The following is a 66,144-nucleotide window of genomic DNA, read 5'->3' as shown; positions in this document are numbered from 1 at the left end:
CCTCATCTCACCTACCCAGTGTGATTTCTGCAGACAGTGCTCTAACATAAACTTCCTAGTTCGTCGTGAAACGTCTATCATAGAAGCCATTTTCAAGAAGGAGCATCTTGTTTTGATCTTTTTTATCTTGAAAAAGCTTACAATAATACACGGAGGAGTGGCGTCTTGAAAGAAGAACCTCCATTATTTTAGTTAAATGAATGTTTATCCACGTTTATTCAAAACTTGTTAGCTTAGAGAAAGTTCCAAGTAAGTGTGGTATCAGCATTGTCCTGATTATTTTCCAATGAACTTGAAATGCCTCAGACCTGTGTTGAGTGTTATCCTATTTAGCGTTAAAATAAATGTTATTACAGAAAAATTTCCTCCTACTGTTGTGAGAAGCCTTTGTGTTCGAAAAAATTCATATTTGTTGTCAATCATCAAATAGACGATATGTTAAGTGGCAACTCCAAACTGCTTTCAGTAGAGCGTGTAAGTGAACCACTGTAAAACTTTAGTTTTTCGTGCTCTAAAACTCTTTTTATTCACTTCTGCCATCAGTAAAGTCCACAATCTGATTTACGATTCTATTTGGGTGGAATGAAGATTCCTATTGTTGTTCATACTTGTTCTGGGACTTGTTTTAACTTAAAACTTGGTATCATTCCTCCCTAGAAGCAACTGCATATAAAGTGTTCAAGGGCAATTGACAGCTTTTAGTTCTTTGTCCTACATCTTATGAAGTGGATCAATATTCTAAGCTCCACTTTTATCATGCACTTATTTAATCTAAGCTAAACTATGAGTCTTTGATTTATCCTTCGCCCAGAATCATAACTGAGGATGCTGGACTTTACTCATCACTGGGAACTTTGACTTTGCATTAGGGCTTTCTGAATCACTCCAGCCCTATGTTCATCTATTCAACTTTTAAATCACCACTGCATATTTGTAGTTTGCAGCCAAACTCTGGTTTCTTCCATGACATTTTTTTTATAAAGTGAAGGTCATGCTTTTTTTTTCTAGTATACACTCTGTTATCTTTACCTTTGGCCCCGTCTAAAAGTGTTGCTTATTATTTTGTCAAGTTTGATCAACCTGTTCTTCCTTGAATTAACTCACTACCTGTTTGTAGTATTTCTAACAGCTGATCGAATGGTTTAGGGTCTTTCAGAAACTGTCCTCGAAGATAAATGTTTGGGTTTAATGGACTACTCCTGCCTTTTTCTAGAGTAAGACGACGTATTGGCACAAAGGTCTTCTTTAGCTCGCATCGAAAGTTGTTGTGGTAATAGGTATTTGAGATTAAAGACCTTGAGAGCTCAAAATGAAAAAAAAAAAAATCCCTTCACCCCGATTGTGATGTTAGAGGTATATAGAGAATACTATAGAAGAAATGAAAACTTAATATGGGGATCAAAATATCCCGTATTGAATAACATTTGGCGGGGAGCGATAGATATAATGCAAAAAGTAGACATAGGCAGAAATGGAAGCATCCCAAGAAAAACTCGTGTTTATCAGTTGGGCACAAAGATTTGTAATCGGCCTGTACCCAAACTGACATATAAAGTTTCTCAAATTTGAAGTAGAAATATTTAAAGAAACAACTCCATTGAAGTACTTGATCTCTTAGCTGTCAATAGTTTATCTCTACTTAAACACAAAAGTAACCTTTGCATTCTGTAGTAATATCGTAGACACCATGGATTTAAGTTACCGTACTCAAACTATCTGCAATTTGATGGCTGATTTAAGAATTTTTATAAAGTCATAAATTTGTCGTAAAACACAGAAATTTGACAGACAAGTGTTTTATCTTCTGTGTGGTGTGAATAGGAGTGAATTATGTGATGTAATCATTCATTCCGAGTATCTTGGTGAGAAAAGTCGGTGATGTCGAGCCTTAGTCTTGGTAGAGACCAGTTTGGTGTAATATGATTTAAAGAGTAGTGTTTCCAAGTCAGTGTTTACTCCATGGAATTGGACTACTTGAGAAAAACAGCGCAGAAAACGTTCATGAGTCGAAGACAGCATCACTTTTTACCTGTTTTTAATAGATTTTTTTAATAATAAAAATAACTTCATAGTGCATTTTATTATCCATTTTTCCCCTATTGGATGAGTTACATTTTTCACCCCAACAGATATTATTCTACTTTTTGGTGCGTGAACGTTTCTTAATTGTTGAAGATATGCCAGAATTAGCTTTTTTTGGTAAAGGATATTACACGGTGATTTTGCTGCTAACACGAAATGATTCTAAAATTTATTGCGCTTTCAGAATTTCCACGATAATTTTGTTGCTAATAGTGATGTGTAGATGAACTGATGCTGAGGCTTCTGTAGATTTTTGAAAGTTTAAGGTTTGTCTTGTCTTATTAAATATATCGATTGTTTTTTATTTACATGAAACTTCTTTTCAGCTGAGAAATTAACTAATTTTGAGGCAACTTTGTGGAAATCTGGTCAAGAAATTATTTGACTTTATTATTTTTTTATGTTGAATCAATTGCACTATTTAATGTTGGTCCCAGCTTATATGGCTTGTTTTTTAAATATGTTATTTAAATATCGTTTTTTTCTAAGCTTGTTACTTTGATTGTGTTCTTTTGTTCTTTTAAAACTTAATATGTCTAAGAAGATGTTTAGTACGACTTGTTCTATTATCAAGCCTATTTCGAAATAAAACTTTTGCAAAAACATCATATGTTCTGGGGAACGTTGATTTATCCCCAGAATAAATTGTATGTTAACATACAGTTTATTCAAATCACCAATCTATTATTATTGAAAGAGAGAAGTAAAATAAAACCGAATAAAAACTGTAATTTTCGATGTGTCTATGGGAAATTTTACTAAATGTTAACTGTGTTTAGTCATGAATAAGATACAGTCTGTGATAAAGTACATGCATTTATAACTTAAGTCAGAGGTTCCCAAACTGTGGTCCGCAGTCCCCTGGTGGTGGGGAGATCCATGATTGTGCTCAAGGAGGCCCCCAGTAATACATTAAATTTATGAAATGACTATTTACTGAATATAATAATGTATATATAAATCCCAAATTAATAATTGTAATTAACATAAATTATGTAAATTCGTTGTACGTCTGGCACGTTACCTGCCGATCGTATTAAAACATCACATTTGGTTTCTAATTGAATTGGCGCATATGTATAAGATAAATGTGAAGCCGGGTCTTTGTTTGAAACTGTTAAACAATGACCCAGAAATTCATAAGACTGTTTTAGCAATGCAATATCATCCTTCACATTAAAGTAAGTCGTAAGATGGTTTACAAATATTACCATATTTAAATCTCTCTTCATTATTCTTTTTTTAAAAACTAGAATTAAGCTGTAAATGTAGTAAAATACACATACAATAAACCAGTTGCACATGGTAAAAACTATTTTTAAACGGCAAGTGGTTTTCCAATGTAGTAAAATAAGTTGAAATGGGGAGAGGTCGTCGGTTAGCAAAGTTTGGGAAACCTCGACTTGCGTGAACAGTTTTTATTCCATGATGCCTGACATACTGTACATCAGGGGCGTAGAACCTGGGGGGATGGGGGGTATAATCCCCTCTTTCATTTTAGGTGGGGGTATGGTGCATACAATCATCCTCCCCTACAGTTTGGTCTGTTGAATTGTTTTATTGCATCACAGGCCTACAAATTTTGTGTTTGTTCTTGTGATTCTCGTGTTCTTACCAATCGAATTACATAAGTAGGCCTAGATGTAGGCTTTTTCAGTAGCCGAAATGTACATCTTTAATATAGGTGTGCTTTTAAGCTTTTCGATCTAATCGATAGTTCGTAAGTATCAGTCAGTAGGCTTAAGTATACATGCAAGTATCGTGGCAACAAGATTACTCTGTGACAGCATGTTTACAGCTTTCCGGTTCACGTAATCAGAGATTACCAATTTGCAAATTGAACAGTCCACATAAGTGGTTGCAAAAATCATCTCCTCCATCGGGTGTAAAAAATCTACGCCCCTGCTGTACATATATATAAATTGTAGCTCAATAAATTCTGCTTTCTCTATGTCTTTTTTCTTTCTTTTAATAACATATTCTGATCTGGGTGATATGTCCTTCTGGACAGAACTTGGATTTGAATATATTGCTTTTTCTGATCAAACACATTAGTACAAGAACGTGTACTACTAACTGTAACGAAACCGCAACAGAAAAACGTTGGCAAAAACAAAAAGTTGTTTTATCATTACCTAGACAGGTTGTTTGTTTTGTTTTCTTACGTTGTTGTCAATATGTCCAAATCCTTCAAATATACACAATAAATAAGAAAAACAAAACACCTTTAGTGCCAATAGCATCTACCTTATTAAATATATTAATAGAAAAACTACAAAATACATAAATTATTGGTATACTTTTACAACCTATTCGTGACCCTATCGTACAATCTGACGATCCATGGGTTGATGATCCCAACTGCTTTGTTTTAATTTTTAGTTTTCTAAAATTATGTCGAATCCACAGTTCCAATATAAACAGAAAATTCGGCGACTGTTTAAAAAAAAACCGCAGCTATCCGTAGGCAGATAGTTGGGGCCCTCGACACGAAATCTGCGCGCGCAGATTCGAATCGCCGTCCCACCAAACGATGCTCGCCCTTTCGACCGTGTGGTAACTCATATGGTATGGTCAATACTACTATTCATTGGTAAAAGAGTAGCCTAAAAGCTGACGTTGGGTGGTAACGACTATCTCGGCCCGGCATGGCCAAGCGTGTTAAGGCGTGCGACTGGTAATCTGAGGGTCGCGGGTTCGCATCCCCGTCGCGCCAAACATGCTCGCCCTTTCAGCCATGGGGCGTTATAATGTGACGGTCAATCCCATTATTCGTTGGTAAAAGAGTAGCCCAAGAGTTGGCGGTGGGTGGTGATGACTAGCTGCCTTCCCTCTAGTCTTACACTGCTAAATTAGGAACGGCTATCAAAGATAGCCCTTGAGTACCTTTGCGCGAAATTCAAAAATCAAACAAAAACAAACAAACTATCTTTACTGAGAGAGATGACGTTTAAGTTCCAATACACAGTACCGGTGAGTATCGGCAGAATTTCAACCCTGCTAGGGACAGTAACACATACTCTATACAAGCATGTACTTACCAAGAAAGAAAACTTTTAAACATGCAGAAAAGAGTTTCCTAGTGACATTTGAGGGATTTAGATAACAATACAAAAACTAAACATACACCAAAGTTTCACCACAAATAAAGCTTTTAATGCAGAAGTTGCACATCAGTGTGCAGAGACAGCATTATGACAGCAGAAAACAAAACTTTATGACACACAGTTTCCTCACATAATTTGTATTACAGTCACCTTAATGTTATTACATTTTGGCACAACAGTAACAGTTCTCACAAGCAATAAGGCTCTGCATGCACTTCATTGAAATTTAAAATTATAAGATAGCCATTAAATGATTTGTACTTTAATTTAATTAGTTAACAAGTATTTTCAAGTAAGTATGGCTACATATTAAATCAACAAGTTATTTTTGGCTCAAAATCACACACTTTTGCCTATTCAATAAAGTTTATACTGCAGCAATGTTAGCTGTGTTCTCAATCTAGTGCCATTTGTAAGATGACAAAGGTTGCTTTGATAAGCAAATACATACATAATGTTTGTACTTCTGGTAAATTAGGGACGGCTAGCACAGATAGCCCTCGAGTAGCTTTGTGCGAAATTCAAAAACAAACAAACAAACAATGACTATCTCCCTTCTCTCTACACCTTCACTGCTGAATTAGAAAAGACTGGTGCATATTGCCATCGCGAAGTTTTCCGCGAACTTCCAAACAAACGAAATGAAACCGTTGTCATCATGAGCTGCTGTATTGAGTTTTTCAATGTATTTCTTTGCCAGTCTCTTTCAGGTAAGTTTTATTTATTTCTGTTTATCATACGCTATCTAATATTCTACTGTTTACTGTGGCCATTGATTAACTTACCTGACGGTTCGGTTTAAGCTGAAAACACTACAATGTAACGATCATACCTTTCGCAATAAGAAAGTAGGCAAGTAAAAAGTTGATCATAATCCTTTAAAGTAAAAAGAAAAGATCCTTCCGCCTAAGTTTATTGACGTATAAATATCAAATTAATCTACCATTTATAAAATATTAACGTATTTTTAACGAGTGTTACTGATTCAACTACAGTTATGTTATTATGTTGATAATACCCGTTTCGATACCCGTGGTGGGTAGAGCACAGATAGCTCTTTGTGTAGCTTTGTACTAAACTACAAACAAAATGAAAAACTATAAACTGGATAATGTTTTAAATCATATAATATATATCTAATTTTATAATATATGTATGGACAGGTTACAAACGTTTCTCCTGCTTACAACTGTCAATTATAATTTTTATAGTAGATTATTACATATTATATATTAGAATTTTTATATTTTTTAAGGATTTAACCACATTACAATATATACTTGTCATGACAGCACCAGAAATTTTCAAAGTTCATCATTCACATGCGAGTTCGTTTGGTAATCAGAGACAAGTTCTTCCGGAACACCCCAGTCAGTATGGGCATTTTCCGCATATTGGGCTGAGTTGTTTTTTAACCACATCCCATATTTCAGATTTTTCGCTGTTCCTTCCAATGGAGTTCCAAAAAGAGAATTGCTCATATCTGCGTCGAAATGTGGTTCTAAAAAAAATGGCACAGAATATCTGCTAATTCCTAGATCGATAACTCGATGAATTGTTGGTTTAAATCTTCCCGCAGTAAGTTTGGCCATATTTAGTCCTATGTTAACTATAAGAGCATTCTTTACAGGAGGAATATTTATCCAGTTGTTATCTGAATCTTGCATTTGCAGTCCATGGTAATGAAATGTAGTTAGAAAAGTAAAAAACCCTGCATCACCATGTTTGTCACATAGTAAAACCAAGTTTCCATCTGTAGCCGATTTTGGGGTATGTTGCAATGGACGCGGTGGGTAATGGATTAAACGTAGAGTCGACAGTGGATTCGACTCAAACATTGATGTTAAGCGGATTTTTTAAACCAAGGCCTAATTCTACAAGACGTAATACATCTAGAGACAGTCTATGGTAAACCAAAAATACTCCTCCATCGATTTTCTAAAGTTTGCAGATGCAACTGAATCAGGAGAATTGGGCCAAACATTATTCTCATACAGAGTATCTCGAATCGTTCTTACCTTACTTCGTTTTGTGATGTTATTACAACCACCAATTTCAAAGCTTTCTTTGTACGACGTCCATTCAGGGATAACAGGGAAAAACCCACGATAAAAAACGTTGTTGGCTTTATTCCAAACGTGCCGAGTGACTTGGCGTTTCACATCAATCGGTAAATCAAAGAACCATTTAGTTTGATTAAATAGCTTATCTTCATCATAGTCTGGAATATTCTTTAAGTACATAAACCCCACAGTTTCCATAGCTTCAACAATTTGAGCAGCAACTTTCTCTGGTTTATCCTGAGCCTCCTTCATATCGATTACAGCTAAAGGAAGATCTGACAGCGTTTGGAATGGTTTTATCGTATTCATGTCTGGGGTTATTTCCAGTGTGCAGCTTAAATTTCCAGGACAAAACTCGTAAATAGAGTTTGTTTTAGAATCAAACACTGCATATCTACCACACCTAACAATCGGGGAAGTCAGAAGAAAGAAAACTGGAACCACTAAAGTTCTCAAAACATGCGGCGACATCCTAATCAAATTAATAATCTATCTAAGCCTATCTAAAACGCGACGGTAATAAACTGTCGGTGATGAAACAGGTCAACACATCTGCAAACTTTTATTCTTGTTCCTGTTATTTTTACTTGATTATGTTAAACTATTAAAATAATTAATTTTTCATTAGGTACATGAGCTCGGTATTAAATTGTAAAACACAACTTAAACTTGTCTAGACAACTTACAAAACTAATACTAAATATTAATTTAAATATGTCATTCGATTCATTACTTATCACTAATTTCGAAACTCCGCCCCTCATCAGTGACCTTGAACAAAAAAAGCGAGATTAGGCCTCATACAGTGATATAGTAAATATTTTAATAAAAAAATTAATATTGCATTAAATCAAAAACTTCTACGTAAGTAACTCTGTCGGTAATTAATTTTGTTGTTCTACGTTTAAGTACCTTTTCATGATTGTTTATTACATACATATCAAGCTAACTAACTTGAGATGTGATAAAGTTTCTTGCGAAATATGATGAATTAAAGACATATGCTACTTCATATATTTTTCGTACTGTTGTTCCTCGGTAGAACAGCAGTAAGTTTGCTGCCTTATAGTGATAAAATCAAGTGTTCCATTCCTCGCAGTGGGTAAAGCAAATAGCCCAACGCATAATCTGTAAGTAAATATTTATTATATAATTATTCAGATTGAATTTTTTTCAATTAAATAATTCAACAATTTACTTCATTGTCGTCAAGAGTTTAGACATGAGTACACATAAAAATGGTGACTTCACAGATACCAACAATGGTAGGCCTGGCATGGCCAAGCGTGTTAAGGCGTGCGACTCGTAATTTGAGGGTCGCGGGTTCGAATCCCCGTCACACCAAACATGCTCGCCCTTTCAGCCGTGGTGCGTTATAATGTGACGGTCAATCCCACTATTCGTTGGTAAAAGAGTAGCCCAAGAGTTGGCGGTGGGTGGTGATGACTAGTTGCCTTCCCTCTAGTCTTACACTGCTAAATTAGGGACGGCTAGCACAGATAGCCCTCGAGTAGCTTTGTGCGAAATTCAAAAAACAAACAAACCAACAACGGTGCGAATTACATACAGTCTTGTTGGTTATGGACCCTCATGTGACACTGGATACGGCAAACATACTGTGATTGACCTAACATATTCAACTTTGTTTTCATTATTATCATATAGCATTACCAAAAACATTCCCTAATTAATTACACTATAAAATTATACACACGTCTTGCGGGCTCAGTTATTGAAACGAAATTGTTTTTAAAATATTCTTAGCATTCCAGCTAATTATTATTTATTTAATTTTTTCTGCGTTATTTGTGCATTATATAATTAATACTAGAAACTGTTATATTGTTTATGTTCACTACTGATAAAGTTTTGTCTCGTTCTTTTATAATTATGGCCTAGCGCGTTAAGGCGTGCGCTTCGTAATCTGAGGGTCGCGGGTTCGCGCCCGAGTCGTGCCAAACATGCTCGCCCTCCCAGCCGTGAGGGCGTTATAATGTGACGGTCAATCCCACTATTCGTTGGTAAAAGAGTAGCCCAAGAGTTGGCGGTGGGTGGTGATGATTAGCTGCATCCCCTCTAGTCTTACACTGCTAAATTAGGGACGGCTAGCACAGATAGCCCTCGAGTAGCTTTGTGCGAAATTCCAAAACAAACAAACAAACAAAGCCGTACAGCGCGTTCTGTGTAGCTGCTGTACGTCGTTCTCTTGTCAGTTGGTTAGACTGATGAGAACGCCGCTGAGGGCCTTTATCCGTTCATTTCCTCCTATAACTCTCCCACAGTACGGGTAACAGGAACTCCATAGACACTTCATAAGTCGCACTCTGGAGCTTACACAAGCCAATATTAACTTTGTTGATGGGCCTACCCAAATCCTGTAGTGACTGCTGGCTTTAACAGCTCTGTTTCTACAGAGAAGTCTTTGCGCAGAGCCGCTGTCAGCATAGAGCGAGCGGCACGAGTCTATTATCACATGATAAGAAATACCACAGTGCAGAACCCTGAAATGCCCAGGCCGACTTAAATTCAGTATGCGTGTATGTTTTGTTTTCTCTGTTATTGTTCTTTAAAAACTTCCAGAAGAAGGTAAACATGATTTTCGAGGAAAAAAGACCCCGCTATTTTGCGCCACACTGCTGTTGTTTGTAACTTAACATGTGCTCGTGATGTTGGTAAAGGCCATCATATAGGTGAGCGCAAATTATTTAAACTGCTTTTCTCACTTCTGTTGCTTTCAACCGTGCTTCAGTATGGTCGACTTTAATTTTAATACTCAACATTACCTTATAAAGAAAACTATATTCCACATCACCATCATTACAGCTACAACACTGATTTACACACTTCACAGTTGACACAAGTTCTCATGGTGAATATCCCACAAATAATGCCCGATTCAACTTCTCTCTCTCGGTATATATATTTGTATACCCAGGAAGGTCAGGTACAGTAGACCTCCTCCTCCTACAATTACTTTGTTGGAGTGGCCTGATTCATACATTTAGAATAAATACAAAATGGCTGAAGTAATAGCATATCTTTAAATCTGGTCCTTTTCAGGGCAATGTCCATTTATATTGTTCATTCATTTTTTAATTTTTTTATAAGTCTAGAACGTAGGTGGCCTGTTTTATTTTAGCTCTATTTTATTATTATTTTAAATTTGATGTTATCTTAAAGATCTGATGTACAAGTTTAACGGGGAGAGGTGTTTAGGTCTCTCTTCATCATATATGTAATATCTGTCTAGTTCGCATAACAACTCATTTTTTCGCCAATTTTTATCTAAATATTTTATTGTACTATGTAGAAGTCTATCTGGTATTGTTTGTGTATTTGAGTAATTGTGCATGAACTTTGAGGAAGTGGTTTTAGGTACCCTGTATGCTGATGTAATTAGTGTATTCTGTAATGTTTGGAGTTTGGTTTGTATTTGTTTTTCACTTACATTAATCCACGCAGGAGCTGCATAGTCTACTACTGGTCTTATACATGTTTTGTATTTTTTACAGATGTTTTCAGGTGTTCAGAAGTTTTTACAAGTTAGATTCCTAGCATAGTTTATTCTTCGCCAAATTTTAGTTTTTATGTTATTTACATGTTTTATCCATGTAAGTTTAGAATCATATGTTAACCCTAAAAAATTTTGCAGATGTAGCAGTTTGGAGAAGCTTTCCGTTTATGTAGATTTGGGGTTGAACTTTTTGATGTTTCGTTGATTTTGAAAATATTACCAATTGTATCTTCGCTGTATTTATTTTAATTCTATATTTTTCACAATATTCACATAATCTATTTACTTGTGGTTGTAAGTTAATGGCTGCTATTTCTGGTGTAGGGGCACTTTTCCAAATTGCTAGATCATGAACGAACTGTGACGCGTATCCACGGTTTGGGTCTTTGAGTGGCATATTATTTACATACATGATGAAGAGAATAGGACTAACCACCCCTCCTTGAAGGACGCCAGCTTCTGGAGTGAAGAACTCCGAGAAAGTTCCCTCTACGTGTATTCTACATTTTCTGTTTTTCAAAAAGTAAGAAAACCAGCGAATAATTCCACGCTGTAGTCCCATTTCGTACATACGGAACCGAAGACCATTGTGCCATACAGTGTCGAATGCTTTCTCAATACCCAGGAATCAGGCGAAAGTGCATTCTTTTTTCATTAAAGCTATTCAACATTTCAAGTAGCATTTGTTATTTCTAATCTTCAAAAGGCATGGTAAATTTTCTTAGCCAAAATTTGCGGCTTTTTTATTTCACGTTCTTATGTTATTGCTTTGTATATTATGATACGTTAAATATTATAATAAATAACAATTTTTTTTACATTTAATATTTAAAAAATTGGTCACGTGTTTAGTAAATATTTGTTAAACTATCGTTCAGGAAACCTAGGAATTAAATTTGAAACTATGGTATTTACAGTGCAAGGCCTAATATTGTCTCTCATTTCTTACATTCCATTTCCAAATATGCCTTTAATGTAATAACTGAATACTCATCCTATTAAAACAAATTTACTGCCACGTCGCAGGCCTAAACAAATAATTCACACTAATTTAGGTAGAATAAGTATGCAGTAATAACGAAGGTCGAAAGAAATTAATAATTATTTAACAAGCTGTATAGAACACGTATTTACCAGTTCAACACGATGTTTTGTTTTTAAAATTAAACAATTCAATAAACTTACTGCAGGTTTTAAATTATATACCGACAACGAGTAAACAAATAAAAGTAATGTTTATTTTTTAAAACGCCAAAAACATACATAACATATGAAACCGAGGTTCACAATATTTTACATTATATAAAAACATCCAGTAAAGAACTAATACAACAGTGAAAAAACGAAACTACACTCTTAACTTCACCAGTTGTCACTCTTTCACGAACACGTTTTTCTCCAATACTATTTCAGTCATGCTTTCTGTTATACTAATAACACTGCAATTGTTAACGTTCTTAAATGCTAGTATATACGCAACCACCTATAACATTTTGTATAAGCACGTTTAAAATATATTGTACATTTTACTTCGGACTGCATTTCTTACGTCGAAACCGTTTTATTTTGACATATAACTATCAGACCAGCCTTTAGGTTTACTGTCATGTTATCTACAGAAACTGGTGTTTCTAAAGTCTGACCACCTATCCAAAAAAAATTTAAAACAACAAACCCAAATCCTCATCATTATTTCTTAACTAATGCTTCTAACTTTTGATCACCGTTCCAGCTGAGCATAACCCCTTATGAATTTTGTAAAAAAGCACTTTTGACTTTTGAACACTAGCAAGACAAATCAAAAACCTCTGAACCAAAATCATTTTGTTCAGTAATCTTCTAATGTAATGTTAACACATTTCTATCTTTTGAAGTGATGTACATCTACATACATTTAGTATAAGGTGAAGCTTTCAATAAGGTTTTTTTTAACACACTCCTGCTACAGAACCTATGCTCAAATGAAATAGAGTAAATGAGTGAAAAAGCCAAAATGCGAGTGTCACATTTAATTTCAGTGAACAATGTTTACAATGTCATGTATTTAGATTGTGTGAAAAAACAATCTTTAGTGTGAAATATGAGGATGTAATTAAGGTAGACATTCTCCAACAATGTATATACACAACACATATTAAGATGTCAGGATTCAAGTTACTCTTGAAACAACGGACAAATAATTGTATTACCTGATGTGAAACATGCAGTGACACTCCTTTATCCTACCTAACCATATAATTACCTATTCTGTTATCTGTGATTTAGTGTGGACACACCCCCTAACCTACCAAATTGCATAATTACCTCATCTTTATTCTGCCATCTGATAATTTAGTGTGGGCACTCCTCCACCCTACCAGATCATACATTTACCTCCCATCTTTATTTTGTCATTCAGAACTTTAGCTTGGATTTTATAATGGCTTACTAAACCATACAATTACAATACCTCTCACTAACTGTGCAGTTTTCTTACTCTCCAAATCTAGCTAACTGTACCACACAATCATTCTGTGGTTTGGATAGTTTAAGATCTTTATCTGTGCTATTGAAATAATAGAATAATTATCCTTTATTTTCTTTATCTAATGAAAATACAAGACATCCTTTTAACTTACAGTAACTAAGCATTTCATAAATATGTTAAATCTAAGGCATTCCATTAGTTTCCTGAATGATAAAAAAAAGTATTAGCCATGTAATTTTATCAGTAGATAAATATATTCAATCATTGAATGGCAACAACAAAATCAATAACTGTTTACCTCTACCATAATAAATAGCAACACTCAAATATTTTCTACTCTAGTGAACAGTGGAAATTCCTAGTTTAACAAATTACATGCAGCAATATTCACACAAAATATCAAAAGGTGGTACAGCTTGGAGGATCATAATAATGTAACATTATTGCCCAAAGTTACACATTTTTGATTTAGTTTTAGAAACCAATATAATTTAATACTCTCTATGGTTATCTTTGATTTCTTCTGTAATATGACACTTAAAATTACCATTCAACTGTTTTTCAACCCAACACAACATATACAGAGTGCAGTGTATAATGTACCATTCAATTTTTGGCTGAACAACTATAAAAAAAATCTAGTTATACAGTAATATTTTAGGATTTATAACAATTGTTCAAATTCATTACATACACAACTTCCCAAATTATTTCTTTGAATTACATTAGAACAGAAATTCCTGTTTTATTACTTTTTATGGTATTTCATTTAAATAATTTCTAAGTTACATTTTAAATACTAAACATACTTTTACCATCTTAAAAGAGTAAGTTCTGAACACTAAGATACTGTTAGTCATACTTTTTTAATGGTTTTCCTTTATAGATTAGTCATAGTATAAGTAAATAGTGACTAGTGAGATAGCATTAAAAAATATACCCTCATTAAATGTGCTTTTATCATAACATAATATCCACTTAATATTCTTATTATTTTACACTCTCTGTATGAAGTAGCCATCACATTGAGACACAATCAATGTCTGATCAGCCTATTCACTTGCCTTATATGAAGATCATATTTCTGAACATACATGAATATGTTTCCTGGTTTAGAGAAAGGAACTAATTGTTCTGGACAATTTTGTCACACAGAAGTACTAGAACAAAGAAATCAGGGAACTGATCCAAACTAACATTAAAATAAAAAAAAAAGCCTAAGAATGAAAGACATTAGAATGAAATACTGGGTGTGGCACATTCCAGCATAAAAATAAAGAAACCAAGGGTCTGGCTTTAACACAAGAACAAAGACATCATGGTTCTCATTTAAGTTAGTATTTTAACATAGAAACTATGGTTCTGAATGATACTTAAAATAGTAAGTTCTGAACACTAAGATACCCTTAGTTATAATATCTAAATGCTTTCCTTTATAGATTAGTCACAGTGTAAGCAAACACTGACTAGTGAGATAGAATTTAGAAATAAACAAACTGAAATTCTGCCCACTGTAGCAAGAGAACAAGGATATCAAATTTCTGCTCAACATTAGCATTAAAATCAAAGTCAATTTACTGGCTCATCTAAGCAGTAGGAAAAAACAACAACAGTTCTGAGTTACAAGCTAAGAGAAGAACAAAGAAACTACTGGTGTTTCCTGAAACTATCATTAGAACAAAGCTAGGATTCCTGTAAAATATAGCACTAAATTATTTACACATACTTTCATTTGAAGCTAAAAGGGTTCTGGAATAAGCTAGCACTAAAACATGGAAAGCAAGGTTTTGATCCATATAGCACTACAATTGCACCAAAGTATTTGTGGCTTGCACTAATGCTAAAGCCATTTGACAGAAGTCAGAGTGCTGGTCTAAACAGACACAAAAATTACATTAATTAAATAATACATTTAGTTTGTGACTATCAAAAAAAGTTCAAATGCTAATCCACTTATGTTACAATCTTTAAAAACAAACCAAGGTATGGCCAAAAGAAATAGAATATCTCTTCACAGACAATCACAATTCTGTTTTGTCCAAGCTATTACTTAATTGTTTTATAAAGGAATCCTAGGTTCTGGCTCTCTTGATTTCTTTACAAAGGAAACCAAGGTGAAAGGTCAAGCAAGCAAGTAATCAAACTAATTAAAAACAATTAAATGTTTACATTCAAACACATGTATCATCTGTTTAAAACTTTCAATAAAACTATCACATGCCATTTAGAAAAAAAATCAAGGTTCTAGCTTAAAAGCAATTGATGTTCTGGCCTTAAGTAACCCTTTGATACTTCCACAAACACCTTCTGAACATAGCTAATGCTTTGCCAATTGAGAAAGGAAACTAATGATTGTACACCAATGTTGTTAATTAATTTATATATAATTAATGGCCAACAATATCTTGACCTAAGCTAAATTTAACCTATTTAATATAAACCACAGTTCATCTTCAAGGTGATGCTGAACCTATTTAAGAGTGAATAGTTTCTGGCTCAAGTAAGCAGTTATTTGAATAATATTAGGATTCTAGCATAAAACAGCATGTGGCCAATACAAAAGTGTAGAACATTTGTCCACTCTCAAGTTTGGCTTAAGGAAATATTATGTTTTCAAATCAAAGAAGCACTCAAGCTATATTCTAATAGGAGCCAAGTTCCTGAAACTATACTGCAATTAAACATTTTTACAAATTGATCACCATAGCTATGCTGAATGCCGAGCTTTGACGTGAAAGAACACTTTACTGTTGTGTTAAAACTATTTTGTGTGTGTGTGTGTGTGTGTGTGTTTTCTTATAGCAAAGCCACATTGGGCTAAAGCTATTTTAAAAGAAGCTAATAAAAGGGTCTTTTATATCCTAGATAAAATCTGACAAATCATAAGTATGGGCAAAGCTTAACACCAGCTTAACACAATCTAATTTGCTCACTTATACTATAAAGCCTCTAAATATGTCATAATATTCATGCTAACCATTTCTCATATTGCATGCCATACAATTTTAAAACAGATACTTATATTTTAAAATATATGCCTACATACATAAAAATATAGTGTTCTGTCACAAAAAGCATATAGGTCTTACCTTCAATTTTTTGAATCACTTCTCAAGGAACCACAATATTTACATTCAGGATTTGTCTTTCCTCTATTCAGATTGGTTAATGCATTCCCATTAGGACAAATCACTCTCTCAATATTCTATTTAGAAATACTTGATTTCATAAGAAGCTAAAACTATCTCCTATGCAAATCTTACCCACATTAACATGTTTTCCTTTAATGCTTATATAATGATATTGCAAAACATTAGCAATGCATCAGTTCAATACAGTTTACTGTTTTGTTGTTGTTTTTTTTCATATAGTAGCCATAGCACAAAAAATTGAGAAGATTCAGTCTTAGATATATTGCTGTCATTTTTGGTTTCTTAAATGACTTTTGTTCACAACTCAGTTTACTTTATAAATTGAGATTTTTAATATTTCAAAAATCTGTCATTCCACCAATACTTAAAAATGAGCATCTAAATTTTTCTTGCAAGCACTTATTATGAATCACAAATAAGGAAGATGACAGTGATGAACACAACACAGCTTTATATATAAAGTAACAACAAGTATTCAAGTAATACTGTGTGTGTGCAGATCAAGCAATAAACACAGCCAGTTCATCGGTGACAAATTCTTTGCTGTGTTACTATGGCCCAGGGGTGAAAAACATTACAGGTACTCAGTTGTTAAAAAAACAAAAAAGACAGAGCAGCTCAAGTCAGTCCTGTACTACTACCATCTTAAAAAACAAGTTCCAATACACAGTACCGGTGAGTATCGGCAGAATTTCAACCCTGCTAGGGACAGTAACACATACTCTATACAAGCATGTACTTACCAAGAAAGAAAACTTTTAAACATGCAGAAAAGAGTTTCCTAGTGACATTTGAGGGATTTAGATAACAATACAAAAACTAAACATACACCAAAATTTCACCACAAATAAAGCTTTTAATGCAGAAGTTGCACATCAGTGTGCAGAGACAGCATTATGACAGCAGAAAACAAAACTTTATGAGACACAGTTACCTCACATAATTTGTATTACAGTCACCTTAATGTTATTACATTTTGGCACAACAGTAACAGTTCTCACAAGCAATAAGGCTCTGCATGCACTTCATTGAAATTTAAAATTATAAGATAGCCATTAAATGATTTGTACTTTCATTTGATTAGTTAACAAGTATTTTCAAGTAAGTATGGCTACATATTAAATCAACAAGTTATTTTTGGCTCAAAATCACACACTTTTGCCTATTCAATAAAGTTTATACTGCAGCAATGTTAGCTGTGTTCTCAATCTAGTGCCATTTGTAAGATGACAAAGGTTGCTTTGATATGCAAATGCATACATAACGTTTGTACTTCTGGTAAATTAGGGACGGCTAGCACAGATAGCCCTCGAGTAGCTTTGTGCGAAATTCAAAAACAAACAAACAAACAATGACTATCTCCCTTCTCTCTACACCTTCACTGCTGAATTAGAAAAGACTGGTGCATATGGCCATCGCGAAGTTTTCCGCGAACTTCCAAACAAACGAAATGAAACCGTTGTCATCATGAGCTGCTGTATTGAGTTTTTCAATGTATTTCTTTGCCAGTCTCTTTCAGTTAAGTTTTATTTATTTTTGTTTATCATACGCTATCTAATATTCTACTGTTTACTGTGGCCATTGATTAACTTACCTGACGGTTCAGTTTAAGCTGAAAACATTACAATGTCACGACCATACCTTTCGCAATAAGAAAGTAGGCAAGTAAAAAGTTGATCATAATCCTTTAAAGTAAAAAGAAAAGATCCTTCCGCCTAAGTTTATTGACGTATAAATATCAAATTAATCTACCATTTATAAAATATTAACGTATTTTTAACGAGTGTTACTGATTCAACCACAGTTATGTTATTATGTTGATAATACCCGTTTCGATACCCGTGGTGGGTAGAGCACAGATAGCTCTTTGTGTAGCTTTGTACTAAACTACAAACAAAATGAAAAACTATAAACTGGATAATGTTTTAAATCATATAATATATATCTAATTTTATAATATATGCATGCACAGGTTACAAACGTTTCTCCTGCTAACAACTTTCAATTATAATTTTTATAGTAGATTATTACATATTATATATTAGAATTTTTATATTTTTTAAGGATTTAACCACATTACAATATATATATATATATATACTTGTCATGACAGCACCAGAAATTTTCAAAGTTCATCATTCACATGCGAGTTCGTTTGGTAATCAGAGACAAGTTCTTCCGGAACACCCCAGTCAGTATGGGCATTTTCCGCATATTGGGCTGAGTTGTTTTTTAACCACATCCCATATTTCAGATTTTTCGCTGTTCCTTCCAATGGAGTTCCAAAAAGAGAATTGCTCATATCTGCGTCGAAATGTGGTTCTAAAAAAAATGGCACAGAATATCTGCTAATTCCTAGATCGATAACTCGATGAATTGTTGGTTTAAATCTTCCCGCAGTAAGTTTGGCCATATTTAGTCCTATGTTAACTATAAGAGCATTCTTTACAGGAGGAATATTTATCCAGTTGTTATCTGAATCTTGCATTTGCAGTCCATGGTAATGAAATGTAGTTAGAAAAGTAAAAAACCCTGCATCACCATGTTTGTCACATAGTAAAACCAAGTTTCCATCTGTAGCCGATTTTGGGGTATGTTGCAATGGACGCGGTGGGTAATGGATTAAACGTAGAGTCGACAGTGGATTCGACTCAAACATTGATGTTAAGCGAGATTTTTTTAAACCAAGGCCTAATTCTACAAGACGTAATACATCTAGAGACAGTCTATGGTAAACCAAAAAATACTCCTCCATCGATTTTCTAAAGTTTGCAGATGCAACTGAATCAGGAGAATTGGGCCAAACATTATTCTCATACAGAGTATCTCGAATCGTTCTTACCTTACTTCGTTTTGTGATGTTATTACAACCACCAATTTCAAAGCTTTCTTTGTACGACGTCCATTCAGGGATAACAGGGAAAAACCCACGATAAATAAAGTTGTTGGCTTTATTCCAAACGTGCCGAGTGACTTGGCGTTTCACATCAATCGGTAAATCAAAGAACCATTTAGTTTGATTAAATAGCTTATCTTCATCATAGTCTGGAATATTCTTTAAGTACATAAACCCCACAGTTTCCATAGCTTCAACAATTTGAGCAGCAACTTTCTCTGGTTTTTCCTGAGCCTCCTTCATATCGATTACAGCTAAAGGAAGATCTGACAGCGTTTGGAATGGTTTTATCGTATTCATGTCTGGGGTTATTTCCAGTGTGCAGCTTAAATTTCCAGGACAAAACTCGTAAATAGAGTTTGTTTTAGAATCAAACACTGCATATCTACCACACCTAACAATCGGGGAAGTCAGAAGAAAGAAAACTGGAACCACTAAAGTTCTCAAAACATGCGGCGACATCCTAATCAAATTAATAATCTATCTAAGCCTATCTAAAACGCGACGGTAATAAACTGTCGGTGATGAATCAGGTCAACACATCTGCAAACTTTTATTGTTGTTCCTGTTATTTTTACTCGATTATGTTAAACTATTAAAATAATTAATTTTTCATTAGGTACATGAGCTCGGTATTAAATTGTAAAACACAACTTAAACTTGCCTAGACAACTTACAAAACTAATACTAAATATTAATTTAAATATGTCATTCGATTCATTACTTATCACTAATTTCGAAACTCCGCCCCTCATCAGTGACCTTGAACAAAAGAAGCGAGATTAGGCCTCATACAGTGATATAGTAAATATTTTAATAAAAAAAAATAATATTGCATTAAATCAAGAACTTCTACGTCAGTAACTCTGTCGGTAATTAATTTTGTTGTTCTACGTTTAAGTACCTTTTCATGATTGTTTATTACATACATATCAAGCTAACTAACTTGAGATGTGATAAAGTTTCTTGCGAAATATGATGAATTAAAGACATATGCTACTTCATATATTTTTCGTACTGTTGTTCCTCGGTAGAACAGCAGTAAGTTTGCTGCCTTATAGTGATAAAATCAAGTGTTCCATTCCTCGCAGTGGGTAAAGCAAATAGCCCAACGCATAATCTGTAAGTAAATATTTATTATATAATTATTCAGATTGAATTTTTTTCAATTAAATAATTCAACAATTTACTTCATTGTCGTCAAGAGTTTAGACATGAGTACACATAAAAATGGTGACTTCACAGATACCAACAATGGTAGGCCTGGCATGGCCAAGCGTGTTAAGGCGTGCGACTCGTAATTTGAGGGTCGCGGGTTCGAATCCCCGTCACACCAAACATGCTCGCCCTTTCAGCCGTGGGGCGTTTTATGTGACGGTCAATCCCACTATTCGTTGGTAAAAGAGTAGCCCAAGAGTTGGCGGTGGGTGGTGATGACTAGTTGCCTTCCCTCTAGTCTTACACTGCTAAATTAGGGACGGCTAGCACAGATAATAGCCCTCGAGTAGCTTTGTGCGAAATTCAAAAAACAAACAAACAAACCAACAACGGTGCGAATTACATACAGTCTTGTTGGTTATGGACCCTCATGTGACACTGGATACGGCAAACATACTGTGATTGACCTAACATATTCAACTTTGTTTTCATTATTATCATATAGCATTACCAAAAACATTCCCTAATTAATTTCACTATAAAATTATACACACGTCTCGCGGGCTCAGTTATTGAAACGAAATTGTTTTTAAAATATTCTTAGCATTCCAGCTAATTATTATTTATTTAATTTTTTCTGCGTTATTTGTGCATTATATAATTAATACTAGAAACTGTTATATTGTTTATGTTCAATACTGATTGTTTGTTTGTTTGTTTGGGAATTTCGCACAAAGCTACTCGAGGGCTATCTGTGCTAGCCGTCCCTAATTTAGCAGTGTAAGACTAGAGGGAAGGCAGCTAGTCATCACCACCCACCGCCAACTCTTGGGCTACTCTTTACCAACGAATAGTGGGATTCACCGTCACATTATACACCCCCACGGCTAGGAGGGCGAGCACGTTTAGCGCGACGCGGGCGCGAACCCGCTTCACTACTGATAAAGCTTTGTCTCGTTCTTTTATAATTATGGCCTAGCGCGTTAAGGCGTGCGCTTCGTAATCTGGGGGTCGCGGGTTCGCACCCGAGTCGTGCCAAACATGCTCGCCCTCCCAGCCGTGAGGGCGTTATAATGTGACGGTCAATCCCACTATTCGTTGGTAAAAGAGTAGCCCAAGAGTTGGCGGTGGGTGGTGATGATTAGCTGCATCCCCTCTAGTCTTACACTGCTAAATTAGGGACGGCTAGCACAGATAGCACTCGAGTAGCTTTGTGCGAAATTCCAAAACAAACAAACAAAGCCGTACAGCGCGTTCTGTGTAGCTGCTGTACGTCGTTCTCTTGTCAGTTGGTTAGACTGATGAGAACGCCGCTGAGGGCCTTTATCCGTTCACTTCCTCCTATAACTCTCCCACAGTACGGGTAACAGGAACTCCATAGACACTTCATAAGTCGCACTCTGGAGCTTACACAAGCCAATATTAACTTTGTTGATGGGCCTACCCAAATCCTGTAGTGACTGCTGGCTTTAACAGCTCTGTTTCTGCAGAGAAGTCTTTGCGCAGAGCCGCTGTCAGCATAGAGCGAGCGGCACGAGTCTATTATCACATGATAAGAAATACCACAGTGAAGGAACCTGAAATGCCCAGGCCGACTTAAATTCAGTATGCGTGTATGTTTTGTTTTCTCTGTTATTGTTCTTTAAAAACTTCCAGAAGAAGGCAAACATGATTTTCGAGGAAAAAAGACCCCGCTATTTTGCGCTACACTGCTGTTGTTAGTAACTTAACATGTGCTCGTGATGTTGGTAAAGGCCATCATATTGGTGAGCGCAAATTATTTAAACTGCTTTTCTCACTTCTGTTGCTTTCAACCGTGCTTCAGTATGGTCGACTTTAATTTTAATTTTAATACTCAACATTACCTTATAAAGAAAACTATATTCCACATCACCATCATTACAGCTACAACACTGATTTACACACTTCACAGTTGACACAAGTTCTCATGGTGAATACCCCACAAATAATGCCCGATTCAACTTCTCTCTCTCGGTATATATATTTGTATACCCAGGAAGGTCAGGTACAGTAGACCTCCTCCTCCTTCAATTACTTTGTTGGAGTGGCCTGATTCATACATTTAGAATAAATACAAAATGGCTGAAGTAATAGCATATCTTTAAATCTGGTCCTTTTCAGGGCAATGTCCATTTATATTGTTCATTCATTTTTTAAATGTTTTTATAAGTCTAGAACGTAGGTGGCCTGTTTTATTTTAGCTCTATTTTATTATTATTTTAAATTTGATGTTATCTTAAAGATCTGATGTACAAGTTTAACGGGGAGAGGTGTTTAGGTCTCTCTTCATCATATATGCAATATCTGTCTAGTTCGCATAACAACTCATTTTTTCGCCAATTTTTATCTAAATATTTTAGTGTACTATGTAGAAGTCTATCTGGTATTGTTTGTGTATTTGAGTAATTGTGCATGAACTTTGAAGAAGTGGTTTTAGGTACCCTGTATGCTGATGTAATTAGTGTATTCTGTAATGTTTGGAGTTTGGTTTGCATTTGTTTTTCACTTACATTAATCCACGCAGGAGCTGCATAGTCTACTACTGGTCTTATACATGTTTTGTATTTTTTACAGATGTTTTCAGGTGTTCAGAAGTTTTTACAAGTTTGACTCCTAGCATAGTTTATTCTTCACCAAATTTTAGTTTTTATGGTATTTACATGTTTTATCCATGTAAGTTTAGAATCATATGTTAACCCTAAACATTTTGCAGATGTAGCAGTTTGGAGAAGCTTTCCGTTTATGTAGATTTGGGGTTGAACTTTTTGATGTTTCGTTGATTTTGAAAATATTACCAATTGTATCTTCGCTGTATTTATTTTAATTCTATATTTTTCACAATATTCACATAATCTAATTACTTGTGGTTGTAAGTTAATGGCTGCTATTTCTGGTGTAGGGGCACTTTTCCAAATTGCTACATCATGAACGAACTGTGACGCGTATCCATGGTTTGGGTCTTTGAGTGGCATATTATCTACATACACGATGAAGAGAATAGAACTAAACACCCATCCTTGAAGGACGCCAGCTTCTGGAGTGAAGAACTCCGAGAAAGTTCCCTCTACGCGTATTCTACATTTTCTGTTTTTCAAAAAGTAAGAAAACCAGCGAATAATTCCACGCTGTGTCCCATTTCGTACGTACGGAACCGAAGACCATTGTGCCATACAGCGTCGAATGTTTTCTCAATACCCAGAAATCAGGCGACAGTGCATTCTTTTTCATTAAAGCTATTCAACATTTCAAGTAGCATTTGTTATTTCTAATCTTTATAAGGCATTGTAAATTTTGTTAGCCAAAATTTGCGGCTTTTTTATTTCACGTTCTTATGTTATTGCTTTGAATATTATGATACGTTAAATATTATAATAAATAACAATTTTTTTACATTTAATATTTAAAAAAATGGTCACGTGTTTAGTAAATATTTGTAAACTATCGTTCAGGAAACCTAGGAATTAAATTTGAAACTATGGTATTTACAGTGCAAGGCCTAATATTGTCTCTCATTTCTAACATTCCATTTCCAAATATGCCTTTAATGTAATAACTGAATACTCATCCTATTAAACACAAATTTACTGCCACGTCGCAGGCCTAAACAAATAATTCACACAAATTTAGGTAGAATAAGTATGCAGTAATAACGAAGGTCGAAAGAAATTAATAATTATTTAACAAGCTGTATAGAACACGTATTTACCAGTACAACACGATGTTTTGTTTTTAAAATTAAACAATTCAATAAACTTATTGCAGGTTTTAAATTATATACCGACAACGAGTAAACAAATAAAAGTAATGTTTATTTTTTAAAACGCCAAAAACATACATAACATATGAAACCGAGGTTCACAATATTTTACATTATATAAAAACATCCAGTAAAGAACTAATACAACAGTGAAAAAACGAAACTACACTCTTAACTTCACCAGTTGTCACTCTTTCACGAACACGTTTTTCTCCAATACTATTTCAGTCATGCTTTCTGTTATACTAATAACACTGCAATTGTTAACGTTCTTAAATGCTAGTATATACGCAACCACCTATAACATTTTGTATAAGCACGTTTAAAATATATTGTACATTTTACTTCGGACTGCATTTCTTACGTCGAAACCGTTTTATTTGACATATAACTATCAGACCAGCCTTTAGGTTTACTGTCATGTTATCTACAGAAACTGGTGTTTCTAAAGTCTGACCACCTATCAAAAAAAATTAAAAACAACAAACCCAAATCCTCATCATTATTTCTTAACTAATGCTTCTAACTTTTGATCACCGTTCCAGCTGAGCATAACCCCTTATGAATTTTGTAAAAAAGCACTTTTGACTTTTGAACACTAGCAAGACAAATCAAAAACCTCTGAACCAAAATCATTTTGTTCAGTAATCTTCTAATGTAATGTTAACACATTTCTATCTTTTGAAGTGATGTACATCTACATACATTTAGTATAAGGTGAAGCTTTCAATAAGGTTTTTTTAACACACTCCTGCTACAGAACCTATGCTTAAATGAAATAGAGTAAATGAGTGAAAAGCCAAAATGCGAGTGTCACATTTAATTTCAGTGAACAATGTTTACAATGTCATGTATTTAGATTGTGTGAAAAAACAATCTTTAGTGTGAAATATGAGGATGTAATTAAGGTAGACATTCTCCAACAATGTATATACACAACACATATTAAGATGTCAGGATTCAAGTTACTCTTGAAACAACAGACAAATAACTGTATTACCTGATGTGAAACATGCAGTGACACTCCCTTATCCTACCTAACCATATAATTACCTATTCTGTTATCTGTGATTTAGTGTGGACACACCCCCTAACCTACCAAATTGCATAATTACCTCATCTTTATTCTGCCATCTGATAATTTAGTGTGGGCACTCCTCCACCCTACCAGATCATACATTTACCTCCCATCTTTATTTTGTCATTCAGAACTTTAGCTTTGATCTTATAATGGCTTACTAAACCATACAATTACAATACCTCTCACTAACTGTGCAGTTTTCTTACTCTCCAAATCTAGCTAACTGTACTACACAATCATTCTGTGGTTTGGATAGTTTAAGATCTTTATCTGTGCTATTGAAATAATAGAATAATTATCCTTTATTTTCTTTATCTAATGAAAATACAAGACATCCTTTTAACTTACAGTAACTAAGCATTTCATAAATATGTTAAATCTAAGGCATTCCATTAGTTTCCTGAATGATAAAAAAAAGTATTAGCCATGTAATTTTATCAGTAGATAAATATATTCAATCATTGAATGGCAACAACAAAATCAATAACTGTTTACCTCTACCACAATAAATAGCAACCCTCAAATATTTTCTACTCTAGTGAACAGTGGAAATTCCTAGTTTAACAAATTACATGCAGCAATATTCACACAAAATATCAAAAGGTGCTACAGCTTGGAGGATCATAATAATGTAACATTATTGCCCAAAGTTACACATTTTTGATTTAGTTTTAGAAACCAATATAATTTAATACTCTCTATGGTTATCTTTGATTTCTTCTGTAATATGACACTTAAAATTACCATTCAACTGTTTTTCAACCCAACACAACATATACAGAGTGCAGTGTATAATGTACCATTCAATTTTTGGCTGAGCAACTATAAAAAAATCTAGTTATACAGTAATATTTTAGGATTTATAACAATTGTTCAAATTCATTACATACACAACTTCCCAAATTATTTCTTTGAATTACATTAGAACAGAAATTCCTGTTTTATTACTTTTTATGGTATTTCACTTAAATAATTTCTAAGTTACATTTTAAATACTAAACATACTTTTACCATCTCAAGTTCTGAACACTAAGATACTGTTAGTCATAATTTTTTAATGGTTTTCCTTTATAGATTAGTCATAGTATAAGTAAATAGTGACTAGTGAGATAGCATTAAAAAATATACCCTCATTAAATGTGCTTTTATCATAACATAATATCCACTTAATTGCAAAACATTAGCAATGCATCAGTTCAATACAGTTTACTGTTTTGTTGTTGTTGTTGTTGTTTTCATATAGTAGCCATAGCACAAAAAATTGAGAAGATTCAGTCTTAGATATATTGCTGTCATTTTTGGTTTCTTAAATGACTTTTGTTCACAACTCAGTTTACTTTATAAATTGAGATTTTTAATATTTCAAAAATCTGTCATTCCACCAATACTTAAAAATGAGCATCTAAATTTTTCTTGCAAGCACTTATTATGAATCACAAATAAGGAAGATGACAGTGATGAACACAACACAGCTTTATATATAAAGTAACAACAAGTATTCAAGTAATACTGTGTGTGTGCAGATCAAGCAATAAACACAGCCAGTTCATCGGTGACAAATTCTTTGCTGTGTTACTATGGCCCAGGGGTGAAAAACATTACAGGTACTCAGTTGTTAAAAAAACAAAAAAGACAGAGCAGCTCAAGTCAGTCCTGTACTACTACCACCTTAAAAAACAAGTTCCAATACACAGTACCGGTGAGTATCGGCAGAATTTCAACCCTGCTAGGGACAGTAACACATACTCTATACAAGCATGTACTTACCAAGAAAGAAAACTTTTAAACATGCAGAAAAGAGTTTCCTAGTGACATTTGAGGGACTTAGATAACAATACAAAAACTAAACATACACCAAAATTTCACCACAAATAAAGCTTTTAATGCAGAAGTTGCACATCAGTGTGCAGAGACAGCATTATGACAGCAGAAAACAAAACTTTATGAGACACAGTTACCTCACATAATTTGTATTACAGTCACCTTAATGTTATTACATTTTGGCACAACAGTAACAGTTCTCACAAGCAATAAGGCTCTGCATGCACTTCATTGAAATTTAAAATTATAAGATAGCCATTAAATGATTTGTACTTTCATTTGATTAGTTAACAAGTATTTTCAAGTAAGTATGGCCACATATTAAATCAACAAGTTATTTTTGGCTCAAAATCACACACTTTTGCCTATTCAATAAAGTTTATACTGCAGCAATGTTAGCTGTGTTCTCAATCTAGTGCCATTTGTAAGATGACAAAGGTTGCTTTGATATGCAAATGCATACATAACGTTAGTACTTCTGGTTGGTGTTTTTCTTCTGTTTTTGGTAATTTTTGTTTTAATTTCAGTTACATTTTGGAAGTGTATTAAATTAAAAGTATTGCTTTAAATTCACCATAAATTTCTAGTCATTCTGCTTCAGTACATGCAAAATATTTCAGTAATTTTTAACCTGAGCTAACTATTTATAAAATGCAGTGTAAACATCAGTAATATAAATTGGGAGATACCACCAAGTTAGCCATCTCTTTACTAACAATATTTTTCAGTATACAAAAATAATAATTGTTCATTTAAGGTGTGGTTGGCCCAGCTTACTGGGTAAAAATTAATTGAGCATGATCAAAAACTACTCTCAACTTGAATTTACTTAATGAGTTGGATAGATGGAAAGATTTTCTAAGCACAGAAAAGACCTTTATGATAACTATTTCCATATGTGACAAAATGAAAAAATTTTTTGTCACATATGACAGAAATCAGGTGGAAACAATTATATTTCAAACCTAACCAGAATTCTCTCTATTTATTGTATTTTGTCTATAATTACCATTTGCAATCATAAAAGACAAAAGTACTTCCAAAATAAGCAATAATGACTACTAAATACAATTTGTCATAAGAAATCCGTTTTACATACTGCATCCTAAAATTCAACGAAACTTATGTATTAAACTTTGTGTCAATTATGCACAGAAAATGATACTACTACAGTCATTATTTACAAGAGTAACACAAATAAATGTACAAAAACAAAGCCTTACTTTAATAAATGCTGTTATTTGATTCATTTTGCTAGAGAAAACCTCATTTGTTGGTATGCAGGAAAACCCTTAAAAATATTTTTCTAGGACATCAAAATTATTTGCATATGTGGAAATCAAAGTGAATACTATGACCTTTTACAAAGTGCCACTCAGCATGATGTTATATATATCTGATGCCATGGTTAACAACTATTGATTTTATCCTACACAGCTGATTTAGCAAGGTTCCTGAGAGAGGAGAGTAAATATCAAATACAGTATCCAGGGATACTGAAAAAAACTGTCAGTATGAATTTCAGAGGTTCTTAGAGGTTATGAAAGTACAATATGTAAACTATAGAATGGACAAAAGTATTTCTGTTCTTCACATGAATGTCACCTCACCCTCTTGTTTGAGTCAAAACAGCATTGTCAGTTGAGATACATCTTAGCTACAAATGCTTTTGTAACATATCTGATTTTTCTATATAATAAAGGCCTGTACATTTTACTAAAAATTTCCACGTTTCACACAGATACACAAAGTAAATTTGGAATTATAGTCAACATTCCTTTTCCAATACAAGGTTAGTCCTATGGTCCAACCCTATAGACAACTGGAAAGATAAGGTCAACAAAGCTTCAGATGCTCCATACATAAAAGTTCAACATTATGGTTATTTTAAAACTTGTGTATATTTCTGTAAGCCAGTTTCTGTGGTATTCTTTACATTATAAACAATAGTTGTTCCCATGAATGTTAAGTGCTACTGGTACAACAGTCAGGGGATCCTCCAAAATATTTAATACTGTAATTCATACATAAAAAATAACTGAAAGTGTATACCACAAAACACTTGAAAATTAGTTTAGAACTACTTTAATAGTAATATAAAAGTTATAGGAAACATAGGTTATAGCTCAAATTACCAATTAAAATACACACACAGCTATATTCTCCAAAGTTAATGAAAAGCATCCAACTCTTAACACAGAATTTCTAGACTTAATGAAAGAAAATAAGATCATGATAATGGCTAACTCAGAGTTTAATGAATTTCAACTAACTCTTAAACAAGAAAACAAGGCTTGTTCATTTTCTCTTTTCAATGAAATTCATACTGTGTATACTTACGCAGTCCAAGTGCACCAAAAATACACAATTTAACAAATCTATCCAACCTTCCCTATGTGAAATGTTACTATGTGTATCACAAGTATTCCATAAAAGCAAAAAAGATACAACTATCTGAATATCAGAAATGACATACAGGGTGCAACAAAAAGCTACATCTACTGACTTAGTATATCTACTCTTTCAAACCAACAGAGGCAGATTTCATCAAACATGATGTTGATATAAAAGAACCCATTCATGAGAAGAATGCATATAACTACAACCTTGATATCTGAATATCCTGATATCAAGATGATGGACAACCCTGCATCACTTTCATCACTTATGTGTTCAAGTTAATTTATCTCGAGGTTTGATGCACTTCTTCCAGTTGTATAGAAATAACTCCACTACACTAATTGTCATAGTGGAATAAAATGGCTTAAATTATGTATTTTCCTGAAAAGAATGAGTATAATCTCTTTACACTAGTATAAAGAAGCAGGGTTATCTAGTCCATAACTAATTAAATACAACTTTGAAAAAGACTTACCAACATACATCACAAAAAGTGTCCCTTCTTAATAATTTCAAAATTTACTTTTTGACTAAAGAATATGAAATAAAACACAGCTGTGGTTCATTACAAGTTTCTTAAATGGATCACAAATGACTTATCTTCCTTCTCAAATTTTAGATCCAGACCTTAAACATGTATAAAGTTGGAGAGCTCAACTATCAGAAACTTTACATTAAGTAACAAACATAACACTCTGGAAGGTAACTCAAAACTGAAACACTGACAAACTATACTCTCATATTTATAAATACTAGACATGAATAGTGATATAAAAGTTCAACCAACAATGCCATATTTTTGTTGTTGTTTTAATGAGATAAGTACATGTGTATTACCACACATTATAACCTAAACATTTATATTACAGAAAACATTTTCTTAAACACAATTAAATGTATGTGGTTAAAGAAATTTATGATTTCTAACACAAAACTTTAATTTTGCATTATACAATGTGTTGGGCCTGAACCCTTTTTATCAGGACATAAAATGTACAGATATTGGTGGTCTACTGATAACTGTATAATTTACATCCTGATAAAGGGTGTAGGCCCAAAATGTTATTTTTAAATTAAAAAGTGTTATTTACTTTTAAAGTTTTTCCATCTTTGCAGCTTTTGTTTTATTTATTTAATATTATATTTTATCCAGTGACTATTTAAATAAATTTGAACTTATATGTATAAAGTACAATAATTCTAAATATTTAGCATACAATTGAGACAGTGTTATTTTGGCTTTCAAACTATAAAGAATTGGAGACAAAAAAAGTAATATTTTTACATTAAAAAAATTAACTCATATTAAAGTAACTATAAATGTATTAATTAGTAGCAATGAATAATGTGAAACTGTTAAAATTCTAAAACAAACCTTTAAAAGAACAAAAATAATTTGACACTGTTAACTTCGTAAAACACGTTCTAATAATACAAGTTATAATATCAGGCACTTAAAACTGAAAAACAAAATTCATGTTAATTATAACCATATTTCTGAAAAGAATAAAACAGTCTTAAATATATAATCTAGCTTAAAAACAGGATGGACAGTATTTGTATCAATTCCATCCTTTCATATACTGAAATCAATTATACTCCGTATCATTTCTGGACATTAGCTTCATCTTGATTTGAGAGGTGTCCGAACTACTTTGTGTGTTGATGTCAATCTGGTATTATTACAGAATCAGTGTGATTCCTTCATTTCAGTGCTAAAATATAAATATAAAACACTGTTATATGTTTTACAAAAATTGTGTGTTTTAGAATTCAAGACAAAAAACTTACTAAAGGATTATCTATGCAAACATACTAAACACTAATAATCTGTCCACAGAGTTACAACTATTTTCTATTTTTCCAGATACAGTAATCAATCTAGCTAGAGATTCTTTGAAATGATTACTTAGTTTAATTTTCAACAGTACAATAAGTCAACTTTAACAGCAGTATGATCATGCTTAAACAGGAAAAGGATATTTTTTGTTGTTTCAAACACTCCAATAAAATAGAAATTAACCAGGTTTACACATAATCAGAAAGGCAGTAATAATACCTAAGTAGGAATGGCTTGAAATGTTCATCAAAATGGTATTTTGAATGTCTCCTCAATAGGTCATCAGAACTTTACAATACTACAGTTTCCTTTTATAACAATATCTACATAATAACTCTGCCACCAGTTCTGGGAATGTCTGTAAATATCATAGCAAAAAGTTTGAATTTCCTGTTTTTCTTTCACTGAGGTGCCATAGTTTCAAATGAAGTATCCAATTTTATAATTATCATTAACTAGTAGTAATTAAAAAATAGTAAATTAAATTATTTGCATAAATGATGTTATCATTACCCTTTGAAGTTAGATTTCTTACATAAATCTTGTATTCCTTTAAAAAGCTTCAGAACAGGGTGAAACAGAATTTACCAGTCAATAGATAAATAAATATTACAGTTGGAATTTCTTTGTATTTATAGTTTGGTTATAAATATAACTTGACATAAGAATGTCTAATGAACTACTGCAGTGAAAAAAAAGCAAACAAGTCAAGAATAGCTTTTTAAAAAAAGGAAGTTAATGAAGGGATGGCTGATGTCAATCTTTTCAAAGCAATGCAAACAAGAGGTCAGGGATGGCATGTATAGCAATAAATACATATATTAGAGAAAATTAATATTGATGAAGTAAATAACATTAACACTAAAATTCAAGTAAACAAAATCAAAAGGAAGGACTGCGTGTAAAACAGCAAATCTAAGCCTTTCACTAATTATATTAGTTTTTTATAACTTAAAAAACAAGCCAAAACAAAAATAAACTTAACAAAAAATGCTGTACTAATTAAAAAGATCCCAGGATGCAAGCTATAATGTGGGATTATAAAATGTACCCTAGGTTATAGAGGCATTTGTGGAAGTAGTACCCATACTGCATTGGGGATAAAACATCTATCAGTCTTAACTTCCATTCACCAGTCTCACATAAGAAATAAAAAAGTAGCAATAGATATAGAAATAGAAATCAGGAGAGCAAGATGTGGGTGCTCTAGCCCACAACATCCCACATCTATATCACCCTTCACTGCCTGCAGACAGCTGAGGGAAGGTGACTGCTCTCCAAAGTAAAGAAACAATTGAAATAAGAATAAGAAAATAAGATACTACCATTTGGGGGATAGCAAGTTGAAAACTTACCTCTTGAAGTTAGCATTCCAGCCCCCAACATGGTAGAAATGCACTAATGGCCAGCACAGTACATGAATTATACTAGCATGAAATATTCCATCCAGTTATCTAAATAAACTTGCATAGCTTCCAACTGCCACCCATTTATTAACTCTACTGTGACTATCGTGCTGTAAACAAGCCTTTGTACGAGGCATGGTGTACATCTGCATAAAGTTGTGCCAAGTTTTTAAATGACCTTATTCATAACTAAATATAGTTATTGGAAATTATAAGTAACATTTCTCTAATTTTTATTTCTTTATTTAATACATTCTTATAATTGTTACAGGATAGTTTAATAATTTTAATTAAAGTTTCTTTATTAAATCCATTGGCTATGAATTTTTGTATCAGTATTCCAACATTTGTTTGTTAATAATCTACTATACTGAATGCTAGTGCTGTTATGTAGGAATAACATAAATGCAATCCCAACAATCTACTATCTTGTTTGCATTGGTTTGGAAGGATTGATATTAACCATCCCTACGTTTACTTGTACATTCATAATTAACCTCATACTTTTTTACTATTCATGAAAAAATATACACTGGTTAAGACTATTATCAATTTTTGGTAGTTATTGTTATCACTGATTCATCAGTAATTCTCAAAAAAATGATGAAATGTCACATTTAGTGTGGTGTCATTTTTCATAACTGCTTGTGTGCTTATGGAAGAAAATGAACTTTGTGTAGCTTAATTTAACTAAACGTACTGATGTTCAAAATTAATTTTTATACTGTGCGTTCAATTAAACAGATCATTCCACTTTCAACTTTTGATAGTTTCATACAGACTTAAGATTTTTTTTATGAGTGAAATTCTAGCAAGGATTCAATATCACAATATTTAAAATCATGTAAACATTTCTCACAGTATTTTTAAAATAAGCTTAACTTAATCTTTAGTGAGTATTTTTAGTTAATTAACATGTCCCTCAGGAGTCAAGGGGTGTCCTTACACTGCAATTTGTTAAATATTAAAAGTTCAATCTGGAAACTCACAAAAAATATGGTTGTTTTGGACATCTTTTCAAAACAAGTTTTTGTTTCATTGATACGTTTTTAAGTGAAATACAACATCCTCAAGACTTCATACTAGCTAGTACTAAGGTCTACCTGCTGAGAGTAAATTCATATTAAGCAACTGCCAATCGTTTATACTTCTGCTATCACCTGTTTATTTGTAGCTTTCAACTGAGATATGAAGGATGTCACCTTCAATTCAATAGTAAATGTTGAAACATCACTATAGTCAACAGTAGAATGAGCAGGCAGGAACATTTTGAAAGGAGCTACAGGTATAATATTGTAGTCAGGTTGCTGCACAGTACCTTCCAAGATGGTTATAAATGGTTCCTGAACACCTCTGTATGGTAGTTGGAGACATCTATGTTTCTTGTGCTTGGTTGATAAGCTTGTGATGCACTGACAGACTTCAGTCACCTTATCACTTTTGTATAATGTTTCACAAACCCAATGATAAAAGAGCATGGTAATGCCTTCTTTTTAGACAATAAAAATGTTACAAAAATTTCAGTTCAAATCAAGAAAAACTGTATTGGGTAGTTTTGTTTTGTTAACAAAAATATCATTCCCCCCCCTGGTTCATGAGGAGCTTATTAAAACAGCCTTATAACTACTGTTGAAAAATTATTGAAATACAGCAATCACTGTAAGAAGTAAAAAACCTACCTGTTACTATGTTAACTTTTTTTTTTCTCAAAATTATAAAGTAACATTTCAAAAGATAGCAAAATCCAAATAAAAGTTTCAACAGCATTACTACTACACTTACACAGTTCCTGGTTCAGTGTTATCTTCCTCCAATTCCAAGCTGAAGTTCTGTGTAAGTGCACTATCTGCACTGCAGTATTCCACACTGTTCAAACTGTTAAACATTAAAAGTTGTTATATCTTCTCAACTAAAAATATACTGCTACCACTCATTAACAATGACAAATTTTGACAACAAATAATCCAAGTTTCTTCCAGGCAATTGAAAAAAAAAAAAAAAAAAGAGTAATATAAAAGAACCCCAATGCCAATTAAAAATATAAAATTATTTATGTATCAGATTATGGACTTAAAATTTTAAACCTTTCTGAATGAAATCACTTAACAAATATGTAGTTACTTAGTAATCTTAAAACTGATCTATTATATTGCAATTTCATTAGAATAAACATACTTGAGCTATAAGGCTTAATATATTTTTCCACATATAATTTTGAACATGTATTTTCCTAACAATGTCCTTCCAATCATCTTTAGCTATAAATATCATAGCACATAATATTACAAAATGAGTTTTTAAACCACAGCAACTAAGACATATTCACACATTACCTCACAGCTCTGCATGTAAAGAACACAATCCTTTTCAATCTTTTGTTATAAAAAAAGTAGTTAAATGACCACAAACAGCCATCTTCACCATATGGATCTGACTCTAAGTCTGGGTTGTAACTGAAAGAAAATAACCTTATTGTTACTGTCAACATTACATGTAGAAATATATAATTTTTTTTCCTACCATAAGAAATATAGTGCATATTTTCTTTTCTTAGTTGTTACTGCCTGTGTACTAAATATTATCTCACAACACAAGATTTTTAGTCAGAACCAAACAGCAAAATTACTTTCAATTAACTTTCCTACCTTTAGTTTAATGTTTATACAATTTAAGTTTTTAATATTAAGTTAGCAATACTGTTTTGTTGAAAGCTATTTCAACTTTCTTCCATATTATACTTAGAGAAAAAATTCAAAAATTTAAAAATCAAAGTTTTCATTTAAGGCTCACTCAAAGTGGAAGATCAAAATTCATGATTAAACAAAATTATATATATATAAAATTAAATGAAAATCTCTTACGGAATAAATCTCAATTCTGAATTATTTTTGAAAAATGAGTAGAAGAATCACAAGACATTTTCTATAAATCTGATACTTCTGTAGTGCAATTTAACCCTCTAAAAATTATCATATTATGTCAATCTTGTATGTAATTTTGTCAATAAACAAGGAAAATCAGTGGCCTTAACAGTTTTATTAAAAAAAGCTATATTTAATAATGATATGCACCAGTTACTCAGATCATGAGCGATGTCTGTTATAATGCTGCAAATACACATTTCTTTATTTCAAGAAACAACTATAATTGGTTAAAACTAGCACAGACAGTGGGGGAATAGTTGTCAACCTTCAAAACTGGGCAGAACCATCATGACTAACTGAACAGCTACAGTTATCTTTTCAGAGCTATGTTGCATTAGCTTAAGTAATCAACAAAAGAAATGATGTACAAGTTGGTAATTAAAGAAATGATGTACAAGTTGGTAATTAAAGAAATGATGTACAAGTTGGTAATTAAAGAAATGATGTACAAGTTGGTAATTAAAGAAATGATGTACAAGTTGGTAATTAAAGAAATGATGTACAAGTTGGTAATTAAAGAAATTCCCAAATGCTTCTACTTCATTTAAATTCAAGATATATTAAAAATACAGAATACATACAGCATATAAACTACAATTATTTAATAAATATTAACACAGATTCTTGAGAAAAATTACACAACAGCAGTAAATAGATAGTTAAAATTGTGGATAAAACAGTTTATTGATATAAATCAAGTCACTGCTTTCACAAAGAAACAACACTTTTTAAACAGTTACTTCCTCAATTTCCTTTTACCTGTAGATATCACACTCAGAGAGGCATATCTCATGATCAACAGCAGTCCATAATTGAGGACGTAAAGCACTATATGCTTGGTTAGCCACAGTCCACAAACTGTTATCAATGGCAGACATCACCCACTAAAGAAAAGAATAGTAAACATAATCAGAAACACCTATGTGGCAAGAAAAAAAGCTACTATATAGTTTGTTAGCTATAGCACAAAAGTTATCAGTACTTGGTTATCACCACCTCAGACAAATTCTTTCCAAATAATGAAGGAAACATTTATCCTAGCAAGATGTTTACTTCTGTATAATTACATCATTAATTCATATGTGCAATGAATAATTAAAAATCAAATAATATGTGTAGCATATTTACAATAAGTAGTGGTTGTACAAGCCTTTATAAAATTGTTTTTAAAACAACTACATGCCCTCTAAAAACCTGCATTTTAAACTATAACACTTTCTCTTTTACATATTGTATGACTGTTTGTTTTTCAAATTTCGTGCAAAATTACTCGAGGGCTATCTGCACTAGCTGTTCCTAATTTTGCAGTGTAAGACTAGAGGGAAGATAGCTAGTCATCACCACCCACCAGCAACTCTTGGGCTACTCTTTTACCAATGAATAGTGGGATTGACTGTCACATTATAATGCCCCACAGCTGAAAGGGCAAGCATGTTTGGTGTAACCAGGATTTGAACCCACGGCTCTTAGATTACGAGTCGAACCCCTTAACCCACTTGGCCATGTCGGGCCATATTATATGAAAATAGTTATATTCCAATGTAATATTATTTCAGATTAGATAAATGAACAGCCAAGCAGTAACATATCACAGTGCCTGCTGCCTGACACTTGACATCAAGTATATGTTGAGTGGTGTATGGGATACTGAATATCTTTAAAGTTGTAATTTTTCCAATAGGTACTTACCTCTCTCATATAAATAGCTATTCTTGTTCAATGCTGCCATTTTTTCACATTCCACAAGCCTTGAGCTCCCCACATACATTAAGGTCAATGTGATTCAAATACATCTTGCTTGCAAATAATTATCTGACAAACCTTCACCAAGAGGATTGTGACACACCCTCATGGTGCATGTGATTCTACCAAACTATCACTCCTCATTTTGCAGTGCAATTGTACAGACAAGCACTGAAATACAATAGCTATTTACAAAAAGAGGTAAAGTATCATATCAGAACCTACATCAGAGGAAAAGGTATCCATTTATTAGTTGTCTGCACTTTGAAAAATGTCATTTTTAGACAATTCTCTAGTTTTACCTGTTTATAAATGTTTACAACAATTTTGGAGCCTTAAACGTTTATCTTTAACATCATAGTTACTCAAATATTTTGTGTAACCAACCAAGAGAAACAAATAATCGTAATTCCTTTTACTTATTAAGCAAGCATATACTTAACCAACATAAAAACCTTGTATTCTTCAAGTAGCCAAAATTTAAAGTCAAACAACATAAAAAATTGATTAATGTTAATTTATTTTATCAAATAAAACTTTTGATAATTATGACTTTACCTTACAAAGTTGAGATAATAAGATGAACACTAGAAAGTGTTAAATTTTTAGTGGAAAGCTACTGAGGTAAACATCCTTAATCCTTAAAATAACAACAGTAAGCAGCATCCATCCCCAATACTTATATTATTCTTTACTTACAAATAGTGGAATTGACCATTGCATAATAATTATCCCAGAGCTGAAAATGTAAGCATGTTCTGTGATAGGTTGATTTAATTACCTGCAAACTGCTAGTCAAGCACCTAAATCACTAAATTATGTCAGGCCAAAACTAGAACATATATTGGGATAATGCAGAATTATTACACTAGAAACACTACCTAATCTTTCCATGCTAATCAGAGCAATATTTTATTTTTACAATGATGGTATGATATGTAATAACTTTTTACAAGTTAGCTGTGTAATACTGTAACTAAAGTTTTGGTATTTTTTTTACATGAAAGAAGATAGTCTTCCATTATAACAATATAATATTTTGGATTAATCAATGTTGACCATTTCAAGCAACCTTAACAAAAGTCAGAGAAAGTTAAAATATTAATACATTGTGCAACATAAAAATTTTAATTATTATAGCCTTAACTTAAAGTTTTGAACCAAATAGTAAATACATAAGAAAATCCACAGTCTCATTCAATAACATTAGTTTTATTGTGATAATATCACTATTTAAATTCTCAGCCTGGATGGAACAAATTTAGAAAAAGTGCACATCATTTCCAACACCTCTTACTTCCCCCCCCATTACCACATGCTCAATACTTTTGGATATACATATCAAAAGCTTTGATTTTTTTTTTTAGAGGATGATTGAAACATTCAAAAAATTTTCATAATACATTACTTAAACACTTAATAGTTTAAACTACAAACTCTTGTTACATCTGCATTTTAGAAAGTGTTGTTTGCTTGCATTTCATTAAAATTTCCTGCACAAAGAATGCACAAATCTGTGGAAAAGCAAACTCATTAATTAGCTTGATATGCAACAGTACTGCACTTTGTATCAGTCTAAAATATCATCACATTCCTCAAAATACACAAAAAAGTTAAATTAACACTTAACACTTGTGTTCATAAAATACAAAATTTTGACTTCCAACTTTAGTCCTAAAATATGATAATCCTCAGAAAAAAAAACCATAAATACATGAAAAAAATCAAATCAATGTATACTACATGGGTAAGAAAGATGTACGAGATTACTTACAAATTTGTATTTCAGAATTGGCTAAATGTATAAAATATTAAAAATTAGCATGCACCAACAAAATTTTAAATATTAAATCGGTAACATATTAAAAGTAAATGAATACCCAAACTACAAATAAATAAACCAAACTGACAAAACTTAGAGTTTAGCCTATCTCAACTAAATATGAGAAAATAGTTAACCACTTTATTATTGATAACCTGTATGTCATTCATTATAAACCATCAACAAATTGGCACTAGTAAGTGGCATATCATGTGTTCAGAAAAGTTTTGAAAATTATGTCTGATGCTGAATGTACCACACCAAGGCTTTTAGTAGAAAATTTCCATTTTATATATGCTGTAAGAAAGTGAAAATTACCATGAAATTCTAATTTAACAGTAAATAACATCACACAAATGTCAAACTTAATTACCAAAATGAAATTTAATCAAACTTAATAACAAACTTTACAGTTTCTTCATCTATTGTAATTTTAGGTAATAAGGACTTAAGTTTAAAGTTTGAATCTTTTCACATTTAAAACTTTTATTATTGTGATACTTATTCACAAAATTTTCTACAATTAGAAAACATTTCACAGTTGTTTCCAATATTAATACATGTTTAAGATGCAAGAATATTAATACTAATACCTAACACTGCACATTAAGTACTCAGTTTATAGATATAACAATATGTTAAGAGTTAGTTATGGAAGATTGTTCACAAATTATGGTATCGGTTGATAAATGAATGAATCACCCTGTCCCTAGATTTATCTGTTTAAGGACCCTTAACTTTCTGTTGCTATTCATTGAAGTACATTGATTTACAAGGACACATGGTACTAAAATGAAACCTTCTGAATGAGTTGAATGATTTTTTTTTTTAATTTTCTAATTCCATGATAAGGATCTTCTGGAAAAATATTTTACAATTATAAATTACTGTATCAGTAAAGGAAGTAAATAAATATCAGCAACAATAAACATGCTGCTAAGAGTAATAAAGAAAATTAAACAGCATATCTTTAGAAATAACCAGAGTGATGCATTTCAGTTAAAACAGGAATATCCCATAGAACCATAAAAAATATATGGATTTAGGTCTCCAAAAACAATACGTAAGTTTGTCCCAAAACAAATAGCTGAACATAAGACAGACAAGACTGTCAAACATTGTACAAGCAGTATCCTGCATAAGAAAAATCCAAAATACATTGTCACACTGGAACAAAAGTATCCATATTTAAGTGTCTGCAACAAGTTATGTGTGATTCATAATCATCTTGCTAATGATACATTTCAGAATGACTCATGCAAAGTTTGATAAGTTTTTCCAAAGGATTCATGATATTTGTAGGTTACAGTTATAATGGTAAAATAAATTTTCAAAGACATGACAGATATGCAAAGGTAAATTATGTAAAGTATCAAGGTAACATTTATTCCACTACATTCTGAGGAAATATCTTTTATAAAGGATGCCATATCCATGTAAATAGTCCAGTTTCTCCACAAAATCCAAGTACATATAAAAATGGGAATTTGTGTATACCATACACCTAATTCACCAGCTTATTTTCCATTAACTTGGTGCTTTTTGATTACACTATGTAACACAAATTTTGTTCCTGGATAGTATGCATTATTTCTTAATTGCTTGTGTTGTAAAAGTACAGAAAGTGGCCATTATTCCCTTCAAACTTTGCTTCTGTGACCTGGATAATGAAATTTAGAAATTAACCTATTTACTATGTAAAAAAGGACAAATTTGCACATTTTCATTTTTGTAAGGGCTGAATAAAACATATGAATCAAGATTTACATGAATTTATACTATACTAAAGTTACACAAAAATGAACAAAAATGTTTAGAAGTGAGTAGTTTCTTGAGATTTGGGACTGTAATGTAAATCATTTTCACATATCAGCCCCCAAATATAGTCTCCCATCATGTTTTCGTTATATGATCCCACATCACAAAAGAAAAATTTGAAGAGAAAAATGGGTCTTTTCCATTTACATTAGCTATAAGCAATTGAGAAATACTTTCTGCACAGGAACAAGAAAAAATAAAAATTTTGTAACATAGTGTTATTCAAATGTGCATATTTAAGGGTTTTATAAAGTACAAAAATATTGACCTCATTGTATTGCACCAGTATTCTCTGTAGTAGAAATGGCACTGCCAAACAACTATCCAACATCTATGACTATCACAAGGAATACCATCATTGGTGGAAAAAAGAGGTTGTAAAGTATTGTTACCATAAAGCATGAATACCCCTCTTTTCAGGCATCATTGTATACTTACATTGGAACTTGGCTCTTTACTAAATTCATCACTTTTGGCCTGACTGAAGTCATAGTCTGGATGGAAGGAAGCATTCAAGGTGGCAATCAGATAAAACAAAGTCTTGCGACTGATAGTGTCACACAGATGGCCTGATCCCTCTCCATCATCGCTTTGGTTATGACTGAAAATGATTAGAACATTTAACTCCACAAAAAAAAGTATAAAGATTTGTAGACAAAATCCAGTTTTAATTCTGAACAATTAACGTTAATCCACTATGACTTTCATTTTCCTCTTATCATCTTCAAATATCATTTTGTATTTATAAATGTTTAAAAAAATCTATATCAATAAAAGCACTTATTAACTATTGTTAAATTTACAGATGCATCTTAGCAACAGATAACAGTGTCTGAAAAAAACTCAAATCATACAAAAATTAAATGAATACACACAAAAATAATGACAACTGAGGCATCGCTCATTTTACTCAATAGCAATACCAGTGTGTCTGTAATCCTTTTTCTAGGAGAAAAAACAAAGAACATGAAAACTCAACCAGAATTTTGTCAATTGTGCAATACTGTCACTTTGAATATAAAAAGAAACAAATGTAGTAGCTGGCATATAATACATGGGTTTTAAATGAAAGTGTTGATTTGATCACTCATGAACACAGAATCAAGCAATTATGAACTTTATATCTTCATAATACAGTAACCCCCCACACACACACACACAGGTGCAGCACACACACTTAAACACTGTAGCAAAAGAAATATTGTGGAAAACTAAATATGCATTACAAGTACCACAAATAAATGTTCTAACAGTATAGAACTTACAGTGACACTGTGCACATGCACTTATGTAAGCATATCTAAGAATATGAAACTGACTTTTGGACTTTACAAAGTAACCTGTATTGGCTGCATTTTAGTGGACTAGTATTTTATAAAAGTCACATTTGAGTTACATTATATGTACAAACACACACTATTTACAAACAAGTTCTTAAACTTATTTTTCTTAAAATACAGAACAGAAAGTATAGAAGTATAACAAACAATTAACTCCTAGTTATAAACATTAAACACATTTGCTGAATGCCTTAAACTGCTAAGCCTTATCAAAGTTTGCACATGGGGAATGTGAAACAAATTTTTTAAACTTTAAATAAATTTGAAATCACCAAAAAAATCAATTATTCTATATTGATACCATAGAATTCCACTATAATTTATCAAGCTTAGTAACAAAGTTGTATTTGGGTCTAAAAAATTATGAACTTTCAAGCAGGTTAAAAACTATTAATCAGCTTGAAGTCTCATTTCAAATGAATGAGTTTGATGTTGTACTACTTGAAAATGACTAAGAAAATCTATAGGAGGAAATTCTGAGCTTTCAATTGTTTATTCATGTGTCATAGACAGAAATATGTGTATGTAAGAAGTGTTTCCAAAAATGGAAACTAATGTCCACTAATTCTTTCCAAAACTTTAACTCTAATACTTTTTAATTCATAGTTTTACAAAATACCAAGCTATAAGATAGGAATAGTAAAAGGGGTTTCTAATGTAATTCCTTTATTATCTAAACAAATACAAGCATTATATAACATAAGCTTACAAGTTGAAAATAGAATGAACAACTAAGATATTCTCAATGTTTTCAGACAACAATTTTTTTTTCTTTGGGGACTTAAGGTCATTCTATAAATAGAAAATAACCTTTCTATTCTGACTTGTTTCACTGGAACAGCTTACACAACTATAGCCAATTCATGAGAGTCTTCATGCTTTATCACCATGAAGTTAGACTGCTGTCTGCTCGAATTTTATCAGTATTTGCAAGGTCCTTCAGAGCCAAAGAAATGGCCTTTCATGGAGTACTTGAGTTTTTCTTGCTTTGTGCAGCCACTCCAAGCATGTTTTCCAACTCATCCTCTGATGTACTGGATAACATCTGCTCTTCAAGTTCTGCATTTGCTTGAACTTAAAGTTTGGAATTTATTCCATATAATTTGCCATTACATATGATCAGATGATTTATGACTTGTTCCTGTTCTGCTTCACTAAATATATGATCTATATATAATGATGCTAATATAACTTCATTTTTTAAGTTCTTTTTCCTTCACATTCATTACTTCTATGAGCCAACAGGCATTTGATTTTGGTATTTCAGTTTTGCAAACAAACTTTACCTTACAGAAATTCCTCAGATTTAAACTTTCTTCTTGTAACTGTACTGTAGCTTTTTTAACCTTTTCTAATGCATGCATAAGTTCTTGAAATTTCTTCCATGATTGAAGAAAAAGTTAAGTCCATTACAGTTATTTCAACAAACTCTTCAATAAATAGTTGAAGTTCCACTAAACAGGAGATCACATTGAATGTTGAGCACTGTCACGTCACCATATCTATGATAGGCATATGATATTTCTTTGTCTTTAAAATATTCATTACAGCTGGAGTTTGCAGCTTTTTAGAGAGTTTTCATGCCTGAGATATAGTAGGAGCATACAGTCCTCCATTTAAAGATTCTTTTACTACAAGTTGCAAAGTGTTAGCAACACATTTAACAGAAAAAACACTGCCTAGTTTAATAACATCTAGTTCACCTATATAGCTTTCATCACTAGCAGTCTCATTTTCATCAGAAATAAATTCCACAGCTTTAACTACATTTCTAGCATTACAGCAGTCATAGAATACAGTTGATTTATACTTATGTTGTATTTCAATAACATATAACTATTTCTTTGATGTTTTCATCCAAATGAAATAAATAGAAGTTCGTAACAGCTAACATTCTTATTTGAAGAGTCTCTATTAATTACTTTGGCATTAATGGCAAGCACAGATCTATCCAGATAACATGCAATGTAAATTTTCAGTGAAAACACTAATTTTTGCTCTTCACTTATTTGTTTCACAATTTCTGTAGCTTTTTCATCAACTAAAGTCAAAATTTTCTTATGATCCTTTGTTGTGTTAAGTGCCTTTTTAACTGAATTATTTTACATAAATCACAGTTCTCTACTGCAGAACCAGGTCTCCCATCTAGAACCAGGTCTCCCATCTAGGGTCACCAACTCAATCATAGCATTATTAAATGTTTTTATGTCCATTGGAACATTTATTGTTGAATAAAAAAACTCATGAATAGTTTTTGTGCACTTGGTGTCACTGTGGTCTAAAGTCTTCTCATATTGAAAGAGTGATCTTTTCATCATTAAGACTGTGTTTTCTTACTAGCTTTTCAAATTCTGCTTTATGGTGTCTCTCCAGATGTTTGGTTAGATTAGTAGCACAAGGATGTTTCAAAACCCAAAATGCAACCAGTTACTGCAAGTTGCTTTTGCACATATACAAGAACCAGCAATTGTGAAATATTAATATATTTTATTAGTTTTGTAACACCACATGTTTGAAAAGGGTAGAAAAATATAAAAAATAGCAATGAAACAAAATATGCAAAGGAAAGGTCTTCCTTAATACAACACAGATGGACTAAGTAACGTTCACTATTTCTCTCTCGCTTTATCTGCAGCAGATGAGCATTGAAGAGGCTATATATACATAGCCTGATGAGCAGTGTTTGACAGTTTGGTCGGGTATTGGCAGAGCTTAGTGACGTCACATGTACCCCTCAGTTAGGCCCAGCTGGCTAACTCCACAAAAGTTCCCTTGATATATCACAGCCTAGTTTGTGTCATACTATAAAAATGTTACAGAGGAAAAGATTTTAATTATCAGTTGTTTTCTAAGAAGACAAAAGAAATAGCCAACATGTCAAGCAATTGTGCTGTGTATGGATTGTTCAATAATAATAAACAAACAAGTGAAAATGGAGACTTGTTACTTTAAGTTTCCTAAGGAAAAAGACAAAAATGCAGTGGATTCATTTATGCAGACATAAGGACCATATCAACACTGATAATGCTCTCAACATTTCACAAAGAATAATTATGCTGACGATAGGAAAGTCGTGTCTTTTGAGGATCCCAAGACAAAGAAATTAAAGACAATTGAAGAAGGATACAGTAACATCTCTGTTCTTATACAAATCTATGTTGGTGTAAAATTTGAACATGTTAATTTGTTGAATGAACAAACAACTTCATGAAAATTTTATGTACTGAATCAATGTAATGGTATAATTCTTAACTCACCACATCTGCATTTCTAACATCTAATGGACTTTTTCAGAAATAAGATATTGACAAAGATATTAACGAAGATTCCCTGAATAATGTAAATAAAGTAATAATGAAATTAATGAACAAGTACACTGCTTCTGTTATGGAATAAAATTGACAGAGAATCTGTTATGGTGTGTGATAAATGTGATACATATGGTATCACATGAATGTACTGATGAAAAGTGCTAAAACATGTGTGCTACTATTGTTACTGTTGAATTATGCAATCATTATTTACATATAATAATTTCAATCTTCCTTTGTCTATATTGGTTATTTTCTTTTCCACTATACTCTATCTTAGTAATTTTGTCCATATGTAATCTCTTTGTAATTTTATCTTAAAATTATATACATGTATGTTCGTAAGTATACAAAAAGGGGTAACCCTTCAATTTTACTCTAAAAGGGTTAGTTTAAGGGTTCGCCTTAACTAATTTATATCACAAAAGCTAAGAAATATATATCATTAAAAAGAATCCTGCATTACACTTAATTGTTAAAAGTGTAGTTTACTGTCCACTGCATTCAGCAGTATTGCCTCTGAGTTTTATAAGATCATGCTCTCCAAAGGTGTTATTTAGCATTCAAGTGATGGATCCATGTTGAATCTGAGCTTAATATCACAAAAAAATCTTTCATGTTACTTCATAACTTCTCAAATCTACAGAGAAGGCAATTATTTATAACATACTAAAATGTCATAAATCCATCGACAGCCTATAGTGAAATATAATGCATTTATACTGCTGAATCAGAAACTTTTACCAGATTTAGAGCTATTTGGATTTGATCAAAATGAAAGTAACTGAGTATTCATTCATGGGAAAACATGATAGCCCTTCCATTTCTAATTAGCAAGCTTCCTTTAAGACTTTGATCATGTCTACATCAAATGAAGCTGATTTTAGGCTTAATAAGGTCAAATTCTAAATATATTCTGACCTATGATTTGGAAAGGTAAGTGATTGGTCATTTTTTCAACAAGGTCATTTTTATAATCCACAAAAAGTTTTAAAGGCACCACTTCCTTCTTGATTTTGTTTCATGTTACCACATATACAAATACAGTTAACAACCACTTTCCAGGTAGCAGCAGCCTCATTAAGGAATTAATAACTTAAAACAATGGAAGCTGAATACATTTTTGTAAGAATACCATTCCCTTCAAAAGTTGAATATGATAGGACAGATTAAGGGAAGGGTTAATGAGGTTAATAAGAATGTGGAGAAAAAAAATGGATGATATAATGGACACCCAAACACAAATGAAAAGCCCAGATTAACCTGAGGATTTGAGTTTAATGGGGAGAATAACACATGCAGCAAGTTATCATCTACCAATGAAAAGTTAGATAATCAAAAGTTTCCAATTAGAAACAGATATTTTTTATTGATTTGACTTCAATTTCAGTTTTTTATTATCATTTCAATTCAAATTTGATTTCAATTTAAGTTTTTAAAATTTGTTTGGTTTATTTTTTTCCCCCACATTTCAGTTCATGAAAAATTCAGTTTTATCAGTTTGTTGATTCAAATTCAATTCAGTTTCCTATCTCATTTACAATAATACTTCCTTCCACTAACATAGATAACCTTTGTCTACCTAAACATTGGTCTTACATGCTTCAATCTTTCATACCCCACTTAAATGCTCTTGGCAATATCTAATTTGCAAATCTTTCCATCCTTGTCATTGTGCCCTCTATCCTGGTACTCTATATACACACCTCACTCAGATTATGTAATCTCTTATTCAAGATGTACACCATCCTAGTCACTAAAACCAGCACTTAGTAGGGAGAAAGGGTGGCAAAGTGTCAGCAGAGGTAAGTGTTATTGGAAATACATTTTCAATTGAGGTACATTTTAACTTCCAAAATATATTCACCATCTACTGATACCATAGCTATAATCCCACACTGAGAAGATGGATGAGCCATATAAACATTATCTATAGAAAAAGCATATGCATAGAACAGGGATGTATTATGATAAGAGTAGTACATGAGTGGAGGAACTGTACTATGTCTGGAATAAGCATGCTCTTCACCCAAAACCTACTTCCTATATCAAGGGTGGAATAGAATATTTGCAATAAACACTGTAGGTCAGTCCCAACCAAACAGCAAAGATTCCATAACTCAGAGTTGAAATTAAGGGGTCTTTGTCCCTATATCTTACTTTGATGACTTGGGATATTGGATTGCAATGTTGTATATAGATATACCTTTGATTGGATCCAAACCCATAGCCATAAAGTGATGTATTCTGAATCACCAGAATCATGACAAGAAAGTAAGCAACTTGTAAGTGAACAAACTTTCTCCTCGACCTGAAGAAGTTGAAAAGGCAACAACTCAGACTCAGAATGATGGGTTCATGTATGCCTAACTCAACCCAAGTAACAAAATTTCTACAGCCTGGAATTATGAAAATTCATCCTCCCTTCCCAACCAAATTAGCAAGGAGCATTCCACTTCTCCAGAATTATGTAGAAGACATGAAAAACTGTATCAAACAAGGACTTAGGATAGGACCACTTTGCATTCACAATTGCAAGAAGATAGTGTACCTCCTTTCATGAACAAGATATGAAATTGCCATTGGTCAAATATAAGGGCTGGGCTTACCCCAAACAGATAGCACAGTGTTAAGTTTGAACTGGTATTACAAGTAGCCTCCCTCAGAGGCTGGTGATGCTCCTACTGACATCTGGAAAAAACATCCAAGATCTGAGTATAAAAAAACCTCAATTCTGCCCTATTCTCCAAGAGGAGAGGAACACACTAATACTCTGGAGGAATAGCCTCTGTTCACCACCTCACTATCTGAAAATTGGATGTGGTAGGGACTCCTTAGCTATACTAGTAGAACCTAGGGAGAAAATTATGTAAGAATTCCTGAAGAAGAGTGCTTTGGAAACTATGCAATATGTGAATGAAGTTTCCTAAATTTTTACAAGCAAACCAAACTCAATTTATTCAATCCAAAGATCAGCAGCAAAAGACAGAATACCTTTTAGCTTTACTCATGATAGCCATGAGTGGCAGTCCATAATAATATTGTAATACCATCTGGTAAGTGCCTAAGTAGCATTATGGAACCAGTATCAAATATTAAATTGATTTCTAGAGTGGAATTGGACTGATAAAAGCACACGTCTATCTGGGCAACACACACTACAGTGTAAAATGTAAGGGACCCTGAAAATAAGAGACAAAATGAAAAATGTACCCCCTCCTCGCAATCCAACAGACATTTTTAAAACTCCCTGAAAAATTATGCCAGGTCATGTAAAAAACGTGTGAGAAAGGCAATGGGAAAAGTTCAAATAACATCCTGTAAAATGTCTCCACATTAGATAAATGTAATGTACAACAAAGAATATAAATGTGCTGAATCTGACTAGATGCAACTCGGAAGATTCCTCACCTGTAAAGATCAAAATATGCAATACGTAGGTATTTCTGAATCCACATCTAAGAAATAGGGGAAAAATCTCAGGAAACTGAAGGATACCAACAAAATGAGGAAAAGGTGAGTCATCTAACACCTCCAGTCCTGACAGCACAAATTAAATGATCAGATTACAACCAAATGCAGAGATGAGAAAAAGATTGGAAAAGAATTGTGGAGAGGGATGTATCCCTTTCCTTTATTGTAAGAGACTTAGAAGGAAATGACCTATCAGGATATAGTAAGACCTAAGGGTGAGAGAGAGTGAGATTCTACAAACATGCCAAGAACTTCAACTTATAACATTAGCATGCAAGCAGCCAAAAGTACCCATTAGAGGAAAGATGATATATGGTACTCGAGGCTAAAGGCTCGAATGGTTGTTGAGACAAGGCATACCATAATACCATTTTAATATCTTGGTTAATTAATTAAAAAGGCCATTTGTAAATAATGCTGGATAGCAATGAGGAGTCAAAAACCTTTAGATGTTTATAATAACTGAGAGTAGATGAAAATAAAGATTAGGTCGAAACAAAATATGGACACGTAGGTTCAAACTCCTTGTAAGTTATATCCCAAATATCTAGGGATATCAAACCTCAATGAGCTTGGAAAAGTCTTGGTGTAAAATGTGGGATTAAGGATGCCTAAACACAATAGCCAAAGAGGAATATGCAGAGATGAACTCAATTGAAGATACTGTAGAAAAGGAAATCATGGTTAAACCAGCCAATCTGGGTCTAACAACAACTCACAAGTAGAGAATCAAAACATAGCCAGAACTCTAAGTAATAGATGAATTGGGGTAAAAGCACAGATGAGGAATCCCATCCAATCAGAACTGAAAGTTTCTACTACCAAACCTAAGAATGTGAAACTGAAAACTCCAAAACTGGTAGTTGATAGAATCAATAAATGTCTAAAATGATCAATAGAGGACCAAACTTAGAGCTATTTTATTGAAAAACCCCATTACAGAGAAACTATTTGGTCAGAAGAAAGTGAGGGCTGATACTGACAATTTAATAAATTCATCACCCCCCAAAAAAAAAACAAAACATAGCAAACCAGGAATATGCTTCATAGAGAAAGAAGCACATTTTGAAAAAAGCCCCAAGTATATCTCTCTATGAGAGTGAATTTAAAAGCGTCCACTGAGGAATTGATAAAATGTATTGTGAGGATGGTACTTGCAAGAGAAAGACCAAGCACTATTGGCTGTTGGACAGGAAGAAAGTTTGAATTATTGATGCAAAATGAAGATTTGCTTTTCATTCATATACCCTGGTCTACATGACACACTTCATCCCTGAAGGGAAATATCTGAAGAGATAAACTCAAGGCACAGGGGCAGTAGGTTTTTACATAGATACTCACTCACACATTCATGCATGTGCACGCACACACATATATTACACCCACTCCTTGTAGAGTTTACACAAACCAAAAATCACTCCAAAACTAAGATGTTTCTCCTGATGAGAGAGACTGGAAGATCTAGTGGACTGAAGTTAGAGATCCATAAGTTGCACTGAGATTACTAAAAGGATGGCACGTTTCTTCATTCCAAAAATTCAGAGATTGAAGGGATGCCCAAAAACTTAAGAGATAAAACCATCCCAGTAAGTAAGAGCCCACATTCCCATTTCATAGACTGGAGCTGGATGGGAAGTGACTGAAACTCCACACCCCAATGTTCAGATTGGAGTGGAAATACCACAAGTTCAGAGAATAATGGAAATGAAAACCTAAATAACAAGAGCAACTTCAATATCAGAACCTCAAGTAATCATGGATCTGCAATTGAAAGAGTACCAGGTGTCCATCAACAGTGGTAACTTCACTCTGACACCACCCCACCTAGGTCTGCAAGAAAGACTGAATGGAGGGGACTTGAAAATAACATTCAGCTACTAGAGCAAAAAAAAAAAAAAACATCGAGTTTATAAAAAAAAAAAAAAAAACTGAGAAAAAGAAGTAAGATGTTTGATCCAAATTGGACTCGTAAGAAGCTGACTTAGTAAATAAAGGCATCAGAAAACAGTCAAAATTCTCTCTAGAATAAAAAAAATAAATAAAAAAGGTAACTTCAAGAGCCCTATGAGAAAACACCCCAGGCCAAGCATTTCCTTCTCCCAACCTATCTAACCACAGACAGACTCAACTGAAAGTGCCTCCCCAGACTGTACAGACTCTAAACAAAGCAAGAACAGTAACACAAATTCATACCCCCAAAGATCATGTCTGATTTTTTTCAAAGAAATTATGATCATACAGAAATCCACAAGGCAGTTCAAAAATCACAATCCACAACAGAATGACATACAACACTTCTTCAGAGAAAAAGAAGATACATTACCTGAATGAGGTGCTTATATACATTTCCAGGATAGAGGGTGCATTGATATGTGTGGAGAAACCTGCATATCAGATATTGCTAATGCCATTTAGGTGGGGTATAAAAGACTGGAGCATACAAAACTAATGCTTCAATGGCAAAGCCAATGTTGTTAAATAGCTACAGTGTTAGCAGATGGTATATGTTATAGAAAAAAGAATATTTTAACACAGAGTTAATCAAAAATCCATGAGGACTACCATATGCTCGCTTATTCTGAAATAGCTTTCACACGATAAGTTTTTCTGTGACCTTTGATGTTTACAACTAATTATATACCAGCATACTCCTTTGGGTTTCTCACAAAATTCACATTTTTGTACATTTTCAGGAAGACAAATATCTAACTAAATGCTAGATGTGTTTTCCTACTAAATACAGTTTCTGCTGCTGTTGAGCTAAATATTTCTTCTTAACATTATAAAAGTTTTAATTTATTACTCTAAACAAAATATCAGTCTTCAATTTTGTATACCATACAATACATTTCTGCCCTGAATTCCCCCTTTTTTTTTTTTATTCAGGCTTCAGAATATCCACCAATTAGATATAGCAACTATAGACATTAGTATTTCAGTAAGATATAAAAATGTTTTAAAGATCAGTTATTAAGCCAAATACAGTAGTTTGAGGCATTCCATTTTACTATTTTAATTGTTATTTCTGTTTAAAAATAAAAACTTGAAAAATATGTGAATTATTATTTAAACCAACTAAGTGAGAAAAATTTAATGTCAATGAAGACCAGTTTCTGAGAGTAAAAGTCATCACACCTGAAGGGATAAACTTTTTTTTTTTTTTGCATACATTGTTATTTACTTTTATAGTGATAATCTCTTATTACTTCTGTTAGTTCAGAAATAAGACATTAACAATATAAAAAGACCACATTAGCTATGTATGTGTATTAGCAATTTGTTGCTTTTTACATTTAAAAAGAAACATTTCACATGAAACTTTGTTATAAACAACCTGTCAAGACACACTGAATTTATAATAATCACTAAAAACCCTTCATTACCAATTATCATCAACATTTTTGGATTTAAATTTGTCAATGAACAGATTATAATTTCCTTTAATTATAAAAAATATTAGAATTAAATTATTGCTGGATTAATATATGAAGGCAGTCAACCAAAATATCTAGAAAACAAGAACCTTACTTGTACACCCTACTGGGACTGTGAATAGTAAACACACTTTGAGGAGGAGAAAGAGCTTGCAAGTCATGAGGACTAGTACCTGGATCAGCATTCATGCTTTTAAACAGTCGTTTGTCCCCTCCTGCCATTTTGCAGGAGTAACTCTCAATCCTGATAATACAAAAAAATAATAAGTAGCTAATTCTGCTATATCATAAATATAAATGACAGAAAACAAGTTTGCATATTTTCAATATTCCTTTGCATAAGAATCTTATGCCATAACTACATTACACTGAAATACAATTTGTAATTTTAAATGTCACAAGTATTAAAAACAGATACAAGCAAAACAAAATTGATAGTTTGCACATCTGAAATAGTTTTATAAAATATGCATTTTTTGTATTTCTATGTTTATCATTAGCTTTAATCTTCTATTCAACCTCTGAAAAAAAATGGTTTGAAATGTTATAGACTGATGCAATGCAATTCATTTTTTGTGTAAAACAGAATTCTAGATTTTCTTAAAAGCTTGCTACATTTTGTGTAGATATTTAACTAAACTCAAAATTCCTTCTTCAACACAGGGTCAATCCACTGAACCACATTCAGTTAAAATATCCAAGTATTTTAGTTACAAATTTAACATTTCCTAAACTATGTGCTTATTTTTAGCTAGGCATTTGAGTATTTGCAGTAATTATTAGAAAAATGGAATGAACCAAACACTTAAAATACCTTAGTTTTTTTCTTGCATGTGTAGTGTGAAATGTAATTTGCAATTTTAAATTTTACAAGTATTGAAAATAGATACAAGCAAATAAAAATTTGATACTAGAAAAACTAAGTAATAAGTGATGTGCCCAAAAACTCTGAAATGTGCAGTTCATAGCCATTTGTAAAAACATAAAATTTTTTGTAAAAAAAGTAATTGAAAATTCTGAACCAAAAAGGTTTGTAATATTTAAATTTTAAGTTTGCATACAAAAGTTTACACATCTTATAAATTGGGTAGCTTTCTCTGTCTATTAGTTCAATATCATTACTAAAAAATCATTTTTTTTCCTAAAAGGTTCTACTAAGTAGAATATTAACAAACTAAATTTTAAAAAAGGACTTTACATTTTTGCAATCTGAAAAAAAGCTGTATTAATACAATAAAAACAATTATTTTAATTCTAAATAATTTCAAGTAAAACAGATATGCATGCCAAGATAAAAAAAAATTACTACAAATTGCAATTTTCTGTTCATGTAATGTTATATAAATGTTTACTGATGATGGTGTAGAAATTCCATCAGGACTGAAATTTTAAGATCTTGTTTGGCAAAACATAATATCTAAACAAAATACAGAGACCAGCTCAAGACTGTTACATGTACCTTTTTTAGGAAATTTTACCTACAAAAAGGCAAGAAGCAAGTTGATTCATAATTATGTTTTACTTTACTCTTTATTAAATACTAAATTAAACTCATTGCTTTAACCAACCTGTAAGATTTTGATGATAAAAGCAATAATCAACAGAACAATATTAACAATGATACAATGAATCTCTGTTGCTTCTCATTTTTAGAGACAGAAATTACTTTAACAGTGACAATATTACTAAATTCTAAAAGCAATGTTTCTTACCTCCCTATTATTTTGCAGTCCCCAGTTTCAAAACACAATGCTGAGTTTAGAGCTTCAAGCCTGCTACTTTCAAGAAGCTTCATATTGATACAACAGTGCACTTTGGAATTGAATTCTCCAGAAATGTCAGAGATGTTAATTGTACTACTTGTATACACAAATTATTATAAAGCTCTGCAATTGTTATGAAACAAATTGACCAATTTTAAAGAAATTTCAATTTCGCTGTATACCCCAACATACAATGTGCAAATCTAGCCTGACACCTCACCATATTAAATAAAGTTCTTCAAAATGCTTTTTGGGTGTTTTAATATTATTCTGTTTATTCGAAGATTTCTTCTTGGTAAAGGCGACGAACTCCCACACAACAAGCTTAATTCTTTAGTTAGAGCAATGCCAGTACACATAACGTGATTTGCTTTACTGGCTACTGAAGTTTTCATTGATATTTCTTGTGCTTTTATGATTAGTTTTGAGTTTTCGTCAGTTAACGTACACCCCAAACTTAACTAACTTTTGTTTGAACTTACACTAACATTAGCTTTAAAGTTAAATTTCACCGACTACCTGACTTTCACTTTCAGTCTCTTAAAAAAAAATCTGAAATTTTGAAAATCTGTCAAATTCACAGTAAAGGTGATTGATACATATATTTTGAAAAAGGTCTGTGATTTTAAACAGTTTCCTTTAGCTTTTGCTACCTCTAGAATAGCTTTTTCACTTTTTTTTAATTTGAATTTAATGAGATTAGGTTAATAATGATGTTTGTATTTCACAAAATCAGTAATAATGAAACTAAAGCCAAGGCAATAGATTTAGTATAATACTACTATTCTTGTTACCATTAGGCCTACTTTTACCTTCAGTACTCAGCCAATTTAGTTTATATCAATAAACTACTTTTGAACTTTAAATACTTATTTGCTATCGAAGAAAGTACAACACTGTTTATAACATCACTCACAGCAACAAAGTGTTGCTGATTGTGCCTAAAGTACTGTTATTTCTCTAACAACAATAACAGTAAACAAACCACTTCCACTTTTTCTTTCTATCAGCTGTCAACCTTTCTGACCTTCGAGTTTATATTCTTTACTCTCGTTCACAAAATCACAGTTGCAATCATTGTTAATTAAAAAATATCAATTATCAAATTTATTAAAAGTATATATATATATACGTAGTTTTTAATAGCAATAATCTTTATATACACAATAATAAACAATAAACTCAATAAAAAATGAAAACAAGGTACATGTGTTATTGTAAATATGGAACCAGGAAGACGTTAAAAATCGGATTTCGATAACCATGGTGTGCAGAACTGAGATAGCACATTGAATAGCTTTGTGCTTAACAACAACCGAAACAAACGAACTACATTCTCTAGTTTAAAAACTTAAAATAACAAAATGCAACTAGATTATTTTTATTTCTGTGTATATATACACAGAAATAAAAATAATCCGATTTTTAACGTCGTGAGCTACTGATAATAGAGCTACAGGTTCGAAACGCTATTATCTTAAATACTGAAGTTTTTACTAACACAATGACAATTCAAGTATCGTGTGTAGCCTTGCCATTACAGTGCCTGACTTAATCCGAGTTTCATGACTCCCGTCCCTTTGCCGCAAAATAAACAACAAAATTTCAATGCGCTCTTAACATTGTGGGTTTGTGTGCGTTTTAAGAGAAGAATTGCTTGCTTTTACCTTCTTTTTCTTTTTTTAACCTTTCACGTTAAATTGGGGTGCTTATCTTTAATTTCAGAGTTTGTTAGAGTTATCTGTATGCCATCTTTCCCTACTTTTGGAGAGATAGACTAGAGGGAATGCAGCTAGTCAACATTGCCCACTGCCAATTCTTGGACTGCTCTAATCAAATAGTGAGATTGATCACCACTTTATAATACCCCAACAGCGTAAAGAGCGTGTATGTTCAGTGATGGGATTCAAACATACTATCTACAGAGAGCAAATTGAATATCATCAAGCCAGTTGAAATGTAAAAGAGAATACACTGAACTAGTAATAAAAATATATTAAATGTTCTATCACACGTACACACGTCTCTTCCTGGTTCCATATTTACAATAACACATGTACCTTGTTTTCATTTTTTTATTGAGTTTATTGTTTATCATTGTGTATATAAAGATTATTGCTATCATGCGCACTCCAAGTGTGGCTCTTCCTTCTCAGAAACATTACCTACAAGTTAGAGACACACAATCATACATCCATAGACCAGTATTTTTCGAATCTTCAGTTAGTAGGGCCTAACTGTTTACCTTGTGGGAAAGCCACATACCAAAGAAACTGCAGAGTAGTAGGTAGGTGAAATTTTGGTGCCATGAGCGATAATTTTAGTATTGCAGAGAAAATCATAATCTCTCTGAGAAAGTGAATGGCTAAATATGTAAGGCTCTAGTGAATATCCTTGTCTGAGCATAAGTAGAGAATATTTTCTTCATAGGATGATAGATTATGAACTGGATGGAGTATGTCTAGAGATAGGCATAAATGGTCTACAAAAATGAAAGATAGATCTAGATGTAATTATTCTCCTGGATTTTAGACTTTTGCTAAAATTGCAAAGGTTCCTTACATTTATTAACCCACAGCTCAGGAAGGAGGCGAGACTTTATGAAGCTCGCTCCTTGGAGTGAAACTGAGGCAGTATACGAGCCCAAATGAATGAGGATCATCAGGATGGTATGCAAGCTAAAGTGTCTGAGACTGAGTGGGTTGGTCTCTATTGGACCCAAGGTATTTGCTGATCAATGAAGTCCAATCCTATATCTGGCTAAGACCACACAGCAAAAAAAGGGAAGAAGTGTATTTGATGGATAATATCCTTTAACATGAGCTATTTCATCAACAAACAAGATGACAAGCACTAGTGAAAGATTGGTAGAGTAATAGGAAATCTCCCTGTGAAGTGAGAAAGCTCATTCTTGAGATAAGAATCAGGGATGTGATTCCAATCTTCCCATAAAGAGGAACAGCCCAATGTTGAAAAATGAGTTAGAAATGTAATGCAATTGGCTGGTGAAATCTGCAAACATAAGATGACTTACCAATAGTTTGGACAACAATTCATAATTGTCATGAATGATAATTAAGAACAAGGCATAAGGCTTTCATTTGGCAGGAAATAACTGGCAACTATGACCAGATTCAGAAGCAAGAGACCATTGATGATGGTTAGCTACTAATAGGAGCTGTTTTATTAGAAGTTGACACAGTAGTTTTTCATCAATGAGTAATATGATTGTTGGGTGAAACAGGAACCTTTCCATAGAGAAAACAACCAGTTGACCTGATAGCAAAGAAAAGAATTATATTAGCAGACAAACTGCACTAAACCGAGTTTCAGTGGCAGCCAACAATGCACCAGTCACAGAAAAAGGATTTCCTGACCTCTTTGGGCAGCAGAGATGGGAGGGAAACTGTTGAGGTCACCATGGAAAAAAATTGGGAGACTACAGGGCAGATAGATGTGATAACTCTTGCTGAGAGTCTGGGCAATTTTACCAGCAAAAATTTTAATTTCTTATCTCATTAGCAGCAATTCTCCAAAACCAGCCACAGTGATCTCAGGAAAATGACTTGTATGTACATATAAATGCATATATTTCCAATGTGAGCAGTGAAGTGGTTATGTTCTATCCAAAGCAGAGAGTGAATTTGATAACTTTTCAGTGGAATAGGATTTTGTTCACTGTCATGACTGACATTCAAATTCCTGTGAAGCCAAGAAACATAAATGAATCAAATGGTTTTAAGGTGACATAGTGGTCCATGATTGACAACCATTCAGAGCAATGAATGCCCATTTAGTATTGCTTAATATACTTGTTTACAGAAGTACCTTTAATATATATTTTATGGCAACAGTAAAGCTGCACGAGGGCTACCTGTGCTAGACTTCTGTAATTTAGCAATGTGAGATAAGAGTGAAGACAAGCTAGTCATCACCATTAACTGCTACTCTCTTACCAACGAATAGTGTGATTAGCTGAAGATTATAACACCCCCACATCTGTAGGGAAAGAATATTTGGTGTGATGGAGATTTGAACCTCTGACCCTCAGATTACACATTGAGCACCATAACCACTTGGCTGTGTCAAAAGCTAACTGTATGAATGATTATTTGTAGAAGTTGTAAATTTATGTATACGTAAATGTACGTGAAGTGTGAAATTCACGTACAATTTCACAAAACGTCATTCATATGTGTTACCTAAAACAAGTTGAATGAATCACAGAGAACATGTCAGAGAATAGCCAGCCTTAAGTTAGAAAGCAAGTTTGTTCCAAATGTTAATTGTGGACACTGGTCTGTAATGCATTATTTGGGGAAACAATTAGCTGTTGTAAATATTTTATCTTTCAAGTTGAAACCTTTGGCACATCATGGAGTTTCTGTAAAGAGATAAGTGTAACAAATGGGCTTACAACATACTTACAAGAAAATACAGTTTTATCTGTGATTTGCAAGATTGGCTAGAAGCATTTCAATTGATTGAACCAAATATAAGTGAAAAAGTTGAAATTATCTACCAAAAGTCAAATTTGTTAATTTGTTTGCTGTAAATTAAGCACAAAACTATACAATGGGCTATCTGTGCTCTGCCTACCACAGATATCACAATCCAGTTTCTAGCATTGCAAGTCTGCATACATACTGCTGTGCTACTGTTGGACCAAATTCATAAATAGTATAACTGGAATTACAAATGTAAACCTGGTGTACCCGATGTTTTATTGGATTATGATAGAATACTTTTTATCACAAAGATTAAAATATTTTTATTGTACCCAATTGTCTTCATAATATTTAAACATTTTCCAGCACAAGGCCAGTTATAATGAATGAAAATGTTATGTGTAGGAATGCAGGAGGCATGAAACAACCCCTTCGTGTGAGGTGCGACTATTCTTTCCTGGTGCAGTCAAATTTAAGGAACTTGCTTACCTGAGTTGAAGGATGCATAGCAAGAACAATTAAGCAATGGGTGTCAGAGAGAGTTTGTTGGGTCTAGAAGAATTCTTCTCCAGAACTTCTGACTTTTGCCAATACTGCAGAGATTAGTGTAATCTTTCTCAGTGTAGCTTCAGACCCAGCAAGAAATGCTTAAATTTGGTGTACCCATAAGGGCCAATGAAATTCACCTCTCAGTAAACAGGAGTGGATTACTGAAGATAAACACTTTGGTGAATAATCTGGTAATACTGATGCAAAATAAAATTCCAAAACAAACATTATTCAGAATAATTTAACCTCATCTGTGGTTAGTGCCACTGATGGATAGCAATCAGTTGATGAGACAATGAGTATAGACTGATGAAGATGCTGAACCATAGGGAAATGTTGATCTATACTCCCAGGACAACCATAGGTCTTAAAGAAGCTACGATAGTCACTAAACAAATTTTATGCCTATAGCTTAAGGATGTGACACAAGAGAATCTATATTACTTCCAGAGGTATTTTAGGAAGGTCACTACCTGGTAGGGCTGAACTTGAGAACAGGTGATGCAATACTTGACTCCTTAATTGAATGTTCCAACCATCTAACTATTAAGCAAGGCACAAAAATTGATTTCCTCTTACTAACTTTCATTTCTTGAAGGGGTATACAAGTATAAACCAACATTAATAGGAACTTAGTAGAATGACTGCAAGAGTTTGAAACATGAGAATTAAACAGACCATTAAATTAAATATCCAAATTGCTCCAGAACGTTTTTTAGAAGACAATTAACATTATCCAGTTAGTTTGTTACAGAGGTCACTACTCTAATGTCATTGTGGTTTTAAATTAATGAATTGTACTGTTATAGACTAATGTAAGTTTTGTTACACTAAGACACAAGCTGGAGTCACAGTATATCTGTAATTACAATGTACAAGTTTAAAATCATGTTAAGACTTCATATATTCATGGTAAACAGATATTGTCCTGTGGAGGAGCTTTGGATTTTGGAACTACTGAGTTGGGTTTGAATTTATGTCACTACAAAATAATCTCTGCACTCTGGTTATGGTCAAATCCCAGTACTGAGTCTGACAACACTAATCTTCAAGTTGATTTATGCAAAAATCAAATACATAAAAAATACTTTATTTAATGTCACCATTCCATGTACATTCAGCAAACCAAGCAACATCCAACATGAAATTGACCCAACATAATGATATATGATGGCCCATCATCTTATTGTTATCTGAGCAGAAGGTAAAAAGGAGAGAAGTGTGGTATACAGTCATATGATGTTCCTTACCCCATTATTTAATATATGAATTTTTCAAAACTTTTTTACATACTGTTTGTGTAAAAAGTTGTTCATGGGAGACATTAAGTTGCACTTGCCATTACTACTTATGGAACTATCTGGATTAGTTAACTCGGACTCCATTGTCACACATACTTTCTCTTGAGAAAGAACATACTGTATAGAAAGCAATGGTGATTTTTTTTTTTTTTTTCTGGCAAGTTTGGTAACGTATCAGAGTAGTGCCCACACTCTCAAAAGAAAAGAATTGGTATTTCTTTTATTTAATGCAGTTTCCACAGTTAAATACAAGAGGATTTTCTCAGAAAATTCAACACAGCTATAGATACAAGATAATTGACCGAAATGCATTTCAGTGAAGATGCACTTGCCTTTAAATTTTGATTCTGTTTGTGCTGGAAATATTAAAATAATCATTGTTTAAATTCTTCTCTAGTAGGTTGGAGTCCAATAATAGTAGGCTTATGTTCCCTTTCCAAATACTTTAGGAGAGATAACTGTTATTTTACCAAACAGTTACAGCTTTTTTTTTTTTATTCAGTCACACAGTTAAACTTTTCACCATGCTAAAAAATAAAAAAACTCTAACAAAGTAGCTACCACACAATATGCCTAAAAAGAAATGAATTTCCTCCCTTCTTTATAACTAATGTTTTGATTAAAAGTTGTAGTTAATACAGCTGTTTATTTGTATTGACTCTTTGAAGTTTATCATTCCTCCTTGTCTTGTTAATTGTGGTTACAAAGTTAGTTGCCAAGATATTTTAAAAACTGAATCATGAAGTTTGACTGTACTGTGTGTCATGTATTACATGTGTGCCACTGCAGCTCAATTTTCTAAATAAACACTCACTGATTAATTCAGGTGAGATTCAAAAGCCATCATCTATGCCAGCTTACCATGTTCAGACCTCTGAGATTACAAGGTAATTCTTTAAAATTTAAATTGTCCTCTAAGTACAAACATCAATACAAAAAGATATTCCTACATAAAGTTTTCAATTTATGCCACATGCATAAAAACATTAATAATCTACGTAGCTAGAAATTCATGTTATCTGTTATTGAAACTGTAATAGAATATTTCAGGAAGTTTAACTTTTTTCTTCAACAGTGAACTAGGAATAAACAGTAAGTGTAATCTGTGAAAACCAGCTAATACAGTTCCCACATTTCTCTATACTAATGATACACATTAAGTTAAAATGTTAGTTCAACTGAATTTAAGCAAAGCTAATCAAGGGATAACTGTGCTGACTCTCACAAATTCAGGAGCAACAAACTAGAGGGAAGGCAGCTAGTCAACTTTAACTCTTTGGCTACTTTAATCAAATGGTAGGATTGACTGTCACTTTAAAAACATCATGAGCACATGAAATATTGTGGTCGTGTAGGTGGAACCCTCATATTTTTAAACCAGATTTATGCAAGTCACACAAAAATGGCCAAAATGACAAAGAAAAACAATGAAAATTGCAGAAAATTGGCATTCCTACCCAAACTATTTTTATACAAGAATGCTCAAGCAAAATGTGTACTATATACCACAAAGAACTTTATGTTCCAGGATCGTTTAAGAGTTAAAGAATACAAAGCAAAAGTAGAAAACAGTTTCTTTTACTTGCAATAGTTGAAAATATTTTCAAAATACTAAAGTCTTGCAGTTCATTAGGAGACAATTATTCATTTGTACATTCTGTTCAATTTCATAATAACAAAATTAGACCATAAACCAAATGGGAATATATGATACAAAAGAAAACAAATCTCTCATGAAAAAGTGGTTCTTTTTTAAACAGCTACCACTTAATAATAACATGAAACAGCTATACACAGTAAATTTTAGTTTGTTCAGTTTGTTTTACTGTCACAAACAGCTATACACACTTAATTTTAATAGTTTGTTCAGTTTGTTTTACTGTCACAAACAGCTATACACAGTAAATTTTAGCCCAATTTGTTCAGTTTGTTTTACTGTCACAAACAGCTATACACAGTAAATTTTAGCCCAATTTGTTCAGTTTGTTTTACTGTCACAAACAGCTCAGGTGTTGATCTAAATCAAAGATACAAAATTTTTAAGTTTTGCAAGACTTAGCCAGGGGTGCAAGTCAGAGTTCAGAAACTTTCCAAGTACGAGTCCCACATTCACACACCTGTCCACATGGTACACAAAGCATTACTTGTACTACTGATACATGGTGTCAAAAAAAGTAACCAGAGTACAAGTGATTTTTAAACACACGCACAGATAAAATGAAAACAAACTAAATGTGAATAAAATATAACCCTGACAAATCATTAAAAGCAATTATTTTAACTTTACCAAGTAATCAAACTCAAGCCAATGAAAAACATGTAGCTGTTATATTTATAATGTACACAACCTGTACCACAACAATGAGTGACTTATTTGATAGCCATTTAAGTAGCAAACAGATTACTGATTAAGTAATAAATCAGGTGAAATCATATTCATCCAGCTCAAGTTCATTCCAGTTAAGAATTCTAGGCTGCCTAATTTTAATTTTGTTTTTTTGGAATTAAGCACAAACCTACACAATGGGCTATCTGTGCTCTACCCATCATGGGTATCAAAACAGAGTTTCTAGCAGTTCGAATTTGCAGATATACCACTGTACCAGTGCAGAGGGCCTAATTTTAAAGTGCATATTATGGCAGAGCATGGAGAATGAACTTTTTGTATTTCTGCCTCTGACTGATAACTGGTAATTATATGGTGACATCTTTTGTATATAAATAAGTGTACACAGACATATGTATAAGAACAATAACAATGACTGCAAACCACCTGCTTATTGGTACGTAAAGAAAATATTAAACATTAATATGCTTGAAAAATCATTTTAACGCTGCCAAATTCAAACCTATTTAAATTTACTAGCTAAGATTTAAGGCTAATTCAAAATTTATTTATCACTTTCAGTTAATTATGCGTATTATGCTTTTTCTGTGATACAGGTCAATATCCTACAACACATAGAACAAAACAATCGAATGGGTTTGTCTTGAACTACATGAAGAGCTAGAGAAGATATTCTCTAGCTGTCCATAATTTAGAAGTGAAACACTAGAGGGAAGCCAGCTAGCTAGTCATCACCACCTACTGTCTACTCTTTTACCAATTAATTGTCAAATTATAAAACCTCAATGAAAGGGTAACCATGTTTAGTGGGAGAGGGATTCTAACCCAAGACTCTCAGACTGCAAAAGAAGCATCCTAACTTCCCAGCCGTGCCAGGCCCCTTTGGATGGGATACGTAATCTGATCATTTAATGTGTCTATTTATTAACATACATTATTTCTAACATCCAAAGATCATCTATGAAATTGTTTATACATTTGTTCCATTCAAATGTTTGTCATCCCTTCTAACATCATATTTGTTTTTCACATCATCTTTTTAAACCAGCATCATTCTTTTAACACTCAGTAAGCATCAAAGTACTAGTTAAAGAACATGGAATTTATTCTACAATAGAGTTTAACACTGCTACTTGAACTTAGGCTAAAATTACTGATTCAACATGACACAAAGCTAGCTTAATCTACAACGCATAACTCATTATACATTTGTAATTAGGTTTAATGTTGTACCAAGACTCAACAGTTCCTTATAAGGAAGAGGTATAGTTTTTTAAGTACTAAGCTGCCTATGTAAATATTGTGTCAAGTTAAATTACCTAAAAAAAATAAACAAGCAGTTTATACATTTATATATTCACTGAAAAAAACCTATTTGTGAAGAATGATTTTTCCTGAAATACATTTTCTACCTTGGAATTTAATTGTATTGTCTATTACCTGTAAACAAGCAATGATGTAATTCAATGAAAACCCTAGACAACAAGTTAAAGAATCACCAGCATGTCACAAATGTTATTTATTTCCAACAGAATCTTCATTTGCAAAATACAAATTAAGATACATTTAAAACCTTGACAGCAGTTCAAAACGTTACTTTCCTGACAATAACACCTTTATATGTCTTTGATATTTCTTAGATATACTCAAAAAAATTGTGCATACATTCCACAAGACAAAAGTATAAAGAGAAATGTGATTTTCAAGATGTACTACATTTATTGATAAGTCTCCGTATTTTCTAACATTATTTCAAACTGGTACACAATTACTTTTTAAATTTGATTTAAAGTTTTTTGATCCAGTGAAAACAATGAATGTGTAGAGATATCTTTTTGATTGCTAAACTATAACAGAAAAACTTTGCTTCACAAGGAGCTTAATTTAAAAAAGATGAAAATACGTATTTTAAATGTGATTACAAAAACGTTTCTTCAGCATGAATACAATTGTTTATACTTTACAAGCTGTCATGTTCTGTATGAAAACACATTTTTATTGAACTTTAATTTTGAGCTACATCTCGAAAGATTAGGTTAAAACTGAAAAATTTATACAAGCTCTGGGACAATCCAACAGCAACTGATGGCAGAGATGGTATGAAATACACGTAATGATCTTTAGTAAAGTTATCGTCTTCCACCTCCACCTCCACCCCGGCCACGACCTCTTCCTCTTCCCCTACCTCGGCCACGACCACGCCCTCGTCCCATCGCTAGATGAGTATGAAAATAATATATTATTTTTAACTAGGAAATGTAAGCTCACAAAAAATAAGAAACACTTCAGGTAATAAACAGTACTAACCAGAATATATATATATATATATAAAATGTCAAAACGAGGTAAACATCATCTTATGGGACTTTATAAAATTCAAAGTAACTATCCTGTGTTCAAGGAATCATTTAATTGTATAATAAAATCAATAATATAACAAGCATTCTACCTGCTTCTTTCTTCTTTGCTCTGGCCTTTGGTGTGTCATCTATAAGTAGTGTTTCAAGAGGAAGACTGTCAGGTAGAATAAAGTACCGGATATTGTTGCCTCGAATACTTAGTGTATCTAGTTGTACTGGATCACGATTCTTGACTGTCATCTTAACAGCTTTTAAATGGGTATTCATGGCAACATCAACTCCTGAATAGAAAGAAACATTTAGTCTCTTGATAAATATTACAGAATATAGACGATTCTAGTTGCATAGCATATTAACAACTGAACATAAAGGAAACTTTTGGTGTTACCCTTACAAGTTAGGGGAAAAAAAATTCAATTTTATACACACTTTATTAATAAAAACTATTAAAATTATTCAATACATGCTCCAAGGGACAGTTTGAAGTTCCCTTAAGTGTTTTTATTGTTCAGTGGTTTGGATACTTATTTCATTCCTCAATTTTTTCAAACTAATTTATTAAAATAAACCTTTCACAGTAGCTGTAACAAATGATAAAAGGTTACAGTTGACTTCAAGAATATCAGCATTAGTATATGATATTGCAAGTATGTGTTGCAGTTAATAATTTGTAGATAATCAACAAACACAAGTTTTACAATTAAGATGAGCACTAAAAATTTTTCCAGATGAAACTTGTTTTTGT

General features: G+C 32.7%; 3 protein-coding genes and 1 long non-coding RNA gene across 4 annotated transcripts in view; 1 reads left to right on the top strand and 3 right to left on the bottom strand.

The window, feature by feature from the left end:
• Nucleotides 1–6,493: 6,493 nt before the first annotated feature.
• On the bottom strand, nucleotides 6,494–7,027 carry LOC143251292 (uncharacterized). The gene has a single exon (XM_076502730.1). The coding sequence runs from the start codon at nucleotides 7,025–7,027 to the stop codon at nucleotides 6,494–6,496; it is 534 nt and encodes a 177-aa protein (XP_076358845.1).
• Nucleotides 7,028–8,128: 1,101 nt separating this feature from the next.
• On the top strand, nucleotides 8,129–23,929 carry LOC143250775 (uncharacterized). Its single transcript, XR_013028360.1, has 3 exons — nucleotides 8,129–8,382; nucleotides 11,091–11,477; nucleotides 23,360–23,929. It is a non-coding gene; the product is annotated as an uncharacterized LOC143250775 (long non-coding RNA).
• Nucleotides 23,930–27,607: 3,678 nt separating this feature from the next.
• On the bottom strand, nucleotides 27,608–55,424 carry Maf1 (repressor of RNA polymerase III transcription Maf1). The gene is made up of 7 exons (XM_076501750.1): nucleotides 54,344–55,424; nucleotides 52,726–52,875; nucleotides 41,511–41,673; nucleotides 36,449–36,573; nucleotides 35,099–35,218; nucleotides 34,548–34,640; nucleotides 27,608–31,234 (listed from the first exon to the last, which is right to left on the bottom strand). Exons 1-7 carry the CDS (start codon nucleotides 54,424–54,426, stop codon nucleotides 31,210–31,212), a joined length of 759 nt encoding a protein of 252 aa, XP_076357865.1. The 5' UTR covers nucleotides 54,427–55,424; the 3' UTR covers nucleotides 27,608–31,209.
• A 9,102-nt stretch (nucleotides 55,425–64,526) lies between these two features.
• SmD1 (small ribonucleoprotein particle protein SmD1) overlaps nucleotides 64,527–66,144 on the bottom strand; it is a 14,078-nt gene continuing 12,460 nt past the window's right edge. Inside the window, exons 3-4 of the mRNA XM_076501749.1 lie at nucleotides 65,489–65,680; nucleotides 64,527–65,254 (exon numbers count right to left, since the gene is read on the bottom strand). Coding sequence (XP_076357864.1) covers nucleotides 65,169–65,254; nucleotides 65,489–65,680 — 278 coding nt within the window. The 3' untranslated portion in view covers nucleotides 64,527–65,168. The remainder of the gene's footprint in view (nucleotides 65,255–65,488; nucleotides 65,681–66,144) is intronic.

Source organism: Tachypleus tridentatus, chromosome 5, assembly GCF_004210375.1.
Source record: "Tachypleus tridentatus isolate NWPU-2018 chromosome 5, ASM421037v1, whole genome shotgun sequence".
Taxonomy (NCBI): Eukaryota; Metazoa; Arthropoda; class Merostomata; order Xiphosura; family Limulidae; genus Tachypleus; species Tachypleus tridentatus.
Note: the sequence above shows the minus strand (reverse complement) of the source record. Positions and strands in the feature narration are given on the sequence as shown.

Coding starts and splice junctions, on each gene's coding strand:
- LOC143251292 (XM_076502730.1), bottom strand. CDS start 7,027: ATGTTTGAGTCGAATCCACTGTCGACTCTACGTTTAATCCATTACCCA.
- Maf1 (XM_076501750.1), bottom strand. CDS start 54,426: ATGAAGCTTCTTGAAAGTAGCAGGCTTGAAGCTCTAAACTCAGCATTG. Junction 52,876..54,343: donor GACTGCAAAATAATAGGGAG/GTAAGAAACATT, acceptor TTGTATTATCAG/GATTGAGAGTTACTCCTGCA. Junction 31,235..34,547: donor AACACTGAACCAGGAACTGT/GTAAGTGTAGTA, acceptor TTTATATTTTAG/CACTGAAATGAAGGAATCAC.